Raw genomic sequence first — 71127 nt, 5'->3', positions numbered from 1 at the left:
AAGGTGTGTTTCAGAGACTGCACCTGGAGAAAAAGTGCATCATCCCCACAATGCTGTGACTCATCGGCTAATAAAAAGATTCTGTTCACCACACTGAAATCACGCTTATTTTTCCCCTCTTTAAATTTCTTTCTTTTTCAAAGTGAAGCTATTTGAATTCGCCCGAGTGTGAGCCGGGTGTTCACCAGACAAACAGCCTCCATTGTTCTCCATTGACCTTGAGAGGCCACTAAACAGTTGGCCATTCCTGAACACTTGTTATTCAGATTTTGGCTCTGGCAATGGAGTGCTGGGATGCTGACCAAAAGAGATTCATTTAGACCAACATTCAGCTGGTGGAGTCTCAATAACCCGCAGCAACCGTCAGGTTTAGGCAGTCTGGTCAATCACATGGGCAGTGTTGGTCAAGTTATCAAGTTATCAAGTAATCAGTAACTAATTACTGATTATTTCCCCAAAAAGGTAATCCCGTTACTTTACTGATTACTTATTTTCAAAAGTAATTAATTAGTTAGTTACTTTGTTACTTTTTAAAAACACGATTTACAACCTGAATAGGTAATAAAGCGATAGATCTTTCAGCCCAATTCTACTTTTTCTGCATAATCCATCATACAAAATGTAATCAAATGGAAAAGTCTCTTTTTAAAACTTGTTTTATTAGTTTTAATCTTTTAACTTTATGCATCAAGCAAAAATTTAATTATATGCAACATTCTCTGACTGTAAGAAATTTGTTTAACATTTAAACCTATTTTCTGCACATTCCAGCACATAAAATAAAATATTTTTTTGTGTTTACACTCAGTCTTTCAAATAGATGCAAGTAAAACACGGCAGAAAATAAATAAAATCAAAGACTAGCGGTCCTGTTGCTCTATTTTCACCTGCAAAGCAGGACTGGCGTAGGCGGAGGTTTGCCCAGGTACAGGTGAGCCGCAGCGGTCAATTGAAGAATCCGCGAGTTTCTCCATGAATTTCCCATTACGTGGTAGCGTGGTGCTTGCTTGGAAGTTTAGGGGTTTTTTTCGCTGTAAAAATAAGTTTTCTTCCCACGCGCAAGGGACACTAATGTTTTTGTCACTTTTTATGTAATCAAACTCAAAGTAAGGTCAGTACTTCCACGCTTTAAATGCTGCACGCTCATACTCTCTCCCGCACTCGATATATTATCCATTGTTGATCTGCACACAGCTGTTGTCACGAACGTGGCACTCGCTTACGTCATTGTCATGAGACATTCTCGCAAAAAAATCACGTTTTTAGTAACGCGGTGTGTTTACGGGAAAGTAACGGTAATCTAATTACCGTTTTTGCAATAGTAATCCCTTACTTTACTCGTTACTTGAAAAAAGTAATCGGATTACAGTAACGCGTTGCACATGGGTTTATTATTATCACAGTGTTCTCCTAAGATGATCAACAGTATCCAAATTAGGATGAAAAACTGCACAGACCATAATGATTGTAATACCAGCAACCTAACAGTGTCCCAAAGACTAGGCGTATCAGGGGCATCAGGAAAAGATCAACAGTCACACTTGTCCAAGTCTGAAGTCTGTGTTCCTGTTTGACTCTCTAAGTCTTTGCAGCAGTTGCAGTTCAAGAAATGAAATCAGTCTTTTTAAAGAATATGCACAAGAACAGTATTCTCCGCTGCAGGTGTTTCATTCTGTCTAATTCTGAGACACTCAAGACAGAAGTTACTTCTCCGCTCTGTTGCTCCAGACAAGGCTCTTTGTCCACCTTTTAACAGTGAGCACAGAAAGGCGTCTAAAAGAAAGCATGAGAAACCAGACAGAAGGGGCTGTCTCTGTGGCCTTCATTAATCTTCAGTCAAACGCCTCTTTCTGCTGGGTTTGCATGGATTTCTTCCTAGCAAGGAAACTGTGTTTTGGCTCTTTAGATTTGTGAAACAATGTCAACTGTTAAAATGGCAAGTCAAAACTCTCTCCAGTCTTAGAAGCCTCTGCTCCCTTTCCCGCCTCCCTCTCGGTTCACTTGATTTCAGCCATTTGAAACGCTTTCAGATGCCTTTCCTCTACCTCCTCTTTGACCTCTCCATCTAACATTACTGCTGAATACCAGCGGTATTAAACCTAGTTTCTTCAGACGAGGCCACTTCCTCACCACATTGACCACAAACCCACAAATAAACACACAGTGTGCTTGATTTTTCCCTTTGAAGGCATCAGTCTGTCAGGGGATCTGAGCCCAGATGATAAAATTAAAGGGTTGCTATATATAGCTCTTCTATTTCCAAAGGAGGCTGCATGTGAAACACATACAGCAGGTAAAGAAACCCAGGATGAAGTGGGACAGCGTGATCACCCAAGCCCACAAAAAAATCCACAAAAACCTGAAAACACACTCAGCTATAAGACAGCATGGAAGACATTAGCTCAAGGCAAGATTTTCTTTCCATTTCTTTCCATTTGTTTAACATTCCCGAGGATGGCTCCATGAATGCTGCTTTTTGAAGCCTTTGTTTATTAGTGAATATTTCAGTTCCAGTCTTCCATGGTATATGCCATGTTGCTTCAGTACCGAATCTGTGACTTTCACACAGTGTCAGCAGACCAGGTCAGGACATTATTTGAAGTTGCCCTTTTTCATATGCAGTCTACTTTGAATGCAATCTCATTACTGGCAACACTCCATTTAGTTTCAGCAAGAGAGCTGCATGGACAGAGCTTGCAGGAGGGAGCATGGATAAAGCATGCTGTCTAGAGCTGTGTTTAAACAAGAACTCTGGAACATGTTAAGAGAGTCAGATTGGAACAGTGCTCAAAGTTTTCTCTTCTGACACATGCAGGAGGTAGAACACAGGACAACAATAATAATATGCCAAATTATTGTTACCCTGGCACAACTGGAAATCACTCTATAGGGCTACTAGATATGCAGCTGATTAAAGATCATCCAACAGTGTGAAAAGAACTAATGTCTCCTTTAATGTTCCTTAAAGTGGGCTTAATAATCAGATCTCAACATTTAATAAATGTTTCTGTGAGTTTTGCATTTATGAGTAACACATAAATCCTATTACTTAGGATTTATAAGTAGACAAATGTTTGATAAATTGAGTATAAGACACTGTATTTTGTTCTAAACTGATTTAAAAATAATTGTTTAGCTAATTTCCTAAGGTATACATGAGTTATTACAACTGCGTTTCACTTGTCATTCATTATGGAGGATTTTGTTGCAGTTAATAATATAATTTCTGACTTTATTATAAATGCTAAAAAGGGCCAAATGAAGTATAAACTAGTCAAGTTTGATTACTTTCATTTAACTTGCTGAACAGATCAAATGAATGTAAAGAAGCAAGCATATAACCAGTATGCAGCGCATGTTTCAGATATAGCACACTGTCCAATTTTATAAAAACACTAACCACGGTGGAGGGTGGTACTGGGCACCCTGATCAAAAGTGGGACTGAATCTATAAAAAAGTACAAATGGAATAACACCACACTGAGATGGGAGCCAAGTGGTGGGATCAGTCTTCAGTTCTGTTTATTTTCCCACCGTGGACACACTATCTCTGATGGGATTACAGGTCACACCAGAAGTGAGAGCCAGGGGACCGGCCGTCCGCCTCAGATCTCGGTTTCAGTTTCCCTCCTCATGCTACATTAGCGGAAACTCTCCAAAGACCGCAACCGAGAATGCTTCAGCTGCTTTGAGAGGAGTAAATATGACCCATTTTTCTTGATTTACACACAGAATTCCCAAAAGTCTGAAAGTAGTTCCTTCACGTGAGCACAATGGAAGAACAAAACAGAGTATAATACAAGATAAAGTTCAGATAAAACACGCAAATACTCCCATCGTGAATATTATTTTCATACTGTATTAGTGTGGAGATATTCAGATAGTTTACTTGAAGAAATATTGCCTTTTTATGTACATTTTAGATTTGGTTGGTTTCATGAAATATCTATACTGTCCATCCAAACTGTTGCACTTGTGATACACTTCTCTGTTTTCACAATAGGATGTTTGTCTCTAAATTGTACAAAACCACCTGTTGCCACTGGAAACAAGACACAACAGCGATACTTCACAAAGCTCTCAGTAAACCCAAGAGACCACTAAAAGCTGATGAATTATATAACAGGTGAATTATTTCCATATCACAATGCATACTGTAAGAAGTAAGTTGGTGGATGAATAGCCCAGAAAAGCTCGTGTTTAACAACAACGCAGTGTTATTACATTCTTTTCGATTGCATCAGAGCAACTCATATCCTGTTAATTGTTTGATGCATTCCTTCCTTCTCATTCCATATTGAAAACTACTGCAAATGGGTTTTGCCTAACCCATCTTTTCAACCGCAAAGTTTTCTATGTTTGCTTGCCATCACGTTGAGTACACTTAACTTTTGATTTTTTGAAGAGGGAATCAGTAGCAATAAAGTTTTTTCTTAGATAAATATAAAGGAAAAAAACCCACAGCAGTCTGAGCCAAGAGAATTTTTTCCTGAAGAGGAGAAAACCATAACTCTGCAGGTCCAGTGAAAACAGGAAACTCACTGCTGGTAGCTGATTTTAAAGTTCCGCACACACCGCCGTCATATTTGTTCCCTTCACACTCTCCTCTTTAGTACTACAGCTATTTGCATAACTGTTCAGACCTGACAGTCACCCCCTGCTTCTGCCCTACTTCCAGTCTGTCAGCCTAATGCTTCCCAGCACTCTGTCTTTGTGGCAGCTCTTGTTGTTCCGGGAGCATCAAATGATCAACATATTAAACTGGGAGGACTCTTGTCTATTCTGGTCTGGTCTTCTGCCTCACATCCAAGGCCCCGGACTTAAATGCATTTAGTGGGTTGGCCCCAATTATGGATATCGGCTGGGGGCTGTCATGGTTTCCTACTTGTTGTTTCACCAGTGTTAATGGGGGGGCTTTATGTTGTGAAACACCGAGAGTTGGAGAGATATGATCTCTGTGTGTATTGTGGTGGAAGAATAGGGCTGTGGGATCTGATACTGTGGAAATGACAGGGCAGTCTGATGTGTCAGACTCTCACGGGACGGCAGACACAGTGGAGAGAGACTCTGGTGGGAAAGTGCTGAAGTTTCACTCCAAGAGTGTTTGTGTGGGTGTTATATGTATTGTGTCATTTGTCTTTTCTTTTTTTCTCTTTTTCAGAAGATCGGGGTGACTTGTGCATTTAGATGCTCACAGCCTGAGTGAAAAGGTTACAGTTTAAAATGTGAACCAACTGGAACAATGTTAGGTTTAAAAAAAGACAGTTTCCCACAGACTGCAATCGGATGAAGCGTTCTACTTTGTGATTTGTCATTGTCATTTTGTCATAGCTGACTGTATGGGGGTATAGCTCAGTGGTAGAGCAATTGACTGCAGATCAAAAGGTCTCTGGTTCAAAGCCAGATGCCCCCTTCCTCTTAAGTATAAAAGACTCACTGCACAGGACAGTACTTGACAAATAGGTGTTCAGTTGAAAAGGCATTTCAAGACTCACTAGGCAGACAAGTTCATGTTATTGAGGATCTTACAGGGAAAAAACAAAAGCTGTTTTAAAAGTAGATCTCCCAGAGAAAACTCACCCAAGAATGTGCAGACTGCTTGGGATTCTCTTGCTGTGAGGCAACAGCGCTAACCACAGAGCCACTCTAAACCAGTGATGCCAGCTGACAGAGGAGTGGTGCACCAATACATTATTAGGATCTGAACCCAGCTTGTATGGAAGACTTTTATGATTCCCTCTTTCCGGTGGCTTTGTAACCAAATAAAAACTCCCTTTTGATCTTACACTTGCAGAGGCTCCTGTCATTCAATCTGTTAACCAAACCTCTGCTACCTCTTTTTCCAGGCCTTTGGATTTAGTGGAGACCTCCTCCAGGCTAAAAGGAAACTACCACTGAACAGTTGTCGTTGGGGAAACCTTAATATCTCTAAGATGTCCTGATCCCCTGAGCTTTTTTCACAATATTCACCTCTGATACCACAATACCTCACACGGCGCAACGGCAGATGCTCGGTCATCTCTGCATCATTCTACATCTGTTGCTGTTTATGACTTTTAATGAATGTTTACTCTGCAGCCGAAAGTCTATTAACAGCTAGAAAGAATAAACACCCTGCTTTCAATTTCACAGACTACAAGGAATCAGTCTTTTACATGTTGTTTTTAAGACTCGTGAGGACTTTCGTTCATGTTTTTGTAATGCAGAGCAGCAAAGTTCAGGCTTTTTGTTTACTGGGAGTGAACTCTACAGGGAGGAGGGTGATATACAGCAACATGAGGGACTGGGCAAATTAAGGAGCCATGACAATGAAAAGCAGATGTGACTGCTGGGCAGTGAAATGACTTTACTGCCATGTGAAAACATTGGAGAGTGCAGCAAATATCAGTTAATTGTTGAAGACACTTGCACCAGTAGCTGGTTGAAATCATCTAATTTAAAGCATGTAGGTGACTTTTTTTCTCTCTGCATATCTCAGCCTCACAAACTTTGTTTTTATGACTGGCTAATACCCTTAAAGTAGTATTTACACAACTTTGGGGGGGAAAGTAGCTTTTTTAGCCCATTAGATAACACTAGTGGAAACTTCAGAAATTTTTCTTCTGTAAAATGAGTAAATTTGCATAACTTAATATAGACAAATGAATCAGAAGTAAAATGTTGTTCTTTTGATTGCTTTGTTGGAATCCAAGGGTTGTTGTTTTCTCATTATTTTCTCAGCGTTGTAAGCTCTTTTAGTTTCATGATCTGATAATAGTTATTAATATCAGGGAGCTGGTGTTAATGATAGCTGGATGGCTCGGTATTAAAGGATGAAGCTTGCAGTAATAAGGCCAAGTACGGTTTGCCACATGGCATGGTTTGAACATGCCACCTGTCAGGAAATCCTGCATGATTATGGATCCCACAAACACACACTTTCCTCCCAGACTGGCCACCGTGGTCAGTGGAGGGAATCTGTTCTGTTTTTGACTGGGATTAATTCCTGGCACCGTCACTGGTTCAGCTCCAGCCGGGAAACAAGAGCAGCTTCCATCCCACAGGGCAGCGGTTTATCTCCTGTTGTGGGTCCAACTGGGCTGATCCTCTCATATTAAATGGATTAGCGGAGGCCTTATTCTACTGTCAGTAGGATTGTAGAATTTGGGCTTTTTTTCCCCTCCCAAAAAGTTAAAAAATAGTGAATTTGAATCATGTATTTATAAAATCTGATCTGTGTGCTTTTCTTTGAGGTATTTCTGCAGACTAGTGTCAGAAACATGATTTTCACCTGATCTCCCTAAGTACCAGTCATGTTTAACCCGCGTTTAGTCGTGTTTAGTCCGTGGGAAACTGCAGCATTAGTGCTGCTTACAAGCCTTTTGATTTCCCGTGGGAGACATCACGACAGAAGCAGGTTACTTTGGCACCCAAATGCTGCATGACATGACTGCAATCGAACAGATCATATTATGCAAATTTAGGAAAAACTCACATCAAGGCTGATCAACAGATGCTCACCAAACATTGTGCACAATCACAACTTTACATCTCTTTTATGATGCCCACTGCAAAATTTTTATCAACCTACTGTCCACTTTCTGGAAGATTGCACTTTAACAACAGATAGCCTGCTGCTAGATCCCTGCCAGTCTTGAAGCAGATTCATGAAAGGTGCACCTCCCTGTCTGTAGTCTTTTATATTAATCTCCTTCAGGCAGCCGACTGAATCAGCCTCACGGGTTTCCATACAGGCGCCACTCTGATCACACAGTTTAATAGGAGGCGATGTCTGACCGAGCTGAGATCAAGCTAGCCACAAACAGCCCTGACCCTGGAACACAATGCCTGGAAGTCAAGAACCAGGCTCTGTCAGCCTATTTCAGGCCAACAATGTTAACATGATCTTTACAGTGTTCTTGCTGTAATGAGGAATTTGTGTCACTTGACAAAAAAGGCAGATAGTGGGTGTATTGTTGGGGGGTTTTTTTTGCCCTTGTCAATGTTATTTAGTTTTGCTTTGTTTGCTAAAATTTCCCATCCACTGAAATATGGTTTTTAAATTAGTATTTCACTTTTTGACCTTCAATGTTCAAAATGATGTATGCACAGCATTTAAGGGTTGGATTATAAGAACTGCCAAAACTGAGAAGCCCAAAGACTCCAGTGGAATGGATTTTCAGCAGAGTAGGGAACATCTTGTGATACTCCATATGAGCCAAGCTTTAAATATCCACTGTTTTTCAGTGATTTAACCACTGAAATTGGATCTTTTGTTTTCCTTAAATAGTTAGTCATAAACACTAGACTCTTACAAGCAAAGGGTGGAGAGAGAGAGAGATCAAAAAAGAAAAGTAGGCAAAAACAGGAAGAAAAAAAAAGTTTTTCAGAAGTTTTAGGAATCTTTACTTGGCCACACTGAGCTAAAGTTTCCTTTGAAGACCTTGAAGGCTGGAGTCTGAAACGATGCTCATCAAAATCTAACATGGTCGAAACTTCCAAATGCATCAGTGTAATTCAGTTCAACTCAAGTGCATCTGCAACTACATAAAAGAAAATTTGACAGTATATAAAAATATGAAATAAAGCTTAGGTTATATCACCCTGATTTCTAGTAGTTTTAGCACTGTGATCTACACCAAACCACCCCCACCTTGTGATGGACTGAGATGGGCCTGCTATCGTTAAAGTCTTATGTCCATTCATTGAGGCTACACTTACTTATGGGCCCTTTCCCACAACCTCCAGGCACCTTGGGGGAAGTCATCCATGCATAACTGTGTTCCTTATTCAAAGGCTGAATGTAGAAGTTGTCCCAGAGGTTGGCTGCTGCAAGTGCGGCATTAGCAAAGCACATGCTCGCCTTTCAGACGGAAACAATACTGCCCTTTGTGTTGGGCCACAAGTGTCTATTTTGATTTTGAAGGGGATCTCACAAGTGGATAGACGATGAGGGGACTTACAGGAACAACACACAGGATACGTCAAGGACAGCATGCTACCAGAAAATTAACAAGTCCTCCAGCTATAAAACAAAGTGTGCTTTGCTGCAACATTTAAAAACAGCCACGCTCCACCAGATCTGATATCGGAGGAGATATTATCAGCTGCCTGAGATGGAGAGTAACATTCTCTGCAGCTGCTGTGACAGGTTGAATCTATCTGTATTTTTAACTTGCATAACAGATTCTATTGGGCCAGCTACAGACGTCAAAATAAGAGCTTACTGTAATGAATAGAGGAAACTACAGGATTCCTTTACCCTGTAAACAACAGGAGAAAGCATGACAGCCAAAGCATGCTTGCATAGCTGATAATTATCATGATCATACTTTTTTTTTCTTTGTGATTGTAACGATCTTTAAACTTTGGGTGTTGAAGTAAAATTCAGTTTTTCAAGTTAAGCAATAAAGTGTTGTCTTCATCTCCATCCCCCTTCTTATGGCCTCTTCACTGGTTTATAAATAGCAATGACCCATCTTTAAATAGGACATTGCTTTGTCTATTGTCTTTCCATGTCTGTGCTGTCCTGATCAGTGATGCTGAAGAAATGCAGTAAACATCCTCTGACCCGGCTAACCCAGGACTCCAATTCATAAGCTCCCTGTTATTAAACCTTAGTTACATTACTAACTTCTCTGTGTGGTTACAAGCAAAAGCAAAAAAAATAGCCAGTATTTGCTTTCTGTTTTTAGCACAAACTATTGGCCATATAGCTTCATTTATATGTTTATAGTAGTATTTATATATAGTATTTGGTATTAAATATTAAAATAATACATCAAGGACAAGAAGAATCATTTTAAGGAGCTTACTGTTTACTTCCTGGGACTCTAATCCCTCATACAGGGGATTACACTTCCTCATACACGGATGTGACATTTTGTCTTTTCTTTACCTTCTTAGCTAAATATACTTTCTTTATTTTGGAAAAACTAAGTTTCGGTTTCAAAATCCACTGTGGTGATGTACAGAGGCAAAACTGCAAAAACTGTGCCATCGCCCCAAATCTGTACTTTCTCAGCTCTAAATAGCACACAGAAAAACATCATCTAGTGAGCATATAATAGGATTTAGTAACTAAAAAGTTGAGCAAATTTCCTTTCAGAAGGTGGTTAGAAACACAAACTGAGCTAGAAAGAAAGTAAGAGTTGATATTTACTTAAATTCAGGGGCATCATTTCCAGGGGGGGGTTACAAACCAATGAAAAATGCTCTTCCAGAAGTGAGTGACTAAGGTTGGGATTGTTGTAACTTGCAGATAAACAAGCAGACAGCTGTGGACACCACGAGAGGATAATTATTTCTGACTAATTCTTTCAAGTCTACATGGATTCTGCCCTGAGGACACAGTTTTTCCAATAAAATGGATAAACTGGCAGGGTATGAAAAGCAGAATGGGCCAACACAACAGTGGCAATTGTGGATCAGAAGGAAAAAATAAAATTATGATGTGAAAAACAAAAACTGCTCAGATGAAATAAGTTTGTTGTGTATGAACCGTGTGAAATAAAATAGCATCAGACAAAATACACAATCAAATAAAACCAGCATTTGTTTAAAGATATGCTTTAGTGGAGCTTTTCTTTTCAATGTTGTCTGGAAGTAGCCTCAAATTTTAATAAAACATGGATAGTAACTTAATTTTTGCCAAGTCTTGCTTCAAGAAAAACTTCCATTTTGAACCAGTGCTTCATTTGGTAAAATAGCTTTCTTTACGTTTGTTGAGATGGTAAAGAGGATAAAAAAAAAATACTTGCTGAATTCAGTAAATAAAACATGCCTAGACGTGCCTTCTCTTTTTAACATGATTAGGCTCAGCATCAGACTGTTTAAGAGTAGTCCTTTAAAGGAAGTTTAGGGGTTTGGGGCTTGGGGTGTACTGGAGTGGTGGCTCCCTATTCTTCTCAATACCCTGCTTTGCATTTTCATTGATATGAAGGCCATCTATCAGGATCCCCTATAGGCCTTTTCAGAGCCAAATAAAAGGATCACTGTGGACAGACCTGTCTGTGGGTTGCCCAGACATTGGAGACAACAGATGTGTTAAATGTAGCCCTCTCCCCCACAAAAAGCCCAGAGAGCTGGGGCTGCATACAATCTAATGGAGAGGCAGCTTTATGTTAATTGCTGAATGGAGTCAGTCAAAGGTGCTGTGAGCTTTTGGTGAGCATGTTCAAGGAATCCCACATCATAAAGAAATCCTCACTTCCCTCCACTTTCAGGAAGAAAGCACTACAAAGAAAAGGCCATAAAATAGTTGCCGGGGTCTGTAACTGAACGGCAGCATTAGATCCTACAAAAACCCACCATGTAACTTTATCTGGGTGTAAAACTATGCCTGGACCTTGGATCAATGTGACTTTAAACTAGGAGGTGCTGCACTGAGCCACAGGGAATCAATATGGCAATTCTTTTTGTGATATTGTTTACTTTATTATTATTTATTATTATTATTTATTATTTTATTTTTTTGTTTCACACATGGTACAGCAGTAATGCATTCCCATACACAACCTTCCTTTCAATTAAAGTAACACTGTTTCCATGCATGAAAAAGAGCAGGAAGAAGAATAAATTCTTATTGATACCTGCCCCCTATCTGTGATAATACAAGTAAGCAACCAAAATTACACTATGACAATTTTCTGCACAAAACAAAACAAAACAAAACAAAGCAAACAGAACAATATACTCAACAATGAGCAATACCACTAAATATCAAACTAAAAGGATCATTTTTCTACAATTAAATTCTATTCTTTTCAACTTCTTCATATTGGTTTATCATTTTATTCTTATAGCAGATTTTAAATTGAGAAACATTTATACAACACTTAAGATGATCACTGAGAGAACTCCAGTTTCTTATGCCTATGACTGTTGGACACATTTGCCTTTGTGTGGTTCGAGCAAACCGGTGCTTAAAATAAAACTTCCTTCTGCCGTCCCCATTTTCTGAACACAATACAAATAAACTTTGTAACTTAAGAGGTGGTGTTTTATTTTTCGCCCTAAACATAATAGTTAAAGTCTGTAATTTCACTATGTCTTCTAGTTTTAACAATTTCGATTTTATAAACAAATTATTAGTGTGTTCTCTATATTTAACATTACGCATAATTCAAAGTGCTCGCTTCTGTAATAAATATAATGGTTTCACATTAGTCACGTGTGTATTTCCCCATACTTCAACACAATAGCTCAGATATGGTAGAAACAATGAAAAATATAATATTCTCATTGTCTTGTAATCTAATATATATCTTACATTACCCAGGATATAAATACTTTTAGCCAACTTTTTTTTTAACATGTTCAATATGTGATTTCCATGTTAACTTGTCATCCACTATTACACCCAGAAAACGGAATTCTGTCACTCTTTCAATTAATACTCCCTCTATAGATAATACTATCTCTTCCTCCTTTACACGGTTTCCGCTTTGTTGTGGTTATGAGTGTTTTACAGTAAATGCTGTTTGGGGGGAGGGGGGGGAATCTATTATGCGGAATGGGAGTCCTTTACCAGACTTTTAGCACAAATGCAGTAAAATAGGCAGAATTCGAATCTTTTAAGGTACAGGTGAAGAATTCATTGCTAGATTTAAAAAATCAGCATGTTGATGTTTTTCCAGCAAAATGCAGGACCAAATTTAAAAAAATCACTATACAAGGGCACAGCTATAGAAACTAGTTAAAATATTTAATTGTGCATGTTTTGCTAATGCAAATTAAGGCATCATAGCTTTAAAAACAGATAATAAAAGCGCAAAGTGCAAATGCAACAGATGTCTACAAAGTGACTCAGTAAAGTCTTTGCACACAGTAAAGTGCAATAATCCATCTTACTTCATTTTATTTTTTATTTATATAGGTCAGGAACTAGTTTAAATAGTAAATTAAAAGAGCTTACAATATCAAGAACAACAAAGGTCTGAGTTCTTAGTGATGGTGGGAAAGAAGAGTTGAAAGCAGCACCATCTGAGACAAAAGGGACCACATAAACTTCCCTGTACGCAAAAATAATCGAATTGTAGTTTTTAACTGTTTATAAAAAAATATAAAACTACTGATATCTGTGATTCTGACGCCATTAGGACGTCTTATCACACTTTTTAAAAAATAAATTTTGTGGTTTCACAAGGCTCTCTTATTTTGACTCAGTGCTTTGGTTGGAGATAACAATAGAAAACATGGCTTCTAGTATGATAGCAAGCTGTGAGAGCTTGCTGCTGTTTCCCTGCTGGGCCCACGCTTACCTCCTGTACTCCTGTGGGAATCAGGATAATCCTTGGTAGCGCACCCTTTTGTCACAGCATTAGTGTTTCATTTTATTTACCCACTATATCTTATACATACTTAGCTTCCTTATTCATAGCAACATGCTGTATACCTTATATTAAAGCATATTTTCAATATTGGAAACTTTATTGGTGTTACTAGAATTAGAAGGTTTAAATTCAACTTCTGCATCCTAGGACCCTTTGTGACACTGAAGGAGGAGGAACAAAGGTTCCTGCATCAAAACCCTTCGGTCTAAACAATGGCAGCTTGGCGTGGTTAGCCTGAGGCGAAGCCATCTGCCACTGAGAGTGGAGTCTCTTTGTCGGCTATTGTGGAATGTGGAAGCAGATTGATGAGGGCCGGGTGATTCCTTTAGGCCCCGATGAGGCAGCAGGCAGCACAGAAATCCGAACAGACGCCACTGGGAACTCCCTCTCCTTCTGTCTCCACAGCAGTCACATGACGGAGGACCCGGTCACCAAAACCTGGGAACATGAAAAGGGAAAGTGTTTTCAGAGGCTGATGTAATGTGTTAGAAAAATCAGTACAACTTGTGTTCTCAAGGATCATTCCAGGAAAAAGGCTTTATTTTGATAGCAGTGATAGCTTGAAGGAAAATGAGAAGAATGAATTTTCTTAACTGTGCTTCTTTCTCCTCTGCTATGTGGTGTGGGGGACCAAGGCTGGAGCCCTGCAGGTCATGTCTTTGCTGGGATGATGACCTCTAACCCTCTCAGCAGGTGTGTGTGGATGGCCTTTATTGAGAAAGGCTCTGCAGCTTTTGGAGTGGGTGGCTCAGTGAGGGGGGACAGGGCAGATGTTGTATGTGAAATCCCCCAGGGAAAGTGTGCCACCATTGAGGGAAAGGGTCAGGGCAAAAGGGCGGATCTCACACAACCAATACAGCAGGCAGCCATGGTTTCCATGGCAGCCTGCTTGCATCACTAAGCTTTCTGTTGTCTGGGACATAAAATGGCAATTTAGGCTCTGGGATTTCTGGCAAAACAAGGCTTTATTTTGTTTCTGGTTGCAGATATTCTGCAGAACTTGGTTCAGAACCACAGGCAGGATCAGGTTTACTTTTGAGTAATTTTGCAGATGCAAGAAATATGAAGTGACAGTGAAACAGGAAAGCAGGCAGATATAAAAACAAAACTGCTGATGGTATATTGTTTAATATTTTTTTTTAAAGCTGTAGCAGTCTGAGAGGATCTTTATTTACTGTTCAAATCATTCATCATTTTTTTAATAATTTTTACAGTTCAAAAGTACTGTATGTGACTGTGTGAGTGTGATTTTCTTGCATACTTTTCTGTACACCACACAAACATGAAATCTTTATCTATAAACAGTCACTATAATAAGAAACCTTAACGTCTGTAGATGGTTTCAGCTGGGAGAACTGCAAAGCCACGGGGTGCTGTAGAAAAGGCAGAGATAAAAAAGCAGACCTTGACGTTCTGACAGTTTACTGTGGCTTCACTGTAAGTCATTTCCTTTGAGGTGATGGCTACAGAAGAATCAAGTCTTTGATCAAATCCTGGCTTCAACATCTTATCTCACCAAATGGGCAATAAATCATTCGCTTAACTGAGTGAAAGGCAGCCCAAAGATCCTGCTAAGCTAATTATGTCTTTATTGCAACTTTAAGGGAACTTTTTGTTCTTCAGCTAAAATCATTGGACAGGATTATATGTCATATTATGATAACATGTTACTCCAAAGCTTGTTAAAGACAATTTATTGTGGGAGTTAAACACAATTACAACTTTTATCAATCTTTAACATCAAAGCAACATTGACTATAAATCTCAAGTCTTGCAATGCTGAAATAAGGAAACCACAAAGTATACTGCAGCATCAAGAGCTTTGTTCTTCTCAAAGGCCGCTCAAATAAAGAGCCAGCTTGAGTTATAAATGGCTTGAGGAAACAACAGACATTACAAATAATTAAGCGGAAGCATTTTTTGAGATGGCATTGACAGCAGAAACCTTACAGCATTTTTTCCCCTGCTAAACCTTGTATGTAATAAACCATTGGGCTAGGGGGTCCCTGTTTTCATACAAAGGACCTTTTCTGCAACAGTGCTCGTAGGCCAAATGCAAGAGCTATTAGTCCTGTGATGCATGACATTTGTATAACATTACCAGGGTCACGGCGTAGACTGGAGTGGGTCAGGACTCTGGACAAACTGTGGATTTCAGTCGGCATGAAGAAAGCACAGGTCAGAGCACACTTAGATATGCATCTTAAGCCAATGCTTGGCCACAGTGACTGAAAAAGGGCCATCGCTCTATAAAGCTACTGTTGAAGAACAAAAGGAACAGTCTCAGAGGATAAAAGAAATATTATACAGTATCAGCAGATGCATCAAAGGGTTCAAAAGTCAATTATTCTGTTCAGAAAACATGAAATATATTCATTACAAGCCTTTTTAACTCAATAATGCCATAAAACATGGCAATGGGTATATGAGCCAAGAGTTATTCACAATGGTGGGAGTTTTACTATGCTGATCTTGGAATAAATTATATAATAATTATATAATATACTTAAATAATTATATAATAGATTATGGTGTATGTCCTGTATATGAAAAATGGATGGATTCATTGTCACCTACAGGTTAGTGAAGGCCTGTTGTGAAGTCTAAAGCTGACTAGTTTCTTGGTGTTTTGAAACATGGCCCATCATCTGACTCACAGGCGAACAGCTACTCGGCCATGAGATAAAATTAACTCTACTGTTTTTGTTATTCTTTTTTACTTTAAAAGGGACTCTATTTTACAAAATAAGACTTGAAACTACCTGCTGGGGCCATAAACTCATTAGGAAAGAGTTGGATGGATGGCAGTGGTTTGAAAAAATTTAATATTTAGGTCAAGTTTCAAGTTTGGAGCCATTTTCCTGCTAGCCAAAGCTGCATTTCATCAACCATGTTTGTCTTCTGTGGGGCTAACTCTTTTTATATTTGCAGTGTGTACATAACAACTAAAGAAAGGGGAATAGTAACATTAAAAAATTACATCAGAAGCACAAAGGAGATGTATGGTCTGGACTCCAACAATGGACATCTGTTAAAGATTCAAATGTCTCAACAAAACATCATAACCATTCAGCTGTCAGTAATATATTCTAATCTAGGCCAAAGTGGTTGACCGACTGACAGCCAGTGTTTGTTATAAATTCAGTCATGTCCCACTGTCACTGAAAATTGAAATACATTTGAGGTGACGAGAAAATGGACATGGAAATTAAGCCTGAATTAGTTTTTCAAGATGTGGTTTACAATAACTTTATCTGTGGATTATGTGGTCCAGGAATTTGGGCAAAAACTATGTGAAAGGAAACTGAATAATTACATTTACAGGGATTCAGAATTTAGGCAGTGATAAACAAGATTAATTGATGAAACTCTGGCTTCCTCTCTTCCATGCAAAGACAGAAGATAAGTATCTGTATCATCAACTTGTGCCAGAAAGGATACATGTACCGCCAGGCGTCCACGAGCCAACACAAACATGGAAACCTCTTCACTGTCAGAGCAGAGGTAGAGGGAGGAGACCTTCCCTCTGATTAGCTGGAAAGGGTCATCATCCCCTGACATCTCTTTGTCTCTGCAGTATTGACGGAAAGATCCCGATTTCCCAGGTCACTACCGCTGCTTCGTTGGTCTTGGCCAGAGTTTGCCTGACGTGTCTCGGTGTGACCTTTGATGAGACAATGAGAACATAGTCACATATTCAGGAAAGGTGCACATGGAGATTGTGCCTTTGTAGTCGTGTGCTGTAAATACCATCCAGGAATCGCTTTTCTTGTGATATTACAAAAAAAAAAATTGTGGATGCAACAATGCATCAGGCTTATTGGTGTGTTAGTATTTAGCAGATAATAAATCGGTACAAACACAGCATGATAAGTATTATAAATGTATTTTCCCTGTCCCACACAGTAGTGAGGGGTTTACTTTTACTCTCAATACGTTTAACATCTGAGGATGGTGTCCGTGTTTCAGCCATGAAAAACATGACATCGGCCAGCTTTAGCCTCCGGACTCAGCAACAGCCTGGAAAAAACATGATACAGGCCACGCAAATAATCACAGAAGGATATCATATATTGAAATGCCATACATCAGTCGGACAGTCTTCAAAGGCTTTAAGGACTTTACACTTGCCAAGTCATGCCTTAAGGTTGGATATAGAGTCCTCCGTAGATGAAAAATGACAGTTAAGAGCAGTATTCTTTCTAATTATACTCTTTTATATTGGTTTTACACGACTTTGCAGCAAGGTCACCCCAAAGACCGCATTTTACAACAATTCTTAAAATCCTGCGGTTTCCTAAGTGTCATTCCATGCTTTCTTGTTCATGAGTTGTAGTAGTGTAGAGTTCTGCAGTTTGTAGAATTTTCCATATGTTGCCGAGCCTTTAAAGAAGGCTTTTTGAGATGATTCCCTAGGCCTTATTCCCCAATCGGGATCCCACGTGTGTGTGTGTGTTGGCGTAGATTAGAATAACAGGACAAACACTGAGTAGGATGTGAGCCACCCAACTCTGACCTCCATCTGTGCGGTTTCCTCTCCATTCTTCCTGGGTGGGACTCCCCCCAGGAGGTCCAAACTTACACATACCTACTGTACCCCAGTCGTGTCTTCCATAGTGCAATGCTATGACCTCTTGGACTAGCTGTAGTGTTTCTCAAAGTGCCAAGGTTGGGGACCTTCATAGATGTGATTTTGTTGCAGTTGGGCTACTGCCAGCAGAGATATGAATCTCCAGTCATGGTGCAGGAAATCAAAAATAAACTGCAGAACACATTGAATTAGTGGGACCGGCTAGATAATCCACCTTTATCATAACAATTAAGTTAACAGACTTGTTTCTCAGAAAACATGTAGTGTTGACATCATTTATATCTGAGGAACATCATCTTAAGACAAGACTTTGTGGGAAATGAGCTGCAGCAGCCTTCAAGGCTAAACAATGAAGCAAAAGAACAGCAAAGAGGCAAAAATTACACTTCCTTATTCTTTTATCAGCAGGGAACCATATATGGCCAAATGATTTGCACCTCCAATAACACTCCAGGGTTGAAAAATCTGTATGCTCTATAAAGGCCTGAGTCAGAGTTACAGCAGAAAAAAGAAGAATGTGTGAAGCCTGGTACAAAAATCACTTTTGTTTCTATAGTGAATATATCTCATCATAACAAACAGTGTACTGGAGCCGATTTACTTTAATAGATAACCAGTTTAATATGTATTAAGGCTTAACACTGTGTGCACGAGGGTTTTAAATGCCACTGGTCACCGGTGACTCTGCATCAGGGTTAGGCAGTTCATTTTCTTAAGGGGCTGCATGAGAATCTATGAGATACTACTGTGATGGACATCAATAAGCTAAACTCGGTTCTGTTCAGTATTAATTTTATCACTCTATAAACCACTACTGGCAAGAGTAGATGTTACAACTAGGCCCTATTTGTGGCCTGTTGAGAAAATTAATTGGCCACCCTTGCTCTATGAGGGTATGAACCGATGTTTTATTGGCTGCTTTAATTTGAACTAAGAGTGTGATGAAACAGTTCAAAAGACACTGTTAAAAATAGTTATTTGATTTCAAGTAAAAATTAGAACTAACGAAAGAGAATTAACAACAGTGAAATATCACATCAATTCAATTTTCAATTCAATTTTATTTATACAGCGCCAAATCGCAACAACAGTCGCCTCAAGGCACTTCATATTGTAAGGTTGACCCTACAATAATACATACAGAGAAAACCCCAACAATCACATGATCCCGCCATGAGCAAGCACTTTGGCGACAGTGGGAAGGAAAAACTCCCTTTTAACAGGAAGAAACCTCTGGCAGAGCCAGGCTCAGGGAGAGGCGGGATTTATAACAAGTACGATTCAATGCAGATGACTGGAGAAGAAATACTCAATCCATCATGGGAACCCCCCAGCAGCCTGCACCTATTGCAGCATAACTAAGAGAGGATTCAAGGTCACCCGGTCCAGCCCCAACTATATGCTTACTATATGTTCATCATGCCAATAAGGTAATGGTGATAGCATCGGTATGTTGATGTTTAGTAGCAATCTTAGTTCATATTCTAATTAGCACCAAATACAAAGCACGACTAAGGCTGGAGGAAATTTTATTCTGACAATAGCAGTAGGTAAAAGGTCAAAGATCAGTTACAATTACATGATTGGTACACAAGTTATGTATCCACTGGGGATGATGAGTTTATCTCTTCAATAGTTGTTAATATCATCCCTTAGAGCCATACTGGTAGCCCATCTTTAATACCAGGCAGTGTGCACTACACCTTTGGATACTGTTAGACCTCCATACTGACAACAACTGTTTGTTTTTTCCAGTTGTTTATCTGTCTATCTCAGGGGTGGGCAATTCCAGGCCCTGAGGGCCGGTGTCCCTGCAGGTTTTAGATGTGTCCTTGAACCAACACAGCTGATTTAAATGGCTAAATTAGCTCCTCAACGTTTTCCAGAGGCCTGGTAATGAGCTAATCATGTGATTCAGGTGTGTTGACCCAAGGTGAGATCTAAAACCTGCAGGACACTGGCCCTCGGGGCCTGGAATTGCCCACCCCTGGTCTATCTTATTCTTGTGAAAGTAGTACTGCATATCAAGAACACTTACAGATACAGAGCTGGTCCAAAAGTCCCCTAGAACCAGGCATGAAATGATTAGAATTTGGTGGTCAAAGGTCACTGAAGCTCAACTATTCCTATGCTTATTATGACAGCATTTTAGACAAATTTATAATGAAATCAAATGAGAAAGTGCTGATATTAAGACCATGTTGATGTTCTTCCTTGTGATGTTATTATTTTATCCAAAAATAACTTTCTTAGTGCCATAACTCAAGAACAGAAGTCAGATTGTGTCTGTGTTAATTTGTGAAACGTTGTTTACTGTTATGACTACAACTTTGTGTTTTGTGTTTATGGGCAGACAAAAAAACACTTAATACTTTTCATTAAATTCCTTTAAAGTCTCATTTTTATCCAGTACGTGGAGACATGTAAACTCTAACAGCTCTGAGCTGGCTGGTGGTGGTAATTCTAGTTTTAAGCCCTGAAAATATACAAATGCCCCCACAGCTTATGTCTGCTTTTTTTTTCACATGCAGTCTTTTAGGTTTTGCATACAGATACATGCAGACAGAGATGCAAGCAAGAATTTGTCTGGTTGGCTGGAACACTTCCACCCCGTTATGGAGAATGGGGTTCAGTCTGGTGTAGATCCCAATCCCCTCAGGAAGTGTGTGCATCAGAGCAAGCAAAAGGAAGTTTACACTGCTGCTCAACAGATCGCTGTTTATGTTGGGGCCACCTCTTGAGGATGCAGAGGGGCTTTGATTTTTCAGTGTACCATTAGATGAGTCACTTTTTTCCATATGTTAAATGAAAAGCAAACAAAGTGATTATGTTGTTGTTGCTATTTGAGGGTTACGGACCGGTGGTATGGTGATTCTCTGAGTCTGGAAAGTTGGGAAGGCTTATTGTTAAATCTAAATTCAGTATCAGTTGATTGGAATACTCTAGCCAACAAAAAAAGAGTCTGAAAGCATCTTAATTACAAAATCAATTGTTTTTATAGCTAAAGAGCTGACAGCCTCATAGATAAAGACAGAGTGACAGACAAAAACTCACTGACCATTGTATGACCTTTCATAAGGTCAGTCAGAGTTCATCCATTTTCTTTTGCTTGATTATGCTTTTGCTTTGCAGATTAAGCTTATTCTGTGAATACAGTTCAAGTCAATCAGACAGTGATTGACTGTGTTTTTCCTTTTCTATTTGATGTCTCTTGTTTTATCTTTACCTGAAAGTTGCTAAAGCAGAAAAGATTATTGTTGCTCTGCTGATCAGAGAAACTCTTTGTTTCCTTCCCTCGATTTCTCCACACAAGCATAGCAGGACTTCTTTAATGGGTCTGCCAAGGCTGTGTTATGCATATTCCTGTACTTATATGCCTAAATGCACTTGTCACAAATACAATATGAAACAGCAAATCTCTCAACTACTGTTGTGTCTAATTGTTGATTGTAACATGTTGAGAATGTTTTCATTTGGAATTTAACAGGATGGGAAAAAGTCGGAGAAGTCTTCATTTTTAAAGCAGTAGTGTTATAAAGATCCATACCATTAACTAGGCTCTTGAACCGAGGTTTCTTTGGTCAAAGTGTCTGGATTACTTCTTTGTGTAGCACCTGCTTTGGGCTACTAACCCATTACACAAGCATAGTTAACAACTTATATAAGTGTAAAAGATTGTTTGTGCTAGAGTAGTCTATTAGTCCTTCTTCCCACAGTTTTGTCCACAAGTATGGCCTAGCTCCTGCATTTTGCTTATAACAAAAATAGACTTGATGTTAAAAGCCAGGGCTTTTTAATTAAGACACATTTGCATGTTTAGCTAATAAAATGCACAACTGGGGCCAATTCGATATGGTTCATGTCTCAAAATAAAGCAGCTTGAAACATTTTCTAAAAAGGGTTGTATACCAACTATTGGACGTAAATGTAAAAGTTATGCCCTAATAAGTCTCCAAACACAAACACACACCAATCTGCTCTCTCTTCTTACCAAATATGTTTTCATACATGTTACAAAATGCCACTTTGTCCCAAGAGACAAAACATTACAAACGATCAGATTTCCTCTCTTTGAATTATGGTGGTCTTACAGATGCAATCTATCTTAAGAAACGAGATTTGGTGAGAGAAAAATGACGGCTTTGTTTTTTCTGTTGCGGAATGTTTGGGATTGGCTGTTATCTCCAACATGTTTTACGCACTGCAATGAAACAGAGATGTTCTGGCAGCCAGGCACACAATGGCACAGGGTTATCAGCCGTGTCACTTCAGCTTGTCTTGCATTGAAAACACCCCCTCTGTTTCACGGGAAGGTGGTCTAACATCTGCTTGGCCTGCAAAAGAAGTATGTCAGTCGGGGTCATAACTACCACTGAGGACACGGGACGTGGGTGGGAGGTCATGCATTTTTTGCATTGAAGCGCTAGCATTCATTTGTCACAAAGGGTTTGAATAGGTTTTTAAGGTTCTTGTTTTCAGGCTTCTGTTGGATTGTACATAAAACCTCTCTGAGTAAGAACATTTCTCTAACAAAGACATGCCAAATGTTATTTATTTTCATTGTACCAGCCTACATCAACAACTCTCGCCCATAAACTGAACACAACAATGTCATTTTGATAGTACTTTTCTTTGATGTTACATTGCAGAATTGTTGGGGGAGTTTCTACTGTGTTATGAAGAAGGAAATTCAACCAACTATCTGTGAGGTCTGTCAACATGTGTGTTCTCCTTTTTCTGTCGGTGGAAAAGTTGCAGCCTACATCTGAGCCTCATCCAGAGTGAAATATTTTAATAATCTTATGATTATGGTGAGATTTTTAACATTACACATAACATATGCATGGTTGATTTAGAGTAGGAATCCTGCCAAAGTGGAAAGACACAAGATATCCTCCAGATTTCCTGAACTATGAATCACAAAGCTCTTAAACTGAAATTGAAAATGTGCCATCGTGTTAAATTTTATTCGTTTTAAGCAGGTCTCACTAAATAACCAGCATTTAAGTGGCCTTTAATGCTTAAGGAGGTCGAATTTGTAGGAGATCCCATGTGAAAACATTCCTTTCTCTTGACTAGATACAGATTGTATTGCTACAAAGGGAACATAATTGAAATCAGTCAGAGAGTTATTGGGTGTGGTCCTTCCATCTGATCTCTTTTGTTCTCTTTTCAGTTGTAATTTACTAAAGAAACAAGATACTGTTTTTTCCATTCATAGAGAAAATAATAAAGAAACAGGTCATTGTGAAATCCCTTTCACTTCCTTCCCTTAATGTGTGCAGCACACAAGCACAACTAGACCCCAAACAAAGGCTTTTAAAACTGTCATATGTAGCCCACACATTTTTTTAATAAGCCAACAAAAAGCCAGAAGAGATTTCTGCTGATTTAAGATGATATCATGTTGAAATGTAGTTATTTTCTTTAGAATTTAAGAGATGTCAGTTCATCATTATTTAAGAAGAAACTGGACATTAATTTACACATCATTTGGTTCTTTATCCAAACATCTGCATCCAAAATGTAAACATTTATTGCACTTTTGCACTCTGTGAATTATTTGTACGTAAATAGGGCCATGGCACAATCCAGTATCAGCCATGCTTTAGCTGTCAGACAGATGATCTCACATTTGAGTCTAGAATACTTTTACAGACAAGTTCATGGTTGACTCAATGACTTCAAGGTGCCCAGGTCTGTAAAACAAGCCCCGATTCCCTGAATGCTGCATACCAGCAAACTGCCCAAATGTCTGCTTTCATAGAACTGCTCATACTTGTTGATAATCAATTAATCAAGTGCATTTGATTAGCGACAGAACCTGCTTGCCAGTTGGTCGTTTTCTTCTCTTTTTTGCAGTTTTTCTTATCATTGTCATTTGGGATGAATTTGTTGGGACGTCTGGGAAAATTGTGGTACTGTTTAAACACACCTGAATGATCCAGATCAGCAAACTGCCCAAACTTCTTCTTCTGAGTTGCTCACACTTGCTGATTATTGCTCAATCAAGTGCATTTGATTAACAGCCAAATCCCTGCTTGAAGGTTGGTATGAGGTGTGTGTGCTCATCTGCTGTGTTCCGTTTCCACCAAATGCGATGTGATGCTCGCCAAAGGACATTGTTCGACAAGTCTTCAGAAGCTACTTACGCTGTTCTGCCATTAAAGACAAGAGCCTTTCTCTTGGCAACCCTTCCAAACAAGCCATACTTGTTCACTTTTCTAAATGTAATGTCATAAATTTTAAAATTTTGCATGCTAACTGAGGCTTGTAGCATTTGGGATGTAGATATTAGGTTTCTGCAATTTAGGACCTGACTTGTCTGACCTTGAGATGAATTTTCTGGGACTTCCAGTCAATTAACTTTTTTTAAATGACTTCATGTGAGATTTGGGGGAACTTGTGGATTTGGAGTTAAAAACCTGTTGGGGAAGAAATATAGAGAAACAAACCAGCAGCTATAGGATTGACAGTACAGTATGTGCAACTGGAAGCTATTGTCTCCTTAATGTAGTCATTGTGTATAAGCAAATGCATTCACTTCAGTGGGAACCGTGCCCCAGGATCAGTTATGTAAATACATTCTGAACACAGAGAAAAGAACTTGCTTACAAAGTATAAGTGGATTATATTTGACAAAAAGTAAAATGCCAAACTTACTTAACAAATACCCCTTTTATTATTTTTGACCTAGCAGGTCATTTTCCCATCTTCATTTTTACTGATGAGGTACACATTCAGACCGAAGTAATGAAAGTCTAATTAAGTTGGGCAGAGCCCAGTGAAAAATGGGCCACTGTGACCATGTCTGTCTGAGATGTGGGAACTGAGGTCGCACATGAAGAGGAGGGTTTTTTTCTCATGATAAATGACCAAGTGAAAATGAAAATAGTGAAGCACAAAAATAAAGAGGACAACAACAACAAAAAAAGATCTTCACAATACTGTGGTTTGGTTAAGTAGGTTGCGCGAACAGAATTTTTAAAATGCAACTAACTGTGGTTACCCAAGGCCACATAGCTATGGTCTGTGAACACTTTCTGAGCTAGATGGCGAGCAAGTGGAATTTCTTCTGTCTATTGTGAAATTAGACTTTAGACTGATGAGACGAGACAAAGAGCAAATTAAATGCCACTGTGGATTTTACATTACATTGTTATAATTCTATTTCCTACAGTGTATGAGGGGCACTGACAACTGATTTATTAAAAAAAGTAATAATAAAATAAGATTGCGCTCTAAAAACAGTGGCTGTGAAAGTCAAAACAATCTGTGCTTTAATCACAGACACCACAGTAGTTTACTGCAATACGAGATAAGAAATAAGATCCACCAGAGGAGGCAGGATGGGGAGATCGATTACTCTGAGGTTTCCCATGATTCTGACTCTCTCCGGGGAGACCGAGCTCCTGCTCCAGCGCTGCGTGGGTCTCTTAACTGTCATTATCACCGATGGGAGCCACAATAGGTCAGGGAGATGAGATAACATTGTGAGCAGTAGAGCAGCAGGTGAGAGGCTCAACAGGGCATGATTAGGTATCCGGGTCCCAGGGTGTAGCATTGCCTGGGGCCTCGGGGGCCTCGGCCCCACCATCTGCCAGGGTGAATTCTTCTCACTGCACAGGATCTGCTCAATAACAGCACAAACTGTTGCTGAGGGGCGTTCCTTTGAGTTTCTCCTGTTACACTTCATAGGGAGAAGTGTTACACTTTACAGTGCAGGTCTTTATTTACCTTCTCAAAACACGAACTCAAAGAATTCAACAAAACAAAAGACTAAAACTTCTGGTATTTCTGTAGTAATTCTGTTATTTATGTAGTTTGTATTCATTAGCAATAGATGCCTGTTCGAGTACAAATGAATATACATTCCATGAGGACACAAATCACCTGGTTTATCTGAAAATAGCAGATGTTTAATATGTAATCCAGATTCTGCCTGATCAGGGCTCCGGTGTGAGGCCATCACTCAGCAGGAGCACACCCCGGGGCTGCTCTGATGACAGCCATGCTGGATGGTTCACACATGACCCAAAATTGCTGCTGCACACAACACCCTGTCCTGTGACCCGCCAGCACCAGCCGCCCTTTTGATCTGATGACATGGTGTAAAATTGGAGATGCCCACCGCAGTCACACATGCCAAACATGCAGTTTGTATGACAGGCAGGCATGGACGCCGAGAATATTGAATTAGTAGATGTCGTGTAAATCTGCAGTGTAGCTGCATGGCTCTCGACTTACCAGACAGACCAGGTGAGCAGTTATCAATCAGCGTTTTGAAACAGATACTCTTTGAAGTGTTCGAATTTTGCCCTTCAGCGAACGTTCACTCACATGCGAACAGGAATCATAAGGCTAATAAAAGCATGTTTTTACAAAAGCACCCACAAACTGATGAGTCTGCAAGTGAAGAGCAGCAGCCACATCTGCTAGATCACTTAAAATCAGTTAAGAAGCTCAAGGTGCTGCTGTAGATAACGGACACTGATAACTGTGACCAGAACCTTTAACCTTAAAGACATAGATCTTGACATGCCTATTAGCCACCATATCCACTTTCACTGGCTTTAACTGAAGGCCATCCAAACCCATATTTAATATATATGACTGCAGTGTGCAGCCTGACCACATGGCACTTTGTTTGTGGCCGAGAATCGTGTCATAATAATACGCCTTTGGACCCTTTTTGTCTGTTCAAAAATATAATGGAATGGCCAGATGTGGAGGGTGACCCCATGTTGACCTGTAGTGGAGTCTATAGTGTTTGTGTTGTGCACCCTAGCAGGCCGCCACAGGGAAGTGGTGGGTTTAATGGTTCTGTATTATATTGCAGTAGAAGAAAAAAATCTGTAGCAATATAATACATTTATCCCTCATAGGGTAGACTTAAATTTAGAGGTGATTTTTTGAGATTCAGGAAACAAGCTTACCTTTGTGTTGAGCAGTCTGTTATTTTGTCTGTAGTACAGACCACAGAGTGAAAGACTTTATCTGTTAAAGCCCAGGCTACTCTGTATTACACAAAACAGTCTCTGCATCTGCTCAGTCCATCAGGTCTGATGCCGTTAACAGCCTCCAAACAGCCCATGATCAGGCTCCAGCTTCGGTGACTTTGCAACCTCCTGCTGGCTCACCAGAAGGGCTCTGTTTTGATTGTTTGATTACCCTCACTGGGATGACCCTTAAAGTTAACATCCCTACCATTAGGTACACAAGTAAGCATGGCTGCAAGCATGCTCCATGACTCTGGGTAAACATGTTGGCAGACTGGAGGAATGTGAAGTGACCTGGCTGTGTGTCCACTGTCATGGCCAGAAAATATATAGATAACAATGTTTAAAGAGTACTATTGAACAGAAGAACATGTTGCAATACTGCTGTTTGCAGATATTAGCGTGCTGAGACCCCTTTTATATGAGTGTGCTAAAAAAAATAGGCTTTTTACAGAATACATTTGTTTCATATGCACAGAGGGCCCGAGTAAGCCACCAGTGATGGATGCTCTACTAAATTCCACTCTACACAGAATCTATCTTCACTTTTTGTGATGCCTCCAAATGGAAACTTGAAATTAGTTTAGCAGAAGCGTGACTGGTTTCGCCATCTCAAAGCTGAGCCCTGAATTGCAGGGCTTGTGTTTCAAGAAGTGAGGATGAAAATGCAAATCAATACAGGTTTTTTTTGTTGCTGTTTTTGAATTCAGCAATCAGACTTGCGTGGAAGAAAATACACAGAACAATGGCACAAAGAAATGTATGTCTGCATCTTGTGCGTCAGAAGTTTTGAAAACTCTTTAGCTTAAATGATTAGCACAGTTTATCTTAGCTTTCTGGATCTATGCACAACAACAGCAACATCGCCAGGCTTATCTACCCGTACATATCCATCACAGTTTTGACAGTCAGTTTTGGTTTATTATGGTTGCTCAGACTTCTTAAGGGATCAGACCTCTGCCCTCAGACAAACACTCCTTGGGAGCATGCTTGCACTCATGTGGGCTGGGGGTCCTTCAGGGCCATCATGCTCCCTGGGGTGTCTGCTTGTGAGAGAGCCTGTTATTCCGAGAACATCCTGCAAGCCCTCCCACCCTCCCGTAGTGTCGGCAACGAAGGAGAGAAAGAGCTGGGAAAGCCCCGGTACAGAGGACAATTTGTGGTTTGAAGCTGGGACACTGCTGTTTAGGTAAACACTGCAGCATGGGTGGAGAGCTACATTATTATTATAACAGCAAAAACAAAAGTAAAAACTGTAATTGAGGGAAATATTTGTTTTTCCATAGCAAAGCTTCAGAAGAACAGCTGCTCAGTCTGCTAATCATTAAATGACAGGACTACTTACATGGCTGAGCTCACATTAACCACTTTCTCCTTTTCACATCATCACCATATGTCCCACAATCACTAGAGCACTGAGAAAAAAGCATGTACTGTTAATAGTGACTCCTCTGTCACGGCACTCAGCTAGCAGACGGTGAAGGGGGTGGGGGGGCTGACTGATTCCCACACAGAAGAGCTGTCAGCTTCTCAAGCAGAAATAAGGACAAATGCAAATGAATCAGCTGAGAAGCACACTTGTTGTGTATTTCTCTGAATCTCAGACACACTGAGCATCTTTGGGCCTTAACAGTACAAAATAATGAGGTCATATTGTGGCTGCAGCACTATGCAAGTGTCATTTTACATATCCAAGAGATATGATTTGAAAAAAATCAATGTAATGTATTTTATTTATTATCATTATTAATTCATGCATTAATTTTACATTTAATTACATTGTGGTTTGTTTTGATTTGTTTGTTTGTTTTTTAAGTATAACTAATACCATTATGTTTAATTGTACATACATACAGATTAAATTCAAACTGAATTTCTGTTATTGCTGCTGCCCACCTGCAGTACCTTAATGGCCCAACAGGAGGCCCTGAATCACACCTTTGGAATCACTGAAATAGACATTAATGTTATTCAACAGTAATCCAATATTATTTTATATATTATTATATAACTCTTCTTTCTGTGAGAGATGAAAATGCATATTTTATGCATATTCATAATTCATTTGTACTTTTCTTTGTTTTATTTTTTTTTACCACTGTTGCCACTTTTACTTTGTTGTTTATTTATTGTATTGTACTATTTTGTGAGATCAATAAAGTATATTCTATTCATTGTTTTCTTCTTATTATTATATTTTATTATTAAAAATTCTATTAACATAATTTTTATTTACAAAGCAAGTATTGTCATTTGTTTCATGAATGATTGCAATCGGACAAAATCTGGTGGCTAATCCATTTACCACATATGTTAGATTCAAGAGTAAATAGATTCAAACAGCTATCTGTTGCCCCCTGCTGGTGATAATAGGGAGATTGGTTAGGAACAGGTTGATGCATTTTGATTGCTTAAAAAATAATTATGAATACATGCTACAGCATGACCCAGTGTTTGAGTGAGACACTATGTGTTTTTTGTTTTTGTTTTTTGTGCACAAAACTAATTGTTTTTTTAGACTCTCAAGTGGAAAAGTGAGGTTGAAGAAGTTCATTTGCATCTTCCATCTCATTGGTCCAGTAGTCATTTCATAATCTCTTTTGTGCTTTTAGTGCCATGTCTAGCAACTGCATGGATTTAATGCTTTTTACAGGCTAATTAAAAAACATACTTATTAAGCTAAATGTTCCATCATTGCCAAGCTGCTTTAACTAGTCTTCAGTTAGGAAATAACTCTCTTTCAGCCTTGGGACACCCAAGTTATTGAAGGTAGAATTATTTACAATTTATCACTAAAAGCATTTGTAGGCTACTAGAAACACCTGCCAGCTGCAGTAATGTACCTTGTAGGGACAATCTATAGGATTTATTTTATTAAAACAGTAGAGCAGCCACCCTGAGAAAGACCAATAAAGCTGGTAAGTGAACTAAAGCACTGAATATGAAAATATAGATTCAACTTTATCTACTCAACTTCAACTATGTTTAAACCTTCCAAAGCCTCACCTTGTTTGCATTATTTTGTCTACTAGTTTTGAGAAAAACAATGTACACTCTCTTTCATTTCTAAGGTTTAATTTATGAAGATGTAAAACATGTTTTCTGTAGCAGGGCTTAAATGACCTCAAACTATAGTCCAGATGAACTACAAAACATATTACACCATGCGATTAATAATCTGACAACAATTTGAATCAAAATTCAAAAAAAATGTGTGTGAAAATCAAGTCCACCCTTATTGCTTACACGGGAAACAATAGGGAAAGCAGCAAGTGTGAGAACATCTATAAAAGAAAATGAAAGAACTTCTATTTTATATCCCTCTCTTGGCAGTTTGCTGCAGCATTCAGGTGTGTTAAAATAATGTTGAGGAGATAAATTGTTAACAATCTGGGAGCAATTGTTCCTCGGACTTGGGAACAATGTTCTTTAAGTCTTGTATAGCCAAACGTGAGGCCATCTGTTTGACCAATAAAGCCTGGTTCAAACCTGGTCATGCAACAGTATAATGATTCCAAGCACAGCAACAAACTTACAATAGCTGAAAAAGACAAGAATCAAGATGTTGTATTAGCAAAGTCCACACAATTAAAATGCTGTGCAGAGAAACCCTCACTAATGCAGCAAGAAAGAAAGTGAGCCCAAACTCATACCCAATAAAAAGACTGAGTCTTTGTATGCAGTCACTACAGTTCATTATGCTGTTTTTAAAGGTGAACAGTTTAGAAACACGCTGTTGAATCTTGATGTATTTTAACTCACTGCTTCTGCATTTTTCTTTTGTTTTTGTTCACTCACAGTATGTTATTTGTTGCTGCTCATCCAGGCTTGTATTTAAATAATTCTAGAACCAGAACTTTTGTGCCCTGATAAATTTTAGAATTGAAAGAGAGTGTACCTTATCATGACTGCAATTCCAGATTTTATAGACTTTTAGACCAGGAAGCAGAGTACCCAAAATTAAAATACTTAATTTTCATACAAGTACTTCATAAATGCATCAATAATATTGTTACAGTGACCATTAATACGTAGAGTGCCGTCTCTTTATTATGCTCAAACTACTGGAAATAAAGCCACACAAAAATGTTTTATATTTCAGTCTGCTCCGGGAAATTTAACCAAGATTTTCTTTATTTCAAAATGAGACAAAGTAGCCGACGGCAGACATCTCGTTCAAAGTCACATCTAAAACTTCTGGAACTGCTTCTTGGCTCCAGCGGCCTTTGTCACTTTGAGGACGTTAAATCTCACTGTCTTGCTGAGGGGTCGGCACTCCCCGACAGTCACAATGTCTCCAACTGTGACGTCTCTGCGGAAGACAAAACAAACAAAGAAACAAAAACAAAAAAAAAAACATTGCAAAGGGGAATTTAATATGGGTATGCATGTCCAAAAATAAGTTGACAGAAAATGTTGTCATACTGAAGCAAAGCTGCATCAGTTTTTGCCAAAGGCAGTGTCGTCAGAGCTTCCTGAGCTTGGAAGACCATCGTGAGAAAAAACATCATATGCAGCAAAATAAGAGGCTTTGAAGGAACACAGTTATTAACTAAAGGGTTATTTAACAAAACATAATGTGAGGTGCTATACCTAAAGCAAGGTGACAGATGGACCGAGAGGTTCTTGTGCCTCTTCTCAAAGCGGTTGTACTTGCGGATGTAATGCAGGTAGTCACGTCTGATGACAATGGTCCTCTGCATCTTCATTTTGGTCACCACACCTTCAGACAGACAATGGACAACATTTTGTGTTATACCACTTTCTCTAGTCATAAAATGGCACTGGATAGATTTAGAAAACTGCTCTTAGTACTTTTGTCACTAGACTACATCAGTGTTGCCATTAGGCATTGTCGTCAGAACCCAAAGGGCTTGGAAGACCATCGTGAGATAAGCATCATTTGCAGGACAGTGACAAAAAAAGGAAGACATGTGGTTACTAGTAAATTACACTGTTCTGGCCTCATTTAAAATAAAGTTAAGTTTAGGACGTCTGTAAAAACAATGTGCTACGAGACATTCAACTGACCAGAGAGAATACGGCCACGGATGGAAACATTTCCAGTGAAGGGGCATTTCTTGTCAATGTAGGTGCCTTCAATAGCCTGGAGAAAAACAAACATGTTACTGTATATGAATAAGCGATAAGACTATCAAATCTAACATGAAATCATAATCACAAGTTTGCATCAGTGTTGCCAAAAGGCATTGTCGTCAGAACCTTGCAGGCTTGGAAGACCATCGTGAGAAAAACATCATCTGCAGCTTACAACCAAATACTTGTTAAATGTATTTAAACGTTTGAAAAATGCCTTTAATTGATTCATTTACCTCTCTTGGTGTTTTGAAGCCCAGCCCAACACTCTTGTGGTAGCGAGGAAGCTTTTCCTTGGTCTCCTTGCCACCATCTGTGATCAGAACACGCTTTTTGTTCTGGAAGATGGTAGGCTGCTTCTGATAGGATCTCTCGGTCTGGTCAGAAATACAGATCAGCGAGTTAAAGCTTTGAAATAGAAATCACATCACCTTCACCACGCATTTCTCTCACACGCCGCCGCTCGTTAGTCGACTTAAGACTTACTTCCTCTCACTAAAAACTATGTTCACTTTTGGTTAATATGACATGCAGCCTAACAAGTTACAGAAGACGTGCCTAAACGCTAAGACTTAACACGCACAACATGCAAAGAGTAGAAGCCGTATTAATAGGGAATGGTAAGTAATAGCACGTTAAGCTAACCAGGCTACCATTCCGGCTACTTGAGCGCTGCACGAGGGAGTACAGAGGAGCAAAAAATGTTGACTATAAGCGCGTAAATGTAGTTTGAAGTGACTCGGGAACAAATATAAGAACGCTATAATGGCATATACTTAATTCTAGATGAATAAAAGGTTTATTAAAGTGTAAATATGTCGATTTAAAGTCACCACGCCGTTTTGCCGAACATACTTGTGCATCCGCCATCTTTGCCAGCCGAGTCGTAAAGAGGCCTGTGTATGCGCGCGACGGACGGAAGACACCGAGGTACGGGAAATGACGTTCATTTAGGCGAGGCTAAAAAAAGATATAACAGACTTTTTTTGGACTAAAATTACAGAGTTATCGTACCACTTTACGTGTGGTAGGGGACATTATAGTTTTTCCCTATTTCTGTTGCCTATAGTTCTATTTGTATATTTGTAAATTAAACTAGAGGGTGAAAAAGTGAGGGTGGCAAGTGCCGCCCACTGGTACGAACAAATAACTGTTATCACGTGATTGCACGGGAACCAGAAACGACCCAAACAGAAAACAAGATGGCATCACACCCGGGAGGAGGCGATCAAGGTAGTGGCAGCTATCGTCAACAAATAAAATACATATATTTCGACTCTGACAGTGTCGGTGGGAGTCCGATAGACACAGATAATGTGGCGCTTTAACAGTTAACATTTAGTTTGCCGCTTTATTGCTTGCTAAGTGTATCGTTAACATGGATAGGGCTTAGCTTAGCAAAAGTAGCTAAACGTTAGCTTTGCGTTAGCACTGCGTTGTGTAGATGTTCGCGTTACAAAGAGTAAGCAAACGCGTTTGACCAAAAGCGAAACGTACACATTTGGAAACGGCATCCTTTTGACATTAAAAAAAATGGCAAATTTCCTCAGTTACGACAGTGTTTAACGCGAATTAACTTAAATTAATACTATCAACTAAATAACTAACACCAGATTTGATGTATTGCCTTTGTATATGTTACGGACAAACAGGTGTCTAGAGTTGAGTTGAACAGGAGATATAAATAATTTACAAAAACAATAGTTTTACAAACGTGTTTAAACTAATTGTTACGAAAAAAAATACCTACGATGAAACTAAGAATTGACGTATAATTTTTCTGTCATCTAAAGTGATCTCATAATAATATGGCGCAATGCTTATTTATCAGCATTTGAAATTCAAATTTTTCAAATTCAAATTTTATTTGTCACGTACACAGTCATACACAGTACGATATGTAGTGAAATGCTTGAGTCATCTAATGAGTGTCTACCTTTGTCTTTCAGGGAATTCCGGAGATCAGATACTGGAAGTCGGAACTATTTTGTTACAGGAGTGAGTACACACTACACTCTTGGGTAGCAGTTATATGTGAAATATATCATTTTTGTGAAGGAAATCAACTTGATATAAGGGGTTAGGTGTAAGGAGTTTGAGTGCCTTTGTTGACTTGTTTCAGAAGGAAGAGCTGGTCACCTACCAATTGCAAGGCTGTTTGTTTGATCTTCTAGGTTGCATGTCAACATAAATAGTAAATCTCATGTTGACCTTGCCACATCCGTCAGAGTGCTAGTGTCCTAACGCTGGGTTAAAAGTGCTTTGGCACAAAGAAAATATGTATCATATGTGAACGAGGCTTGTTGTAAGAAAACACATTAAACGCTCAAAGAGAGTAGTAAAGTGCTATATATAAGTAACAGTCCATTTTGAAAGTGCTAATGTGCCAAGGTTCAATGATGACAACCAGCTTAGGTAACCAGGTCATCTTAACCCCTTCACTTTGGTTTCTTGCTGTTGAACTAGAGAAAGTGTAAGATGGCTTACTGTTGTGTATTTGTGCTGTATAGTTTCATCTATGAGCGAGTTCAGAGGCAAGGAGATGGCAATAATGCAGTGACGAGAGAACAGCTTGGTGGAAGCCAGCTGACTGACCCAAAACATAAGAAGCTTGCTCAGTGCCTGCAGCAGATTGGAGATGAGCTGGATGGAAATGTAGAGCTCCAAAGGTTGGTAACTTGTCTGTGTGCCTCTTCAGGCAACTTTAAAGGCGTGGAGTATTATGATATGCAAGTTTGTTCAACTATAACTGTAATAACTAAATTATTTGCTTACCATTATTCAATCTTTTTCCCTAGAATGATAAATGACTCTTCGCTTTGTCCCACAAGAGAGGTTTTTATGAGAGTGGCCTATGAGATCTTTTCAGATGGAATATTTAACTGGGGCAGGGAGGTTGCACTGTTCTACTTTGCATGCCGACTCGTTATCAAAGTACGTGAAACTGCTATGTTTGGTATTTTAAAATTAATAAATAACAAAAGTAAGGCATGTATTATTGAATTAAAAAAAATCTAAAGATCTTCTCTTTACACCTTTACAGGCTCTTGTAACTCAGATTCCGGATATTATCAGAACCATTATCAGTTGGACCATAGACTATCTCCGGGAACATGTGATCAACTGGATCAGGGAGCAAGGTGGCTGGGTAAGGAGCAAACTAATAAACCTAATTTATTAGCAATAATCTATGTGTCCATATTAAATTTCCTGTCTTTTCGGCATTTTTAGGAGGGTATTCGCTCCTACTTTGGCACACCAACATGGCAGACGGTCGGAGTTTTCTTGGCAGGAGTCCTTACCACTGTTCTTGTCATTCGCAAGATGTGAGGGGAAGCATGAAGAGCAGAGAGGAGAAAGACAGCAAGAATTACAATTGAGGGAAATGGCACAGGAGGAAGAAGAATGCAGAAAGAAATACACTCAACAGGAAGAACTTATCTCGAATTAATTGTTCTTCATTTCTGCCTCTTATTCATATGTAAGAATTGGGAGTTGGACTAATAGCGCTGTTGCACTCAAGATGCCTATGCCACTGGGGAAGCGAGCTGTGCAGGATTACGTGCACAAAATTGAAGGATGGGGAGAGGTTGTCAAGACTTGAACAAGGAATGCATTTTAATTAATTTATTTTTTACTTGGTACACAAGTCACTGCATTCTGTTTTCTACCTTAAATGATATTATGAGAAATGTTTTGATCAAATTAAGAGTTTCCCTTGTTTTGTTTAGTTTTTTGCTATTTTTTTTCACAGAAATTGCCTTTCTGCTCTTCCCACTCTCTCCATCCTTTACATCATTGTCTGTATGCTAGCCAATCCACATTCTCATGTATTTGTGAGTGTTCACTGGTGTAAATCTGTAATGTTCTGCTGGCACTGAATGTGTAAGGTGGTCATATTCGATGGAGTTAAAGAGATATTTTTGCGGAAATATTTAGAAAACGGTATATATTAAGAGAACTCTGATAAAAGTTTGGGTTTAATTAACCCCCAGTTCATTTCTCTTCTTCCAGTAGGTGCAGCACCCAATTCTTCTATATAAAGTTATGTTTACGTTTAACATGAATCATCAGATGGTTAAAAAACAGTCAGATAATCTCTCTGAAAGGATAGTAAAAGAACTGCAATCTTGTGTAATATACAATCATATGGTGTTTGGGGGCATTTTGACCAGCATTCTGACCTTAACGTGACACTCAATAATTCTGTTACTTCTCGGTGTTCTTTTGGTCTACTGAAGGTTTGACGCTGCAGACACAGAAAGCAATGGATTGCTCACAGATTCTTACCTCACTTTACACATATTCAAAGTACTGTATTTTGTACGTGAGTTATTCAAACTGCGACTTTGTCTAAACAGCAAAAGTCTTTTTATACGTTCTTCTTGTTTGTCAGTGCCTTGGTGGTTTTTGTTTTCTTTTTTAACTCTGAAATCATTTTGATATTCTCAAGTTTTCACCTTTTCTATATCATATTTGTAAGAGTAAAATTTCCTTCAAGTCTCCCTTGAAATCTTTTTGCAGTGACTTTGTATGCTGTAATATTAAAAATAAATCTTTTAACTATTATCTGTAGCTGTGCTTTAATCACACACAGAATGTTGACTATACTAAAAAGGCTTACAGCAGTAAGATCTCATAAAATATGGCTCAGACTTTTTGCCATCAGTCACACCCCCTACTTTTTCTTACGTCAGTAAATCAGCATACCAGCTATTCCTGCTTTCCTGTTCCTAGAAAATGCATATGTTGCTGGAAATGTAGAGACAAATAGAAACTTAGTCTCCCGAGAGGTGTTTGAACTTGTATAGATCAACACAAACAATGTGCTAGTTAGATTATACATTAGTGTCAATTTTTAATGCAAAGTAAGACACCGGGAAGCACACTGATATTTTTTAATGTCCAAGTTAAGACATCAACCTTTTCATTTTTATAAACATAACCCAAGGCTTAGTAATCCAAAGTATATCCTTCAGATAATTTTGGAGAAATGGTGGATTATCAAACTGATAAATAATCTTTAGATATTAATAATGTCTTCTCTGGCATTAGCCTTGCTCTGCACCAAAGTTTCTGGTAAATATGTCATAGTCATCAGTCACCAGACTAAGGCCTTTCTTTTATCATTATTATTATTATTAATTAAAGGATATTGGATATAACCTTAAAAGGCTGAAAAGTAAAATGAGACCAATTTTACCCTAATAGGAAACCATTATATTTATTATAGTAATAGTAATAATATAATTAGTAACTATATAGCTGTAACTTCTAAATCATGTGAACTATCAATTTATAAGTATTACAAACTTGTTTTTTTTTAATGAAATAAAAAGAGAGATCAAACTTTTTTCACAGACTTCACAGTTTTCTATTTATTGACTCAACATAAACATTGACACATGCAACATTACAAGACACAATGCTAAAAATCAATCCTCTTTTATATTTCATTTTATTTTTAATTTACGATATTTTAGGCAAAAGCAGTTTGTTAAAGTGGAGGCTCACAAATGTTTTATGGTCCCTCACACATCAACAAAAGCCAAAGACACTTGTTCGAAGCACAACATGAAATGATGAGCGGTTAATATGAAATTGCAGCTGGAATAAAGTAGCTGAGGGCTCTATCGTGTTTCCAGCATGCCATCTTTGATTCTCCATCTCCAAGAAGTGCTGAAGTCTGGAGCTGGAAAACAGCGGAGCTCCAGGCCGGACTCTTGTACCTCCTCATCGTGACCAATCTGCTGGCCGTGCTCAGTTTTCAGTGTGTAAACCCTCTCAGAGATCTAAATCAGACACAGATAAACGTCAAACTAGTATAATCTTCTATTTTTTCTACTTAAATGGACAAACAACATATACTTTTTGGATATAATAGTGTGGGATTCTGTGAGTATACCTCACCTGATCACTGATTCCAGTGGCAATATGGCCCACCTTCACCCGACGCATCTCTCTGATCCGGATTTTCTTATCACTAAAGTCTCTGATGCAGACATCCACCCCTGGATCAATCATAAAGCAGAGTGAGGCACATGACCAAAGAGAAAAAAAATTATATACAATTAGGTATCATATTAAACAGAAGAGCTTTTTATCTCACCTTCAAAACAGCAAGGTGGTGGCTGCTGTGTGTGACCCAGGAAATCCAAACTGAACACCTGCACATCTGGCTGGCTATTGTAGGAGAAGACACCGGAGCTGAGGTCGTCTCCTGGGCTCAGAGACCAGCGGCCAGAGTCCTGGAAAAAGGGGAACACAAACCAAACAGTAGGTCTATTATTTCTGCTGTTAACCAAAACAATAGGCCGCCAGAGAAGTTCTTTTAAAAACTGTTCGCCTAACAACATGTTTTCCCTGATATTTTGGCTTTATTTCTGCTCTGCATTTTGATTTACCTTTTTGTCCCATGGTTCCCAGTTCGAGTAAGGGTCACTGCTGAGGCAAGACAACAACTGCTCCTGCATCTCAGCAGAATGAAGCTGGGAGAGGCTGCTCAGATAGAAATCTGCAAACAAACGAAAAAACAAAAGCATACAGAGTTCAAGCATCTGCCATACTTAACACCTGAAATTAAATACAGCTTAAAGAAAACCTCACCTCCAACCAGCTTCCGTAGCTCAAGTTCAGGTACCGTGGTGATTTTGTTGTCCCTCTTGTGGCTCAGCTCCGAGATCAGCATTTGTGGTTCATGAGGCGAGCCTCGTTTCGATTTCTTAGAATCAGCGTCTGCCTCTTCCTCATCAGTCAGTTTCTTTGTCCTCCTCCCTGTTGTGATCAGCTTTTCCATGGACTCTTGGTGCATCTCTTCATCCTCAAAGTCAGCACTGCTGCTGATGAGTTGCATGGAGTCACTTGGTTTGTTGGTGTTAAGCAAGGGCTCTAAATAGGGACCCTTCACTGGGTTGGTGAGTCCTCCAACTGCAATCAAATCAATAAAAATTAAATGAACTTATGTACCTACGATAAACTGATTAAAAAATGTATAGCAGGTATTACTAAACTCAATGTGGTCAACTGATGGTCACTAAAAAGAGCATTCCATACCATATAAATGCAAAATAACAAACTCTCAATTGTCTGTAAACTCACTGCTGAAACCACCATCAAGCCAGATGCAGTGCAGATTTACCTTCTCTTAGAGCTCTGTCAGTTTTTTCTCTGAGGTCAGTTGCTGATGATCTCTTCAGTGGATCCTTCTGGAGTCCTGCTTTTATAACTTCAGCAGTGAGAGAGCCACAGTCAGGTGGGATCTCTCTCAGAGGCGGGGGCTCGTTAGCAATCTGTAAACCAATCAACCAAGGAAATTCAGTCAAGGCTTGATACGAGTACTCTAAAGAACAAACATCTGTCAATAAAGTATTCGAAGAATACCTTCAAGTAAAGGCGACAATTATAGTATCTTGTCCAAGGCTGACAACCATTGAGCATGTGCAGTAACATACAGCAGCTGCTCCACACATCTGCTTTAGCTCCGCGGGGTTCTCCTTTTATTATTTCAGGGGCCATGTGAGTCTCTGTGCCCTTCAGATCTGTAATCAAATACATTGAGAAAATTGTGAATTCGGACATGTAAGTGGAGAAATTGCACATCTTGCCAAATTACTCAGTGACAAAGTATTTACCTTTGGACCTACTGAGGCTCTGACCCTGATTGTCGAGCCTTTCGGCATGTCCAAAGTCACATAGGAAGGTGTCTCTACCATCGTCCGACAGCAACACGTTGTCGGCTGTGAGAAACAAGTAGAGTCAGTAATCCATTGCATTAATCTGTGTGCTGCTGTGTGATGTCAGTGGTGCTTGGTTGATTTCCATGACTTGTGCTGTGTAGTTTTTAGATGACATAATTAGAAACAGGGCAGCTGCTTAGACAAAACAGTCTAAGACAAAGGAGCCAAATGAATGGAAAATATGAAGTCACACAGGGACAGCTGCTGTGCTAAACTCTTTAATGTGGAATGGATGTGGAAACTAGTCACAAACCGTACGCAGATAAAGAAGAGATGTGGTATTATTGTCTAGCTTTTCCTGAGAAATTACAGACAGCAGATGGCGCTTGAGATACACCACAAAACATGTCTTGTCAGCTCTTAAGATATTCTCTGTCTTTTTTGCACTTCCTCAATCTCAGTGTCTGTTCTGTTTTTGTGTTTCCTTTGTTCTTCTATATAACCCTTTCCACTTTATTTTCATCTTCTGTATTCTTTCTGTCCATTGTACTTTTTCTACTCTTCTTCTCTTTCGAACTACTTCCTGCTCTTTGTCCCATCCCCCCCCTCACTCCGTTTTGTTCTCCCTTTCTCTCTCGCTCTCCTGATTTTGTGCACATGCGCCGTGTCTAGAGAACAGCAGTGAGTCACACTGTGGGAAATTCCCAGCCCGTCTTTTTCTCTGTGGTAATCTGGTTTCACAACCCAGGTGCTTGAAGATCAAATCTAGACTGTATCTATGACACTTGTGTTCCAAACAACAGCTGCGCATAGACACAAAATCCTCTGATGAGAACTAATTACAAATCTGACTTTCTCTCTGTCTTTTTTTCAACTTTCCACTACCACAACAAGTAAAAGTCAAGCTGACACATTTCTTAGTTTTACTGTTATTACTATTGTTCTCTAGCTGTTAATGTTCATAATGAAAGTGTTGTGAGGCAGTGCCAATATCGATATATTGTTACTTTTTTGGATTTAACATTTACATTCCATACTTTATCACTCGACAACATCACCAATATTTAGGAAGTCACAGGAACAGTCCCAGTCATTATTAATTTGTACATTATATAGAGATAAAAAGTGGATAAAACTTAACAACTTCACTTTGTGGATTTATTTGCTGTTGTAAATTGATTAAATTACACTAAATTTCTTATAAAAGCTCACTCTTAAGATACGTGTCATGAATAACCACATGTGTTGATGAATGACTTGAATGGCTGTTCAGTCATAAAGTGGGCACACCAAACATCATAAATATGAGGCTAACATTCAAGTCATCTAAGAATTCAAAGGTATGGTATTTGTATAATATACCTTTAATATCGAGATGCACCACCCTTTTCTTCACTAAGTACTCCAACGCTGTTAAAACTTGAGAGTGGTAGTGGAGACTTAAATCCTCTGGCAGTCGACCACGTTCCACTATCAGCTGGCCCAAAGAGCCTGGAATAACACAAAATGTTAGAGCGGGACAAAGACTGTTGTCTTAGTAATATTTACCAACAGAGAGCATCTGATTAATCTTTTCCTCTGGGTTATGACTTGTAAAGAAGCCAGCATTTAATGACAATGGAAAAATGTGTCAGGTATATCAATGTTTATCAGGAAGGGAGCTTGTGTCACACGTTTGGTGCAGTTTGGACAAACACTCTTTGAGTAAGGTCAACAGTCATTTCGAGCATCCCAGAAACACCCACTTCCGCATCTCAACACTAATCACATCCGTATTTTTCTGCACTTGAACTCAGTCGACTCAAGTTCCATGTACTGTACATGTTTGTGCACTTAATTGATTCCATCTGTTTCTTGAGTTTAAATGACAACAGGAGTAGTTAGTATCAACAACATACGCTGTGTGTGAAGGGAAGATAGTGGGATTGTTTACCAGCTTTGTGTTCCATCAGAAGGACGACATTAGGCCCCTCTCTAACCACTCCAAAGAGCTTCACCACACGAGGAGATCTGAGGGCACTCCACGCACCCACCTCCTCACTGTTGAACCTCTTCAGGGCAATCTTTAAGAAAAAGATGGAACGTAAAATACTAAGATTATGTACATACTTTTATACAAGACTGTTTTTATACAAATCGATATGCTGTAAATTACCTTTTTGGCAGCAAATTTGAACCCACTGTTCACATCTTCAGCACTGTGTACTTCACCATAGGAGCCTTCCTTGATGAAGTGCTGGAGGACATACTCTCTCCCTTCTTTGTATTCTGAGTCCACAGGCTGAATTTTCTGTCAGGAAGAGACAAACAGGTTAGTTTGGTTCAGCCACTTTTCAAATCAAAACATACTGAAGCAAGCAGACTGAAGCAAAGCAGAACTTACTTCATGATAAAAAATGAGTCCCTCATTGCTAACAGAGTCAGCTTCCGAGAACTCGTCTTCGTCTTCTCTAGTCTCCCTCTCCACTTCTTTGAAAAATGGCCCTGTGTAGCATGGATCCCCCTGACTGACACAGCCTCTGAGCCCAGCAAGGGCCAGTGAGCAGTCTCCCACACTGCTAAGAGAGTCTGAGCTGCTGTTGTGCTCATATGACCGAACACTGGAGAGGTTACCCAAAACTGGCCAGTTCAAAGGGGAACAGCTTGAGCCTTTGTTGTAAACTTGTTGGCTGTAAAAAGAAGCCCTTCGGTCGTCTTCCTCTGAACTTTCAAAGCTGCTACAGCAAGAGGTGCTGAGATCGCTTCTCTCTTCAACAGAAGAGTCCCCCTACAAGAAGAAGAAGAAGAAGAAAAAAAAGTTCTTAGACAATATAGTGTTTACATCCTCCGATAAATTTAGGCTTAAAAATTCAAGGCCTAAAGAGGCGGGGCTGTTGGAATTCAATGTTTCACTTCCACAATTTAGGAAGGGTAATGTTTACATGGGAACTTCTAGAGATTAGGACCCTATTGTTGAAGACAATTTAAATTCTTTTAACAGCACAGCATACTAAATATTAACTTATTTTTGAATCCAGTTTCATAGTCAAGACTCAGAGAGATGTGATGAGTAACCTCACCAGGATCGGGATCAGAGAACTTCCACTTTCTTGTTCAGGCACTCCAGAAGGCATTCGACGTCTCTGTCGCTGCTTGTCCTTCTTCTTCTGCTGCTTCTTCCTCTTCCCCTTACGTTTCTGTCTCCTATGGGTACTCTTTCTTGAGGAGAGTATTGATGTGCTTGCTTCCTGGATGGTGGCCATTGTTTGGCACGCCACATTGTTTTGGTCAGATGAAAGACTTCAAAAGAAATTCGAAGAAAGCAAAAGGAATTTAAGGCATGTTTACACAATTCAGCACAGACCCTTAAACAGAAATTTTATTTATAATGCGGAGAATGTCCCCAAGATCTTACCTGGTGGTTAAGCATTTAGGGAAGGCACGGAAGGAGCGGTCATAACAGGACGGGCTGAACTCTTGGGAGTCCTGGGTTTCACCTAAACGAGCACAGTGTTAATGTAAAATTGGCTCACAGGAAAGTTCATTGATGTGATACACTATAAAAATAAGATATATTTACATTCTGCCTGAGCAACAATGGTTGAGGTCTTGAACTGCATTTCTTCCACTTGTTCTGCAGTTCCATGTGTCAGGAGTTTAGTGAGTTTATCAGCAGACCACTTTTGCGTAAATCCCATTTTGCCATCCTTCCCCTCATCTTGCGCCTCCTCAGTCTCCTGCTCTGCATTGGAGCATGATGGATATGTCCCCTTCAGGTCAGCTTTTGGTGGTCCAGTGAAAGGCGCTGTTGAGTTGAAGAGCCTCTGTCTCACCGCCATGTTATCTTCTAAATCTGCAAGAGACACAAGCAGCTGATAAATAACGATCTTCCTTATCAACTGTCTCCTGCCTTTATGTTTTGTCTTTAATCTTAAATAAGAGTTAATCAATTTCGTTTTAGTTATAGATGCCTGGGTTGTTTGTGTGGCTATAACCAAAGAGTTAAAAGTAACTTTTTTAGTATTATTATTTAAATATTAATTAGTGAATTTGTCTTTGGTCGAGGGCAACATATTTGGCTCCTTTATAAACCGAGCTTTCGATTTTGATGCACACGTTACTTCAGAGCTCACAGTGCGTGATATTTATTCAGTTAGTCAGATGCTTGCTGCGACTCATCAAGAGTGACCTTTAGAAATGTTGTGAAGTTTGTATAAGCATAAACCATTTCTCCAAAATGTAACAAAGGACTTTTATCTGCTAATGTGAGCGTGGGAGTGAGGATACCTAAAAAGGGGAACAAATGGATTCTGAAAACTAAACACATCTCAGGTTAAAGGTTGCAATGCATTTTGCTGTTTGTTTTTGTTCATTTTTTCTTAATTTTTCATTCTTAGTATTTTTTCAGTTTGCATCTATGGCACACTTTGCAAATACTTTCCACGGTGCCATTTGCCTGCTGTAATCGAGCACAACAGAAAAGCTCATAAATCTGACTGAAGATCCGACTGAAAGGTTTACGACGGAAATATACACCCATGCATAAACGCAAAAATAATTTGATATGCTTCATTATGGCTCGTTTGAAGTTTAACATATTTTACTGCGCCACACATGGTTAGGAGCGCAGATGAACTGAAACTGTGAAATTTGAGGTGGGCAGATGAGACAGGAAATTAAACCCCGGCCTTGTTTTCACAGTTGCAAACTCTGTCGCTCAGTGCATGCAGTCTGTTTCAGTCAGAGGAAGTAACCTAGGCAATGCCTGGGCTGCACAGCCTGGGCTAATTTGAAATAAAGATTTGCATGGCTGCCTGTTCACACCTTAAAAGTTATCACCAGCACAACAGGTAAGACTGTAAAACCAACACAGGAAAACTACATGCAGTTTAAAAGGCACAAACTGAGAACTACATTTAGAGCACTACAGTTGCAATTAGTTGCATCAGTTTGTCCATTACACTAGCAGCTTATCACACAAAGATTAAGCCTAAATTCTTGACTAAAACAATCACATGCACACTACATGCTTTTGCTGCTGACAACACCAATAAAGTATAGATACAAGTAACAATACAGCAAAAAATAACATCAAAACATAATCAAAATTACGTTAAAGCTGTTTGAGTTTATTAATGATACTACCTTGTACGCAGACTTCATGCACCGCAAGATTATCTAGAGCGAAGCAACTCAACTGTCACTTCCGTCTTAAGACGCTGCACCACCACACCCCAATGAATTTACGTGGAAAGGAAATAGAGAAAACCCCACTGCAACAAACAGGCACAAAAACAGACTCTGTATGTGTGAGCCGACGTAGCGGGCAGACATACCAATAGATGCCAGTCTGAACTGCATTCTCAAGTATTTGTTCTGAATAACCTGTCATCGACACGAACTAGGTGCTCCGTTTGCGTGCCTTCATGTTCGACTTTTCAGTAACGACTCGGCTCAGTCGCTGCCGCTTTGCTTTCTGCTCTCCTGATGCTGGCTTTCAGCCAACTGGGGGGAGGAGCTGGCTGACTATGACTTATGGGAAATGCATCTACACTTCCCCATATTCCCCCCTCCTTCTGCTCCCTCTAACAGGGCTGGTTTACTTGCTCTGCCCTCTTGAGTACTACCAATTAAAGGATCAGGTTTGCTTATGGGTATGGTGACAAACATAAAATGTGAACTATGAACTGTGATGCAAGTAGTGGTAATATCTAAATCCTTTCAATCTTTGCATACTATCAAGATACAGGGTTTTAATGAGGAATAAGTAAAGGATATGATTCGTACAGCACAGCACTGAATTCAAATTTGTTCAAAAAGCAAAACATCAGTTAAAAAAGTTTCTTTAATGGGTGAAAAACAATTTCAATTCTCTGTGCACTTTAAACCAGGTAGTCTGATAATCACCTGGAATGGACAGTCAACTTTCTGTACACATTCACACCACTAAATGTGAAGGGATTTGTGGCCTTTCATTTGCTCTGATATTCTAATAAGTGCGTGCCCTGTAGCAAGCCAACATTCAAGAGCCCGTCACATGTCATGTCACACGCCCACATTCTCCACTATATGTCCTGTTGTTAAAACAACAAAGAGTTTCTTTCTTTATGAAAATGTGGCAGTGTGAAAACTCACATTATGAGCATCTTCTTGCGAAAAATTATTTCCGAAAACAGTGTTTAGACTGAGGCAAGCGTATGAGCTGTCAATAATCTGATGGCTCTATCTGAAATAATCTCACTTGCTTTTCTCTTGAGCAGAAAAACAACTTAGTCATATAAAAACCACTACAGGAAACTCGGAACACCACTTGACAGGTTCTGGTACATGCCTTAATCGAAAAGCTCAATGGAAGTTGCTCACTCCACCCCTACTGATAAGGAAACTGTTTGTCATGACAACAATATCTCTGCTAAACCGGCATAAGCTTAAGGACACAGGTACAGACATTGTAGACAGTCAAAGCATTTAGAATTTTGTTTTTGGTACTCTATTAGTCACCAACTTCACATATTATGACTCATAAAAAAGGCAACAATTAGTACAAATTATCAGTTCGTCTGCCAATCATTTTCTCATTTACTCATTCTGTCTAGAGCTGAAATATTTAGTCAGTTTAGCCACAACATTATGTGCAACAGATTAACTGTGTGACAAAAAAAACTGTCAAAAGTTACTAGTTCAAGGTTCAAGATTTTAAGGTTTCTTTTAAGATGTCACTGTGACCAGTGTTTTTTGGGGTGAAGTTGTTTTTTGCTTTGCAATTTGCTGGTTTTGATTTTTAAATTTCATGTTTTTAATTGCCTCTTCATATTATTAAAAGCTTGACAGAAATTCTGCTTTGTTTTGGATGGATTGTTTTAAGCTGTGAATGAATCTGGAAACAGACTGTAAAACAGATAAGAATCGGCCTATACGTCTCAGCTTGGGGCACACCACCAATTCTGACCATATTCCAAACTTCATTTCTAGAAACCCTATACCTGAAATGAATCTCCAATGTACTTCACTATTGCCATATATTGCTCATGCAGTCCTGAGAATATTTCACTTTTTGCAAAAGAAGTCTGTGCAACTCTAAGGTCATTTTTTAACTTCTGTTCCAACTTTCTGCACTGACAAGCATGGCATTTTACTAACTGGAGAAATGGCAATGACTGATTATCAAATTCTGCAAATTCATTTTGCAGGTCAAGTAATCAACACTAAAGTCTTTTCATTTACATGCAAACTGAACCTGTCAGTGTCACCAGAAACCTAAACAATTATGCTTTAGAGGAGTTTTGCACCCTAAATGTCTACACATATCTAATAAACATGTAACTAATAGTGCACACTATAAACTTTAATCCATAATAACCTTTGCTGTGGAAATCTTGAACTAAACTGTAACAAAACATACAGTTGGTGACTGTACAGCTTCTGCTGCTCTGTTTCTCTCACAGAGATTAATGAAATTCCAAAGCCTTTAGTAACGACTGCTAAAAGGAACTCAGAAAACACAGGCAAGAGTTCCTTAAGAGAACCGGTGGCTGCTTCTCAGGAAAGCATTCCAGTCCTCAACTACACATTCTAAAAGATTGCAAAAAAACATCTGCAGGCACACATTTAAATGCAGCTCCAAGTACTCAGTCATACCTCTTGTCTAATGTCTAACAACTTCCCTTTTTCTAGTTACTTCCTCAATATTAACTTCAATGAAGAAACAGTCAGTTACAGTAAGAATGCATAGTCCTCTCTTTGCTGTACATTATTTCCATTAAACTGAGATGTTCTATAAACTCCTTGCATTTTAAAAGAATAATTACCCAGGAAAATTCAGAGCTAAGCCATTGTTATTAATGTTATCCCAGTTTTTCTGTAAACATTACTGGGTTCTTTGACAAATTAAAATTAATTCGGAAAACAGTTTTCTCATGAATCAATAATAGAAATGTGTATTTGACACCTCACGAAAAACATTCTTCTCCATTTCCCAATGCTATCCAACATAGGTTTACTAAACATGGCCAAAGTCAACAAATCTAAAAGCATGTATATTATAATAATGTTCTACTAAGCTGCAATCTTTCTATACATTTTCTATATAGTGAGCTCATCTTAATACAGTCATATTTGCACAGGAGGAACAAAAGGTTTTTCGTTTAAGGGTGGACTTGGACCAGTGCTGCTTCGCTTGTAAATGCAGGCCAGGAGTTTGACTCTGGGCCAAGAAAGATCCAGCAAGCATTGGTGCATTATGGAGGCCCAGCATAACTTGGACCTGAAAAATAGGACCTGCCAAGAGTGACTAATGTAAACAATTACATCTGGTGAATGTAATTGTTTAGCTCTATCAGATTACATGAGGGCTCTAATGTTTAAATGAAACAGATAAGAGCATAAAAAGATATATGACTGCATATATTGCGACAACATACAATAACATACATAACGGCTATTCTTATGAGGACTCCTATAACAAATATAGCAAGTTTTTTTTTATATCACTAATATGCTCTTAATTTTTTTTTACCAGGTAAGAACATCAACATATCCATGTTTAGAGTTAGTACAGCCTTTGTGACAAAAAATAAAAATAAAATGAGGGTACCACTGAGAAGTATAAGCAGTACGACGGTAATTATATTCTGTACAGTAAAATCTACAGTAAGCCACTATAACAATTTACCTACCAATGGTCACCTTTGATGTTTAACTATTTAGCGATTCATTTAAAATGAACATAATTTGACTAAACAGTAATTTCATGTGTATACACGCGCTGTTATTGTGTGCACGCGCACTAACTTCCTTCTAGCCACATTCACCGCCATTTCACATAAAACTTAGGCCCAAAATGTTTGAAGTATTCGTTAAACAGTCAAACATGTAAATCGAGAAATCGAGTTCTCGACAAACAGCGGGAAACACTGAAGTCAGAAAGCTCTTAATTTCGTTAAACCATTTATGATAAATACTATATATTCTTCACTTACCGTATTTCCCGTAACTAGGCGTCGGCCGATGGCGATCTTGACATCATGTAGCTTCTTTCCTGTTTCCGCTTGAATTTCGAAGTAGTTTTTGGGTTCCCTTAATTTTTACAATAACAACATTTAACGCCAGAATGCAAAGACATATTGCGCTATTATTAATCACTGACTGTAACAGTATGTTTAAATGTTGCTCTGACCGAGCACAATGTTTGCGTGTGGCTGTAAGGTATAGTTGTGCTTTTAATTTGAAGATAAAATGCACTCTCTTCATGTAAGCGTCTGTTTTTAATTTAAAGACAAGAGGATAAGCGGTCGTGCAGCGGGAAAGGGAGCTGTTTAATAAACTGCACATAAAAAGCCTTTGTTTGTCTGTTTGTTCTATGTTGTTAATAACCTATTACTATATATCGAGGTCTTGCTTGCTTTCTGCTGAGGCGTTAATGATGTATTTTACCAAGATGAGTATCTACAGTAGATCTTAATTAAATTCTCCTCGCTGGAGATTTTAACTCGCACTGACTATCTTCTGTCTCAGACAGTTTTACATTTACAAATATTAATCTCACGGAACTAATTTACAGTCCAACTTGTCCAAATCTGAAATGCCCTCTTTTACTAACTCTCCCCATAAATATTCCCATATTGGTGTTTTGCAAATGGTGCCAGTAATCACTGTGTTGTAGATGCAGTCAGGTAATCGATACTCCTGAAATCAAGATAACAAATTGTTTTTTAAACTACATTTTTTTTAGCAACCTTTCTTCCGCAATTCACTGTAACTTGAATAGAACCTGATTAGTGATATTGATTTGCCATGGAAATACATTTTCATTAAAATATTAAATAAACATGGCCCTATCCGCAAATTTAGAGTAAAATGCTGTCCAGTCACCTCAAAGAAAATGATGGTGGCTGGGCTAAGGCCAGAAAAACTAAACCTGGTTTATTCCTAGCTAAAAAAAAAAAAAAAAGTGACATTCCTAACGGCTTTAATAAATATTTGGTTTCTTCAGGGTCTTTATTTGAATCTTTACATAAAGATTTAAAACAGTTTAATGAACAGGTTATCTTTGCAACTACTAGAAATTAATCTTGTATTCAACTCTTCAGCTTTTCTTTTCTGAATGTCATGGCGATCCACAAGGCTTTAAAGCTGCTGGCTACAATGAATTCAAGACCACATCAATTTAAATCTTATTTTCTTAAGCTGGATGAACCACAAACTTATCATTTTTAATCGTATGCTTTGGAACAGTGGTGATATGGAAATATAGAAATATTCCCTTTTTTGATGCTAGGGAGGTGATAAGGACGTCGTCCTTCATATGTTAAAAACTACAGATCACACAGTTGGGCATGTAATGTTAATAAACAGACCGAACAATAGTGGTTTATCAGTAAAAACTAAATGACTTGTCAGTTAAACCACAGTATGTCCTCTTTGCTGAGTCTTCTTCTTTGTTTCTCCCAGTATCCACAGGAGCTCCTCAGAGATCTATATTGGGACCACTCTTTATCTCTCTATATGTAAATAACCTTTGTGATATTTTATCCAAATACTGCATTCCATTTATCTGTAGATGACACAGTTAACTATTTTTCATCCCCTTGAAGAGTGAAAACCTTTTAACACAAACCTGCCTTTGAGGTTTGTGTTAAATCCAAGTTCATGTTATTCTCAAATGGCAAAAGAAGTTGTTGTCTACGCTTCCTAAGAGCAAAAGGATTCAAGTAATTGAAATTAAACTGGCTATATGTTATAAATATCTAGGTATCATTGCATATCATAATTTGTCAGGTGAAAACACACTGAAATGCTTGTGTCCAAAGTGTTCTCTGTATGGTGCTGCCAAGTAGCCAATATCCATAGACTTTCCCATTGGTTGGTTTTTATCTGAAAATATAAATGGAAATCTTTTTTATTATTACTCTTGTACTCGCCTCTGTCAGTGCGCAACAGGGTGGCTGTGGCTACAATGTAGCTTGCCATCACCAGTGTGTGAATGTGTGTGTGAATGGGTGGATGACTGGTTGTGTAAAGCGCTTTGGGGTCCTTAGGGACTATTAAAGCGCTATACAAGTACAGGCCATTTACCACTTACCAATGATCTGTTATTGCATATCATCCAAATGTTTGTCTTGACATGTCTGTACTGATTATCATTCGTATTTGTTTTTGTAATTGTTATAATTTTATGTGTATTTGCTGTAACATCTGCTGCCCTCTTGGCCAGGTCTCTCTTGAAAAAGACTGACTCACTGACTCACTCACTAAATCTCTCTGAGACTTTTACCTGGACAAATAAATGATAACAATGATGAGTAATCTAACACAGCATATCATCAGCCCCTACGTCATGGTGTAAGAAAAATATCTGTATTTATATGAATCTACCACAAGATGGAGCGATAACCTACTTAAGTCTTTTACAGGTTAATACACGGGGCCATACGACATGCATTGTCCTCTGAGCTTCACTGATGTGAAGTCTAAGTTGTGTGTTTAAATTGGTATCTTTCACGCTCATTATTTTTTATAAACATTTCAATCACTTGTTGAACAGGATAATGCACTACAGATGCAGCAGAACTCACTTGTCCTAAAGAACATTTCAGGAAATCATTCCTACAGTGATACATTCCTACATTCCTACATTCTTCTACTACTCTATAATAGATGAATACACTTGTCAGGTAATAGGTTTTCAAAAATACTTATAGATTTCTGTATTATACCTTACTGCTCATTTCTTTGATTTATAGTGTAGACATTATATATTAATACTATTTCCACTACTCTTTTGCACAATGTCAGTCTCTTTTTTTCCTCATGAATATCTAACTTCTTAAAATGTTTGTCTATCTGCTTCTGCATCTCTAAATGACATTTTTATTAGCCACCACCAATGAATAAGGATTTTGTCATTTAATTTTAGTGGCCAAAATATTGAGTTTTTAATCCAATGTTAGTTTCATTTTTAAAGACAGGCAATTTAATTTAAATGGGTATGTAAAAAAACCTTTTTAGATTAAAATAATTTGCTTAAAATCCTAAACTTCGTGGAGGTTTTCACCTCAAAAATCAAACATGTAAGCCTATGCGCAAGGTAGTTTTAGCAGTTTCATCCATAGAACCATGTTGATACTTATACAATGATGCTGATCTCTCAATGGATCTTTTTAACGATCACTGTCTTTTCCATTTTGTCTTGTTAGAACAGCATTAGCTTCTGTTTTAACCACTTTCATGGAGCTCATCCCACTGACTTCTTCCTAGAGTCTCCCATTTAAATCTTGATAATGTATTGATAATGTTAAGTAATGTAGGAGAATGTTTCATTTTGCTAATACTGGACTTGACCTCTGCCTTAGATATCTGCCTTGACCATCACATTATGCCTCATAGGCTGAGATACTGGATACTGGAGATACTGGTCTGTTTTGGAGTGGTACTATCTGTATAAATGATCTGTTTTTCTGGCTGCCTTCTAAGTGAGTGCCACAAGGTTCTGTTCTGGGGGCTTTACTGTCATAGCTGCTTGCTCTTCATTGCATCTCAAGCACTTTTGATGTCATTTCTTATCACTATTATGCAAATGACATTCAGTTACATATTTGTACCTAAGGTAATAGAACCCTAGGTTCCCAGGCCACATTTGTTAAATTTTCTACCAGGAACCCTCTGGCAACGTTTGCTTCTGCCTTCACTGTGGATGATCATTTTAAATCTCTGGTTCACTCTTGTTTTTTGTCACTTATGAAATACAGTCAAATTGAGTTCCATTGTGTCATAATTTGACTTGGAAATTGTTATTCATGCCTTTATTTCATCATGTTTAGATTACTGTAATTCATTGTTTACTTGTATCAACAAAGCCTCATTGGAACATCGGCATGTTGTTCAGAAAGCCAATGTGAGGTTTTTGATTAAGTCTTCAAAGTGCTCACATTGTTACTCATTCAGCTGCACTGGCTACCAATTAACACTAGAGTCCACATTAAGATTCAGGTTTTGACTTTTAGAGGTCTGCATGAAAATGCACCAGTGTACATCAGTGAACTTTTACATGCATATATCCCTAAAGCAGGCCTTGAGGAAGCTCAGAGTTTATAGGCCTGCTCGTTGTGCATCAGACAAGGCTGAGAACTAAAGGGAACAGAACTGTCTCCCACTGAGCTTGAGCACTGTGAAGTTGGTGGATTTTTAAAAAGTCAGCTTTTTAAACTTGCATTGATGTTGTGCTATTTTTGTTGTAAAGAACTTTGTGATATTTAACTTGAAATGTGCTTTACAAATAACATTTTGTGGCTTCATCTGAAAAACGTTCTGAGATGCCCTTAGGTGTGGATGCAAACCAGAGAGGGTGACAGCCCGGGAGGGGGTATGTTTCTGTACGAAGTAACATTTTTTGACACTTTTCTGACCAACGGCAATAGATTTTCTTAGCTAAGTATTCCACTCAAGCTGATTCTGTCATTTACAAGCATCTTTGAGACAGAAATGCATTTTTGTTTCCAAAGTAGCCTAGCTTACAACTGTCTACCAAACTACACGTTTCAGACAGAGAAATCCTGTGTGCCTTTCTAGTTATTTGGTATATAGTGCTTGACCATTGTCTTTTACCTGGAAATTGTCTTGCTTGTTTTAGCCATTTGCATACATTATATAGCTACTGTTTGTGTACCTCTTTACATTCCATTTGCATTGTGTATGTAATCTGTCATGCACCCATCACTTGTGCAAGCATTACACAAGATATTTATTTGAAACCAACCAGTTCAATACTTTTAGTATAATATACCATCTGATTAATAACAGAACACAAACAATCTATTAGATGTTGGGTTCAAGCTCATTTCTAATTGATGCAAAGTGGAAAACTATCTTCTGGTGTGACAAACTAACATTTGCTTTTAATTTAGGCCAATATCTTTAAAAATACAAGGGTGTATTTGTACAGGTTAAATGTGAAAGTTAGACATGCTGCTATCCTTTTGACATATTTTTCTGGGAAGGTCTTGCCTACTTCAATAAAACAATGCCACATTTTACAAGTATTACAACAGTGTGGCTTTGTAGAAAAACAATGCAGGTGATAAACTGGCACACCTACAATGGTTTCATGCCACACATTATGCATCATGAAACAAAAAAAAATATGAAAAATAAAGCCATGAACCGTAAAACAAACAAGAATGTCAAACAAGAATAAGAAAATAGTTTTGCTTTCGAAACTACAAAACATGCTGCTGTCCCAGTTTTTTAAAAATGTAGGCCTAGATGTTGTTGAGATCAAATTCCAAATAAGATGTTTCACCCTAACCCCACCCCCCAGATCAACAGGAGTTGAGAAACCAAACCAAAAGAAGTACATCTTGGGCCCCTGAAGGTATTTATCTATATCAGATATCATGGCATCATCGTGTCGCCTAGTAGCCACTGAGCAACAAAATAAAATCACCAGTTATATAATTTATGCACCAGTAACACATAAAAGGTTCATATAATGTTTCTTTCTCATTTATATCAGCAAAGGTCTGATTATACATCCTTAGCAACCACCTAGCAACGGTCTAAAATAAGGTAATTTTAGCATAGAAACGACATCTACAACCTCTATTTTTTGAAGTTTTCTAGGGTCATGTAATGCGCAAGGGGAGATATTTAATAATTCTATGCTAAATTGCACATAAACAAAGCCTTTATTTATTTGTTTAATTTATTTATGTATTTGTTCGTAAGTAACCACCTATTTAACCTATTTAAATTTCTTGCTGTTGTTTGCATTCTGCTATGATAAAGCAGAAAGCACTTTAAATATATATATATACATGCTTATCTTTTAGTTTACTCAAATGAGTAGTCTATTTAATACAATATATTATCATGTGAGAAATGTGTTGGTCTAAGGCCCTTGGAGGTTCTTATCTATATCAGATATTATGGCATCATCACTTGCCTTGAAAGTAATTAACAGAATACAATGACCCAATATTTTTTGTTCGAATGCTATTTCCAACTTATTAAGTAAACGTAAGCTTAATTTGTTTTTACTGTCTTAGGGCATTAAATTCAATGAAACAAAAAACTAAGTTAGTTTCATTCTTTGTCATTGTTATTTTGCTCAGATATGCCAAACACAACCAGCATGAGAAGAATTGGTTCCATGCCTTTAAGGAGCCCCCTTTTGTCTCACAGCTTTAATTCAAGTGAATTAATTCTTTCTATTATTGAACTGCTCTTACCCTCTTAACCACCCAAAGACAAACTAAAATTAACATGGAAAATATTAAAAACTAAACAAAAAAGAAACACTTTAACAAAACTGAAATGAGCAAACCCACTGTAGAACCTAACAAATTAAAGTGACAACAAAAACTAATAATTTTAGCTAATGTCCTGTCCATTTGTCCTCTTTGAGGCGTAAGTTTAAAATTAGACTCAATCAAAATGTCGGTCACTGTCTCAGTATTTGAGATAAAAACGTTTGTGTTGTCTCGCAAAAAGTGGGACACTAGGTCACTCTGCTCTCCGGTTGCCTAACACTTCAACATTCACACAAGTAAAATACACATTGTGTAGACGTAGTCATGTTGATACGGTCTAGCTTTCCATGTACAACGCTGGAAGTTGTTGGTGGATATTGGCAGTGAAGTGTAAATTCACCGCAGAACGTCCTCCCCACCACAGCGCGCTTCTGTTGGACACAGACTGAGCGAGTACACAACTGCTGCTGCGTTCAGAAAATGGCCGACAGATTTTCTAGGTTCAACGAAGAGCGTGATTTCCAGGTAATGCATGTTAAATATTTGGTCCACCTCCATATTTTTTAAAGTGTCGAGGTGTTTCAGTAAGTTAATATCTATTTGAAGGTTAAGGACAGTTTTGACGTATCGTGTACACCATCGTGCATTTCGCTCTAGATCCCCGTTGCTAGCACTGCAAGCTAGCTATGCTAACGCTAGTGCACTGCGGCTCTTTTGATATTAACTTGCCTTACGGCTCAGTGTTCGCCTGAGTGCTATATTTGACCCATGTCTTGGATTATCGTCTTCATTATCAACCGTTTCTTTCTGAAACTACAAACATTTAACCACGCAACAGCAAAATAGATACTGGAGTCCCAATTAGCTCATTAGTGACCTTGGGCATTCTGATTATTTTTCGACATATGCTAAGGATGGATAGTGAGCTAACATAGCTAGCTTGTACGCACATTGAGCTGTTGTAGCATTATTAGCCATAAATGGCTGTATTATTTTGACAGCTGAAATTCCACCACAGTTGGTCATCATCAGGTCAAGATGAATCTAGCAACATATAGCTGTCGGATATTATTCAGAAATTGCCCCCGGTATCGACTTGAAAACACAGTGTAAGTTAGGAGCATGTTTAGCGACACATTTTAAGTACAGTGTCCTTGGTCATTCATATACTGATTATCTGCTAATGTAACTGTGTAAATGAACTGTCTTTTAGCATTGGTTTCACACCGATGACACTTTTGTTTTGTTTCCACCCGCATTTAAACGTCTGGCTGAATATTGACACAGTAACTGGGAGTCTTTGTAAATATTTTGCGTTATCTTAATAAGTACATCTCCGATGCCAGTTAAAAATCTTATGTTTGTCACATGACGTTATTCAGGTTGTATATTTGGCTTGGTTCTGTAGCTGAATAGATTAATTTCACAACCTCTGTTTGAGCTGTTTGTCCCCCACAAGCCTATCTTGGATCTAAGACCGCACCCAGTAGAAACCAAATACTGTTATGCTTACTAGACTACAAAATAAACTTGCATCTTTACTGTTGGTATTGTTTAATTATAAACCCTTCGCTAGAGGGTCATTCGTCCACTGTGTAACTCAATTCTTTCAAACATCTAAACCTTTTTTTTTTTTTTTAATTCTTGTGGACTTCCCACTTTTGACGTTGTTGTTGTTGGGCGGTCTATAAGCTGTTACTACAAGTGAGAATAAAGTAACTGTTTTAACATCTGTTTGAAATGTGTTATCTGGTTCAAAGATACTTCAAAAGAGTGGATACATGGCAGTGTGGCGATTTGAATCTCAGATATCATTCTGATGCACACGTTAATGCTTTTCTGTTCTTAATTACAGTACACTAATGTGGAAGGAGTTTTAATAAATAAAACAAGCCCATCACCAACACATTTAGCATGGAGATTTCAAAACACTGATTCTAGGAAGCATCACCCTATCTATTTGAAAAACTTGCATTGCCTCATTGTACATACATGGACATAGTTCAGTTCTTTTTGTCATGTCTATGTCCCCTTTATTTTATACTTTTTGTAAAAAAGCAGGAGACTTTCTGTGTTGATAGCAGTGTTCAGGCTGGGTTAGTTTATGAGTTTAAAGCTTTTAATTGAATGCTAATCCATGGATGAATGCTTGTATCTATGATTTCTGCTCCTATTGCTTAGATTTTTCTGTTCCGTTATTAAGATACATTTTAAAAATGACATTAAAGCATGTAATCTTTTGGGCTGGTGTTAAGCTTTTTGGTTAAAGTTGGGTGTATTTTGGTAATAGTATCAAACATAATTACAGTTGGAAATCAGCTGTTTCTTTGAGCAGTGTTGTGACAAACTACCAGACATGCAATTAAGTTCTAATTATAAGCTTGCATATAAGAAACTGTTTTGTTTTTTCCCCCTCTGCACCCACTGTGGAACTTGTTTTTTTTGCTGGTTTGTCAGTGAGAGATGAATTGCTGTGTGGTCTGAATGAGTCTGTTGAGGGCAGCTCCAGCACAGCACAGTAGAGCTCTGTATGTGAGAACTGCTGCGAAGGCATTCATATGCTCAGTATTCAGAAAGTTTCTCTCTGACTCCATGGATAAAAGCTTGCTGCCAAGCAACACTATTCAGGAAACACCCACAGATGGTCTACCTAATATCTATAGCACAACTAGCCCAACAACCCTGTCCTCTTTAATGACTTAGCAGTGCTGTTGGACCTGTAGAACATGACTAGTCTTGACTTGCAGAATAATATAACACAATTCATGAGCTCCTGCATAGAGTAACTCTCATTTCCTAATGCGATGTGGTATGGGACATCTATTTAACTGCAATAGCACAAGTGGCAGTTTACTCTCGTAATGCAGATTGGAGAACATGGTCAGAGTCATTTCTATGCAGCACTGGTGTGGGGTTCCTGTATTAAGAGTCAGAGTGATGAGGAAGCAAACGGCAGTGAAAATTAGAAGTCATTGTGGTGGATAGAGGCAGTGTTGATAGCACATTAAGTGGTTTGGACAGAAAGTCAGTAGAAGAGAAGATGAGGGGGGAACTGCAGGGAGCCATCGATTTGTTCACAAATAAGCCCTTTGCGCTTCCCAAGCAGCTCTTCTTCTCATAATCCCCGGCTTCGCTCATACTGATGCAGGGTCCTGTTTCGTCTGAATTAATGACAGCAAGTATGGCATCTCATCACCTCATTATAGTAGGCTGAATTAAATAGTTGCTTATCTCTGCAAAACCAGGCTTCCTGAAAAAAAAAGTGCTGCAGTTCCATTGCCCAGCCACATAAGCATTGGTTTCTTTTGTTTTTAAACAGACATTTCTTTTCAGAGTTTCACAAAATGACCAAAGTGATGTATGCTGTAGAGTATTAACAGTTATCATCCAGTGCAAGAAGACTTAGGAATATAGAGGGAAACTAAATATTCTTCTGCTTACAAAACTTTGCTTCTTTTTCTTTTCTATTTTTTTTTAATAGTTGCTTTTGATTTACCTGTCCACACTAACCTGTTTGTAGATGCTACAAGTAAATAGTAAGTCCAATATCTTTGTAGTCTTTCATAATTCTGAGGGTAGAATAAAGCAAACTCATAAACATGACCTTTGTCTCTCCTCTGCTGCCAGAGAAAGGAAGCCATCTGTCTCTGAGTAGAAACTGCTCTGTAAGCTCACTCCTTCAGTTGGGGTGGTAAGCCCATTACTCACTCTCAGCCTGACCCAAGATTCAGTTTGTATTTCTAAAGCTATGCTTCATATTAGGGCTGCTCAATTAATCGAATTTTAATCACAATTACGATCTGGGCTTTCAACGATCATTAAAAATGACTGAGCCGATTATTAGCCCCTCCCTCATTTATCCGCGACACCTTAAAGGCCGGTCCGTGAAAATATTGTCGGGCATAAACCGGTCCGTGGCGCAAAAAAGGTTGGAGACCGCTGATTAAGAGGACCCGAGGGAAGCTCGGAAAGCTAAGCAGAAGTTATTTGGAGAGTGACTGCCGTTGGTTGAAAAGAGTTAAAAAAAAAAACTTCAGTGGTGTTGCACATTATTTTATATTATTTTTTTAAAGTCATTGTTAACCTTTAAAGCCGGTCAGAGCAGCACGCTCCGTTTTGCGTAACTATTTTTAAATCCCTGTAGAACCTGAACCGTGTAAGCTAGCGCAATAATTTGTTTTGCATATGAAACCGGAGGAGTTGTACTTACATCTGATGCCATCAGCTTGTCCTCGGTCACGGTTTCGTTCCACATATAGCTTTGCAAAAACTGCATAAAAAGCGCTTGCAGGAACAAAAACATAATATTCCAGAAACACGCTTTGCCGTTCCTATCAGCTGTTCGTAACACTTCCCACAGTGAAGTGATGCACCTGCTGTTTTCTTTGCAAATTTGCATCATAGGATTGTTTTTTGTTTTTCCTGCAGTATATAAAAATTGCTGCATCTCCAAAATAAAACTATGAAGACACTCAAAATAAATTTCCTGTTGTTGTAAACTATTTTTTGCAATTTTATTGTATTTAAAGTTTTGAGGGATAAACCTCTTAAATTTCTCCAAGTAGAAATATATGTAAACAAAACAAAAGCGATTTTCAATTTTTTTTTGTAGTTTATTGCACTTTTTTGCAATTTATGTAATTACTATGAACTTAATGCATACATATTATTAAAATATGGGCTATAACAGTTGTATTGATGTATAGCAACTTGAAATGCTCCCACAAATGGCACTACAGCATGTAAAAAAAAATAATAATAATAATAATAATATAAGCTCTGGTGGACTTGGTTCTATAGTAGGTCTTAAAGGGTTAAATAAATATCGTCAAATAATCGTGATCTCAATTTCAGTGAAAATAATCGTGATTATCATTTTTGCCATAATCGAGCAGCCCTACTTCATATTCAGTCAGATATCCTGAGGAAGCATTAAGTCACTGTAACTGCTGGAAGAAATTTAACGTGAAATAAAGAAATGGAACTCAGCTGTCACTTTAGTTTTTAGTCAAGGTTATCAGATCTTTTAGTTATTTGTGTGCTGGTCTGTTGCTCAGTGTAAAGGGCGGCGTAAAGGTGTACCAGGCACAGAACACTCCTCCCTTCATATTGCTGTCTCATTGTTTTGAAAGTGCAGACATAAGAATCAAGCAATGTGTTGTCTTGAAATGCAGATTTTATGTTCATTCCTGAGTTCTTCCTACAAATTTCTTCCTGTGAACTGCTATCAGTGCTGCAGCAACTAATGGTTATTTTCACTTGCGTGTCTAAGTAACAGCTATTTTCTCAATTCAGATGAATCATTTGATCTCTGAAATGTGAGAAAATTGTGAAAAATTACAGATCTTCGTCTGTGTTTAAAAAGCGTGTTTTGTCAAATTATTAGTCAGAAGACCAAATGATGTTAAGTCATTTTCAAATAAAAATATTAAACTGCTTCTTTTATCAAAGTAGTTGCCAATTATTTCTTTATTAATTGACCACTTTTCTACTAGTTTTCTGCTTTCTGATATATTTCTACTTTACACTTTTAAATGTGTCCATCAGGGTGGGAATCACTTTGACCAGTATGAAGAGGGTCAGTTGGAGCTGGAGCAGGCATCCCTGGACAAGCCCATCGAATCGGTAAGGCTGCATCCATCATCCTGCACCATTGGACCAGCTGTGAGAGTGGATATGATTGGTCCAGGGAGCAATAAGAACAACACCTTTTACTCCATTCATACTGTCCGTGTAGCTGCATCCAGTGTTTTCTTGAACACATTGCCACCTAACTTGTAGAATCACTTGTCTCATGTGCATTAATATCCTTTAAGTCCCCCCGCCCCACTTCCCATGTCCTATGCCTACTCCATTTCTTGTGTGACAGTTCAAAATAAGTATGTATAGGCTAGATGTTCCTGTTTTATGTAGAGCTTAAAGATAATCGTTAGATTTTTGTATCAGTTTCCCATTAGTCATTGTTAGTCATCTAAGCGCTAGGAGAAGAAATTGCTGTGAAACCATGGAGTGGATGAAGCACTGTCATTAGTGGCTGGTTTTTGAGTACTTACAGAAAAATTCATACATATTTTAATATGAAAACTGCATACACGTTACACATAGGTGTAGCATGAGTTTATATGCTAAACAAAGCTGGTCACTTATATTTTTTTATGAGTCACTTTGAGATTTCAAGGCTTTTTTTCATTTGTATTTTTTTAATTTAATTTATGTAGTCCTAAATAAAGTCTTAAAAAAAGGAAGACCAATAGAATGCATTTTGCAGTGCAGATATGTTTTTAAAATGACCACATTAGTTAGTTTACAGTTGTATATCTGATTGTTTTGCAGTTTGTCAAATTTATGTTTATGAAAACTATGCAGTGCTTATTCCACCCCATTTAGCAAACAAGCGAGTGCACATTAGATGGTGTGAGTGGATACATTTGTGTTTGAGTGAGTGTGTGTCTATGTAGCTTTAGAATTTGTGTGTTAGTGTTTGTGTCTATAGGACAGTTATCTTATTGTACACAACTTGGGGTGTTCGACATTTCTCTCCTGCAGCGAATTGGCCCCTATTAGCTAAGCAGCAATGACCCGGTTTGTATTTGCACGCTCTGCTTTCTTACTCCTATCTTTAGGGTCCTTGTAACGCTTCTCTGACTATCTTTCTCTCTCTCTCTCGCTCTCTCTCTCTCTCTCTCTCTCTGGCTATCTCTGTTTCACTACTGTTAAACTTTACATCTATTCTCTCTCTACCTCAGTTTCTCTCTCGCTCCCTCCCTACTACACAGTGATTCGGTGTACAGTACCCTCTGTCATTCTGTGCTGGCATGGTGCTTGTGCAACTGGGACTGCATTTTTCGCTGAAAAGGCACTTCGATAATAGCGCAGGCAGCTGTCTTCTTTCTGTCTTTCTTACTTTCTCCATACCCCCGTTCTGTCTCTCAAGCAGTGTGGTGAGCAGGCTCAAACTCTGCTTACTTTCAGTTTTAGGTCACTTTATGAAGCATGTCAGATAGAATCAGTAACCACATAGAGTTAAATAACTCTGAAATACAATTAAATTATTATAAAAACAGAAACAAATTCTTTAATCACAGAGTATACAATAGTAAATGAGTATAATGATGGATGAAAAATTATGAACTCAGGTGAATTATAAGTACTGTAAAATAATTTCTAACCTCAATATTAGCTTGAAAAATAACCTGCATGTTTTGGAGTAAACATAGCTGTATGCTATAAAAGGATTTTACCGAGCCCTTGATTTGACCAAGCCTTGTTGAATTTTTAAGAAAGGGTAGTAGGTAGTACTCTGTTAACCAAGAACATTAAAAGATTCTATCTATGTAGAATTTTATGTATGAAGCAGTTCCTCACAGATACAAAAATGATTGTACCGTGTGGGTTAGAGAGGGAGAAAACAGTGAGGGGGAGAGAGGTGGCCTGCTCACCCGGCTTAAGTGGCTCTTTTGCTCCTGCGCTATTATTTGTGGAGGGGTCCTGAGGGCCATGCTGCAGCATCACACAGCTCCTCACACGTCAGCAGAGGTGTTGTCAACTGTCACTTAATTGCCAGTACCGTTAGTGTTATTGAACATAATTGTTTTGGATGGTGCATGCTCAAAAGCAAGGTGATTTTACCGACAGTGCTGTGCAAAAGTATTTAGGCACCCACCATTTATTCATATTTTCCTTTCAAATAGCCAGACCTTCTTGTAATTTTTTTAAGTGGCCTTGTGCAATAGCTCTCCAGTCTTTCTGAAGGTCTTTAAAGGTTTTTCTTTGGACATTAAATACTTTTTCATGTATTTTAAGACTAGCTCTTAAAACGAGAGGCCATTTTCAGAGGCTATTGTTTCTTTGTTTTTTGTTTCTTTTCTTCTTCTTTTTTTAATGCCACTTAACACTGACCTGTGAGTCACTGGAGCATAAAAAAGGCACCTTTTCAAGATTTGAACCTGTGTTGTTTCTACTCTACTCATAACTGAAAATGTAGCAAAGAACCACATTTAAATAATATCCTTAGGCACTTTGTCACTAGCCCCATGTAATGTTTTTTTAAAAAAATATTTGAGTTTCAAGAACTGGAGGACAAAATGGCAGGCCTTTAACAAAAAAAAAAGCAAATAAATTTATCTGAAAGAAAACATTAAACGTGAGAAAAAGAAACATGATATTGTTATCAATATGTGTGGAAGAGTTCAGGAGAGGGGTACAACCATTTGTAAGACCTGTTGTAGGCTCTGTCATGGTTTGGGGCTGCCTTTCAACCAGTGTTGTTTAAGATCTTTTCTAAATTTAAGGAATTATGATCACAAAAAATACGGGCAACACCTTCATTTTTCAGCCTGACAACGGTGCAGTGCAGTAAAGGCATGCCTTTTTATAGAAATGCACACTTTGGAACATTAACAATCATGGATTGGTCTCCCCAGACCATGGCCCTCAACATTATTGAAGCACTGTGAGATCATCTTGGCTGAACTTCTGTTTTTGAACAGAACTTCTGTTCTGTTCAAAAAGCAGCCATCATCCAAAGAAGAGTTTTTAACTGACCTCTAATTAGCCTGGAGTACTATTCCTGAGGACTGCTTAAATAAATGATAAGAAAGCTTAAGAAGGTTCAGGGTGTGCTGATGAATAAAGGTGTTCATTCCAAATTTTGACTTTCATACTCATTAGAATTGTACAAACTGTTTTTTTTGGGGTTTTTTTTTTTTTTTTTTTTGCAGATGTTTCAATAAGTCACTTCACCTATTTCCCATTCGCTAGCAAAATATAAATAACCGAGGGGTGACTCACGACTTTTGCACAGTACTGCAATGCAAGCAAATATCAGATGATATTTGGTGATTCAGAAGATATTATGAGGCTGTTCTTAATTTTAATATTTTTTAAAAAAGTGTAGTACAGTTTTTAAAGCAAAAAACGTAACTATATTACGCTGACCAAATCCCCAAAAGCATGTTTTAAAAACAGAATTTCATACTTGGATGTAAACGACACATAAATACAAGTAGATCTGAAAGTCTGCATTAAATTTTAAGCGAAGTTTTTATGTTGACACTTCTATCACAGCTTCCTTAGTGAAAACTTCTAAGGCAGTAGAATTTGTGGCACTTGATCACCAGTGTTACATCTCGGAGCTGTTGGTGAATGCTTTGGCCCAGCTTCTCGGAGCCCCTCCCCAGCCACTTATTGTGTGTGATCTATAGGCAGCTAGAGGTCTGTGGTACTTTATTGGGATCTTTTTTTCTCTTCCTATCTTTCCCATTTGGTCTTTGCTATTTTCTCTAACACTGTTTTTTGCATTGCATGTGTTAACTTGATAGCATTCAGTACTATTTCCGCTCAACACTCTGTCTTAATCACAACTACAACCTTTTCTCCCAGACTCATTTCCCCCACGTCTCTTGACCCTCCTAGTCCCTCAATCCTACCATCCTCCTTCCTTCCCTGACCTGACCCAGTACCAGAGCGATATGCAGTGGGCAGCCTCAGAGCCACAGAAACCACACAGATGTGCAATCCAAGAAACATGAGTATTCAGGCCACAGGGAGATTTATTTCTTTATTATGTATTTCTAGGCTTCTTGTAGACATTATGATTGTCTCAAAGTTACCAAGGTTCTAAGAGGAACATTTGGGTGACAGTGTATCAGCTGTTACTGAAGTATGTAGGGTCTTGCATTACAGCCAGACAGTATCTGACACAGCTGTTTGTCCTTGTTTGACATCTGTCACATAAAAGGTAGGAAGAACAACAGCACAAGCAAAAGGTCAAACACAACTGACCCACATTTTCACAACACCACAGGCTCTAAATTTACCACAGCTACCAAAGGGGTCATAATTGAGACTATCACAAATGATTTAAGTAGCTATTGGACATCAACACACTCTCACACACACAAAGAACAGGAACACTTATCTGTTTGGAGGTGTTTATTTCTTAACTACACTGCTAAATTCCCTCACCTTGAATTGTGGCTTCAGAATTATGAGGTAAGTACGTGTTTTTAGTTATTTTATTTTAAATAAATGAAATAAAATTGACCCCCCCCCTTTCTCCCTAAATTAGTAAGTGAAATCTTTAAAATCTGCCATATCTACACATACAAATAGGCTTATTATTTTATTTTTTTGCCTTTTCATGCTCTTAGATGGTTGTTTTCATTTAGTCATACGTAGAGTAACTGACAACTACAGAGCTTCACTTTCAAGGCAATTGCTAAAATGAACGAGGAGCTGCAGAAAGCAATCTTGTCTACCACCACTGAAAATACGTGGTTTTTGTTAGCTTCGGTCCATACGTTTATGAGTATGTCTGTCCAGTGTTGGCATGTCTTTGTTAATCTGAGCTAAAGCAATTTCTCACACTCTGACAGGGACACACACATACTGTCTCATTAAAATGGCTGCATAGGCTCTCACTAAAAGTAAATACTCTGAGGTCTCTAAATGGGGTCCCCTGCATATCACTTTCCTTTTTACATATATGTTGCCATGCACTGTGCCATTGAAAGCACATTGCACACTCTTGAACACCTCCTCTTGTAGAGGTCTTTGTTTGGATAACATTTTCTATTTTTTTTCTTTCTCTTATATTAACAGTCAGTTGGTGGATTTATTGAAATGCCTACCTTTTCTGTTTGTATACAGTATTATGTTTGTTTTAAAGCAGAGAGAGATTTGTATTTTTAAGAACTAGAGAAGCTAGCAGAATTGCAGTTGAAAGCGTTTGGCCGGTTTCTTACGTTGTGTCACGTGTGACTGTTTTTTTGACAGCCCAGTATTTTAAAGCCAGGTTCGTATGGAAATGCCTTCACTCCACTTGCACTGCTGTTGGACTCGCCGTCGTTGCTTTCATCTGTCTGTCTGTCTATTCTTTTGGTGCACTCGTCTGTTCAACACCCAGTCTGCTCCTCATCTCCGCCCTCTAACTTTTGCTGAACACATTTTGAACGCATCGTTTTCTTACTGTCAGCAGTTGGAACTGTTGCCTCATCCAACATGCCCTTGCTGGGTTTTTTTTATTTGTTTGTTTAGTTGTTTTTTGTTTTGTTTTGTTTTGTTTTTTTTTGGGGGGGGGGGGGTTCCTAGTATAATTACTTGATTTAAACTCAAAAGATTGATTTGTGAAAGGGAGCATATACATTTATGGCACTTGAGTCTGAGTCTTTTTTTCCCCTAACAACCACATTTTGTGCTGGAAAAATAAATCAGCTAACATCAATTGCGCAGGGGATGAGGGAGTGCCTTTCTCAGCAGTTAGTTCAGGGTGGATTTTATTTTCTCAATTCCTTCTTCATAGGTCAGCTAATTCCCCCCATCAATAAATGCTTTTCTGTGTAGAGTCTTGTCAGACTCCAGTATTGCAGTTAAGGACAGAAGCAGGTCCTGTGTCAAGAACAGGAGTGGCTTTCACTGCAGCAAATTCTGCAGTGTTTTCCCCTAACAATAAATTCAGAGCACATTTTGTCTATTAGGCATGAAGAAATGATCCTTAGTGGCCATAAAGCCTCTAATTCATATAAGTCCTTGCCCAACTGCTAGGCAGCAACAAGTAATAAACAGTGATTTGCAAGACTTTTTAATTTAGCCTTCAGTGTCCTGATTTAGGAGTTGATTCAGGCAGTCTGTCTCCAGTTGCCTTCCTGCCATGTTAGTCCCAGCGCATATTTCTCTCTTATCTCATTCTACAGCGGAAAGGATCTGACATTTGCACAGTAAAGGAGTAAAAAAAACCCCCCAAAAAAACCAACCCATCAAACTGTAACAGAAACAAGATGTGAAGAATTTGAGTCTTTCTTGAGCATTTGCTGCAAACATCAGCCAGATGATTTGGATATGTTATTCTTGTCACCAAAATGCAAAGTATTTTTAAGTTTCCAGAGTATGTCATATTGTACAAGTATGTCACTTGTAAAATAGGGCAAAGGAAGGCAACAGTTTGCTTTGAAAAACCACCTTAAAAAAGGGCTACAGCCAGATGTATCTCAATTAAAGTCTCGTGGGCGGAGATGCAGTATGCACACTGCGTGTGTGAGTACCACTCCCCTTCACATGCACTAACTCATACAAGCCCAGTTCACTTTCACCACCCTAGAAACTCACCCTCATCATGGCTCAGCCTGCTCTGTTCTGCTCCCAACCTCCTGTTTTTACCAAAGAGAACTAATTGAGCCCCGTTGAGCCATCACTTTCCTCTCTGTGCCTGAACCACCTGAGACTAACACAGTTGGAGTTTTGTTAACCCGCCCACACCCCTCAGCCCGCCCCACTCCTCTGTATGTGTACCATTCACAGTGCGCTACTAACACCGACGACCCTTTTTGTTAAAACTCTTTAACAAAAAGCTGCATGCAGTTTTTTTTTCTGTTTAAACCCCTTCACTTTCTGTTTGTGAAAGTTGATGTCAATCTCTTTGTGATTATAAATATCCTTTTTGTTTGGTTTGTATGTTTTTTGGTAGAATGCAGCACTCTGGTGAATGTTAGACAAGCTTGGAATAGTTATAATCACAACAGCAAAACACTGCTTATTAAGAAATCTCATCGTTACCTGTTTATTTGTGCTTGAGGATGTACTGTAGTGTGTAGTGGTGGGACGGTCTTGCATTTCACTTAATGTTTTTGTTTTCTTGCTGACCCATACTAGTGATATAACGGTCTCCGACATGCACATTTGGCCCCACAGTGTGCTAAGAGTTCCTGTTGTGTATGTTTTTGCACTCCTCTTGCCTCTTTGGTTCATTATCAGTTGCTTGATCTTGTGATGCATTTGTCATAGAAATCATTAGTATTAAAAGAAAAGCCTTGCACGCACGTTCAGAGGCCTCAAGTAGTTTGAAGGTATGTTTTCTCATTTCTGAATACTAATGGTATCTATGAAAATATCAAATTATAAGTGTTGAAATTGGTGGGATGTGACGATTGATAACAGACCAGAGCCGCTAAGGATGTCCAAAAACAAGCACAACAGCTATTTTTCGTATATCTGGTGGGGCTACATGCACACAATGTGTTCCTCTCTTCACCTGCACACCCGCATATCCCCTCACACATGCATATTCTATCCACCCTGGGCCTTGTAATGGTAATCCAAGGCCCACTAGTTCCACTTCTGTCTCTTCCTGTTGCTATAATTTTTTGTGACAGCTGCATATGTTTCATGGTGCTCTCCTCGTCATGGTTACAGAATCACAGCAAGCTTGGAGTTTCTGGTCTTTGTTTTGTTTATGCTAGATTTCCATACCTGTTCTGTGTTACTTTTCTTTGTGTACTGAGATCTTGCTCTGTAGTGGTTCATATATGTATGCGTGTGATACATATATCGCCCTCTCCTTCCTCCTTCCTACTCCTCCTCCTCTTAACTTCTCAGTTAGTGGATGTGACTTCATGTGTTACCTTTATCAATGGAAAAATATAGAAATAATCACGCCCAGTTTCTTTGCCTAATAAAGGTTTTTAAAATGCACTCCTACTTCAGGAGGATATCTTGTAGTTTACAGATTACATATAGCCTCATGTATTGTTCATAGTTGAATTCAACCCTTCCTCTCAGTCTCCCACTTTTTATTCCCCCACACCCAGCCTCCCTTACCACTCTTTGTGCTGGAAGACACTGATTATTACACGCTGTAGGTGATGACGATAATGACGATGGTGTTGGTGGTGGTGGTTGTGCTGATGATGGTAGCGTGATCTGAGTGTTATTTATTTATTTTTTCTTTGTTAGTGTTTTTTTAATTTTAATTTTGTTTTTATTTTATTTTTCACCCGTGCTACGGGTAAAGCTCCTCTTATTATTGGAATATTTTTGGTTTTTTTCTTCTCTTCTCTCTCTGCTAGGATAACATCGGGCACCGGCTGCTTCAGAAACATGGCTGGAAGTTGGGCCAAGGCCTTGGCAAAACCATGCAGGGTAAGGGCACACTCTTCTTTACACTTAAGTTCAATGTATGATGGTATTGGAACACTATGTATCATTTTCTTTCCTCTCACATTCCCCCTTTTGTATTATTTTATTTTATTTTTTTGTGCTAGATTTTCTTTTCTCTTTATCTTTTCTCTGCCTTCTTCCTTTGTATCTGGTAGTGTGAAATTGATTGTTATTCAAGGAAACATTGTAGTTGTTTTTTTGCTCTCATACTGCTGTTACTTTAAACTGAAAGAGGGAAGAAAATATTCTTGACCTTGATTAAGACTTAGGGAAGGGACTTTGGGGCTTGGGAACTAGAATGGAGCTAGTCATCTTCACATAATGCTTTAGTTGACAGCAAAGTTGAATCTGCCCTTTGTTCACATTCAGATTCAGTGCTTTTAAACATACAGTTTGCTGATATGGTGGTTTTTGTTTTATCTATTTCAGATCATGCCCTGAACTTGAAAGCATGTGCTGATCATATCAGAATTTTCTAAATATGGGATAAATAAAGTGTTTATCTTATCTCATTTTTAGCTAAATTGGATTTCTGTTAAAAAACATGTTAAAACATGAGTATTTATTTATTTTAGTTGGATAGGGGTGCAAATAAATGAGAACACATTAGCTGGGTTTTTTCCATTGCAAGAACCTTTCCCAGGGACTAAAGACTTTTGAAGGACCTCTTGATTTTAACTACAGAGGCCCAGAGACCCTCTGGGGGAGTTATTTTACCCCACAAGTCCCTGAACGTTGGAGTGAGACTTGTAGCACTGATTATTTCTGATTCACTTAGTTACCGACTTGTAGCATTTTAACCAGCACTTTGACCAGGCTCATCTCTCGGTCACATAGATGGTAAAAACCAGTTTTGTTACTGTAAAGTGAACCTCATAAGCTGGCAGTTTATAAATATGTTAATCAGCAAGCTAGTATTGAACAGAGTGATGATTCAGAGAAATGCAAAAAAAAAAGAAAGATGGTTTTACAGCCATTATGTTCTAAGTTCCTAATAAACATGCCTACACCTCCGCGCACCTCCACAACCCTACAGGAATGCACTGCATTGCCATATTTTTGTAATCAAAAAGAAGTTTTTATGCTGTCCATTGTGTGGTTGCTGTGTGTGTGCTGGTCATCACACGACCTACAGCTCTGAGACCGCAAACAGAAGTTAGAAATAGGGACCATAGGTCCACTAGTAGCTAGCAGACATTTGATCAGACACTGTTGGACAGTCCCATTAGTTGAACACTTCTTGTATCATTAAACTCAGTGTTTACCCTGTATACCTATGACTTTATACAATTGATGAGTCCAGCATTTAATCTAAAAATCTGCTTTTCTATTACTCTAACTGCATGCCCAAGAACATATTACATTGTATTACTCTATTAGTTTAAGGATTGCTTTGTATTTTGAGAGTGACTCTGAAATGCTCAGTGACCTGTGCACTAGAACAAATTCTCTAAGATGTAAAAGGCTTTAGACTAAAAAGCTGCATTAAGAGAGGTTTACTTTCTCTTGGCCATTCATAGTAATCTAATGGCCTTGTTTATATTGAATTGCACGAACTTAGAAGGCTGCACATAGCTGAGCGTGCGGGTTAGACCTTGGCCGACGTTGGCACCTCATTAGCTCAGACCTGCTGTGCTCATAGGCTCATTGGCTCAGTGGCAGTGGTGCAGAGCCTTGGCATGTCTCCACCAAGCCATTTCCTGTCTCTTCACTGGCTTTCCTGTTCTCATCAGCATCTTCATTTTCTCCTTTTCCTCCCCTTTCTGTTTCTACTCGTAGCCTCACCCTTCCCTGAATTCTGCCCAAAAAGAGTGATGTATAGCATTCTATATGAGTGATGTCAATGCCTTCAGGGCAAGCGAGTCCTTGCAGTCTGTTAAGAGTGGAGCTTGTTTTTCTACATAGCTTCTGGTATTAATCTTATCTGCCTCCTCCTCTATGTCCCTTTCTATCCACTGGATCCATAACATTTTAGTCATGTCTGACTTATCCATCTCCCTCGCTCACTTAGTCTTGCTCAGTTGCAATGCTTTCTCAAGTGCATTGCCCTTCCTGTAAACCTAGCAGTAACATCTGTTTTCAATATTGGCATTTTATTGAGAAACACCACTAATACTGCAAAACAGTGAAAAGCACACGCCCAAATTACATAGTTGTCTTAAATGTGTTGGGGCTTAGGCAGAGCTTGTATCTGGGTTGCTTAAATTTACTTGTCTTATATATACAGATCTATAAACATGTGTCCAGGATAGTGCTGCTTAATTGTTTTCATCTAATCCAGATTTCCTTGTTTAC

General features: G+C 38.6%; 4 protein-coding genes and 3 non-coding genes across 16 annotated transcripts in view; 2 read left to right on the top strand and 5 right to left on the bottom strand.

The window, feature by feature from the left end:
- Positions 1-30992: 30992 nt before the first annotated feature.
- Positions 30993-32983, bottom strand: rps11 (ribosomal protein S11). The gene is made up of 5 exons (XM_005920301.3): positions 32856-32983; positions 32237-32377; positions 31935-32010; positions 31497-31626; positions 30993-31215 (listed from the first exon to the last, which is right to left on the bottom strand). Exons 1-5 carry the CDS (start codon positions 32868-32870, stop codon positions 31092-31094), a joined length of 486 nt encoding a protein of 161 aa, XP_005920363.1. The 5' UTR covers positions 32871-32983; the 3' UTR covers positions 30993-31091.
- LOC121814144 lies at positions 31335-31419 on the bottom strand. The gene has a single exon (XR_006054123.1). It is a non-coding gene; the product is annotated as a small nucleolar RNA SNORD35 (small nucleolar RNA).
- LOC121814145 lies at positions 31728-31811 on the bottom strand. Its single transcript, XR_006054124.1, has one exon. It is a non-coding gene; the product is annotated as a small nucleolar RNA SNORD35 (small nucleolar RNA).
- Positions 32086-32169, bottom strand: LOC121814143. Its single transcript, XR_006054122.1, has one exon. It is a non-coding gene; the product is annotated as a small nucleolar RNA SNORD35 (small nucleolar RNA).
- Positions 32984-33084: 101 nt separating the features above from the next.
- On the top strand, positions 33085-36569 carry LOC102297268 (apoptosis regulator BAX). Of its 2 annotated transcripts, none has more exons than XM_005920300.2 (6): positions 33085-33233; positions 33950-33998; positions 34511-34669; positions 34799-34934; positions 35044-35148; positions 35232-36569. In XM_005920300.2, the coding sequence occupies exons 1-6, from the start codon at positions 33203-33205 to the stop codon at positions 35328-35330; spliced, it is 579 nt and encodes a 192-aa protein (XP_005920362.1). In that variant the 5' UTR covers positions 33085-33202; the 3' UTR covers positions 35331-36569. The 2 variants fall into 2 exon arrangements, with proteins under 2 accessions (XP_005920362.1, XP_042074549.1); XM_042218615.1 differs by lacking the exon at positions 33085-33233 and adding an exon at positions 33308-33834 and having other exon boundaries at positions 33913-33998.
- Positions 36570-37350: 781 nt separating this feature from the next.
- Positions 37351-48760, bottom strand: map3k14a (mitogen-activated protein kinase kinase kinase 14a). 3 transcript variants are annotated; one of them, XM_005920303.2, is made up of 16 exons: positions 48634-48760; positions 43236-43508; positions 43071-43152; positions 42736-42955; positions 42060-42443; positions 41832-41966; positions 41610-41739; positions 41039-41167; positions 39632-39736; positions 39381-39538; positions 39139-39289; positions 38607-38927; positions 38405-38514; positions 38110-38248; positions 37911-38011; positions 37351-37792 (listed from the first exon to the last, which is right to left on the bottom strand). In XM_005920303.2, exons 2-16 carry the CDS (start codon positions 43492-43494, stop codon positions 37631-37633), a joined length of 2586 nt encoding a protein of 861 aa, XP_005920365.1. In that variant the 5' UTR covers positions 43495-43508; positions 48634-48760; the 3' UTR covers positions 37351-37630. The 3 variants fall into 3 exon arrangements, with proteins under 3 accessions (XP_005920365.1, XP_042074548.1, XP_005920364.1); XM_042218614.1 differs by lacking the exon at positions 48634-48760 and adding an exon at positions 44801-48623; XM_005920302.3 differs by lacking the exon at positions 48634-48760 and adding an exon at positions 44992-48623.
- Positions 48761-55212: 6452 nt separating this feature from the next.
- The window catches only part of gpatch8 (G patch domain containing 8), a 28311-nt gene continuing 12396 nt past the window's right edge, over positions 55213-71127 (top strand). For 2 of the 7 annotated variants that reach the window (XM_042218609.1, XM_042218611.1), the window contains exons 1-4: positions 55384-55425; positions 60448-60525; positions 65677-65695; positions 68742-68814. In XM_042218609.1, coding sequence (XP_042074543.1) covers positions 68808-68814 — 7 coding nt within the window. In that variant the 5' untranslated portion in view covers positions 55384-55425; positions 60448-60525; positions 65677-65695; positions 68742-68807. Of the gene's footprint in view, positions 55426-60447; positions 68815-71127 lie in introns of those variants that run through there. The other 5 variants (XM_014333020.2, XM_042218610.1, XM_005920307.3 and 2 more) reach the window with 4 other exon arrangements.

This window comes from Haplochromis burtoni, unplaced genomic scaffold, assembly GCF_018398535.1.
Source record: "Haplochromis burtoni strain Fernald_Lab_line unplaced genomic scaffold, NCSU_Asbu1 Contig_21, whole genome shotgun sequence".
Lineage (NCBI taxonomy): Eukaryota > Metazoa > Chordata > Actinopteri > Cichliformes > Cichlidae > Haplochromis > Haplochromis burtoni.
This window is presented reverse-complemented; position numbering and strand designations above follow the sequence as displayed.

Coding starts and splice junctions, on each gene's coding strand:
- rps11 (XM_005920301.3), bottom strand. Junction 32,011..32,236: donor GCTTCAAAACACCAAGAGAG/GTAAATGAATCA, acceptor GTTTTTCTCCAG/GCTATTGAAGGCACCTACAT. Junction 31,216..31,496: donor CATCTGTCACCTTGCTTTAG/GTATAGCACCTC, acceptor TGTCTTCCGCAG/AGACGTCACAGTTGGAGACA.
- LOC102297268 (XM_042218615.1), top strand. Junction 34,935..35,043: donor CATGCCGACTCGTTATCAAA/GTACGTGAAACT, acceptor ACACCTTTACAG/GCTCTTGTAACTCAGATTCC. Junction 35,149..35,231: donor TCAGGGAGCAAGGTGGCTGG/GTAAGGAGCAAA, acceptor CGGCATTTTTAG/GAGGGTATTCGCTCCTACTT.
- map3k14a (XM_005920302.3), bottom strand. CDS start 45,016: ATGCAGTTCAGACTGGCATCTATTG. Junction 41,740..41,831: donor TCAAATTTGCTGCCAAAAAG/GTAATTTACAGC, acceptor TTTTTCTTAAAG/ATTGCCCTGAAGAGGTTCAA. Junction 39,539..39,631: donor GAGCCTCAGTAGGTCCAAAG/GTAAATACTTTG, acceptor ATTTGATTACAG/ATCTGAAGGGCACAGAGACT.